The following is a 72,089-nucleotide window of genomic DNA, read 5'->3' on the forward strand; positions in this document are numbered from 1 at the left end:
ATTTCTAAATATATTCATAAATTCAATGCATGTTTATTAAAGAACTATAGTATTGCTTTCAGCAGTGTCATTTTTTAAAGAATAGCAAATCTGTGAAGTAATCATCATTGCTAGAAAAATAGTATTAATAGCTGAAACTTATGTTATGCTTCCTGTTTTTCAGAATTTAATTTCAAAACTGTTTTCCAGGAATTTAATTTTAAAACCATATCCAGTAGTTTCTATTATTAAACCTCTCCTAAAAGAGCTGACTCAATTAATAAGTAAACAGACAACGAGACTATTCCAATATATCTTATTTTAAATACAAAATGCAGTGGAGCACCAGAGCAGTGACATCTACGGTTCTTTGGTATTCAGGGAAGATTTAACATGAAATATATTATTTGAAGTGAAATCTGAAGATGAAAAAGAAGGGAAGGCAGAGCAAAGTGAGGATATATCAATGAATATCAGGGAGCACTCTGAAAAAAACCTGTAGGTACTATATACCCGTGACAAGTTGTGGGAAGTACAAATGGCAGTAGTTCTAGAATATAAACATGAAGGGGTGATGAGGTGAACTGTGCAGGTAGAAGCCAGACTTTAAATGACTTTTATACCCTTTAAGTGATTTAAATTTGTACCATGGAGTTAATAGCCATTTTAAGTAGGGGAGTTATGTTGTTAGGATGGTATTGTCAGGGTTGAGAATATATTGGAGAGAATTAAGCTCACAGGAAATTAACACAGGAGAGAGGCTATGGCAGTGGTTCAAGCAAAATTTAATGCATGACAGAATTAGGAGATGGATTATGAAAATGGAGAAAGAGATACAGATTCAAGAGATGTTAAGAAGACAGACACAAAGGATGATGATAAATTGGTTATGAGTGAAGTGGAAGAATTGGGAAAGAGCATAAAATATGATGAGAAACCAGGACTCTGCATTTTATGACTTAGGAAACTGAAGTGATAAAATTATCATTTTCCACGAATGGATACACAAGACTGGCATCATGTTTAGGGAATGCATGATGACATTAGCTTTGAACATCCTAAATTAGTAATGTCTGTGGGATATGCTAGTGGAAGGATCTAGTAAGTAAATGGATACATGGGTCTGGAACTCAGCAGAATCTTTCCTATAACTTAAAGATAGATTTAATATTTATTACATACTTCTTATGCATGTCATGTGTAGCCCTAGTAACAAAGTCGAAGGCTAAAGAAGAGTAAACATTAGAAGGGAGAGAAATGGAGGTTTGAGGGATTTGGCTTCAAAGTAAATGGGTTTTCAAAATTCAGGCCAGGAATGAAATTTGATAATTCAATAGTTGAGTCACATGAGCTAATAAGAGCTGTAAGTTGAGAACTAAAAAGTCAAACCATGCTAGGTTTAGCAACATGGAAGTCAGGAATGAAATTAAGAACAATTTAGTAATTATTATTTTTTTTTTTTATTGACAAGAAGAAAGTCAACTTCACTGAGTTGAGAATTGATTAAGCATTGAAAAAACTGAAAAGGTGAGTATACTGTTCTTTGTAAATGATTGATTGATTAAAAATATTAAAATAGGGGTAATGCTGGTCAGGCTGACAAGATGGTGAGCAAGCATAGCTTTTTCAATCCCTTCCATAAGACCTATTTCAGGAGAAACAAAAGAAATGAGAGGGAAATACATGAGTTAGGAAAACTGATGTTAAAAACTGTGAAAGTCCTACTGAGATATAAATTTTCAAACTGCTGTGAAGAAGAATTGGCAGCCTGGGATGGAGTCCAAATGCCACGTTAAAAAGATGGGGTGGAGGAGAGCTTTTAGATTTTGCTCATTCTTCTCCCTTGAAAAAGAAGGGAAAAATATTCCATGATCTTCAGAGAAAAAAATTGAAAACTGGAAGAAGAATAAAATCACATTGATTTTGGACTGGTCAATAGTAACATTAGAAACATAAAGAAAATGAAATAATATATTTGAAATGTTAAAAGGAAATTATATCAAAAATAAAATTTAAATGTCATTTAAATGTGAGAGTGCCATACAGATTTTTTCATTCATACCAAACCTCAGAAGGTTCATCATATAAAAATTACGTTTGGAAAGATCCTTGAAGAGTATATCCCCAAAGAGGCAACTTTAATAAGCAAGGCACAATTTTATATAAGGAAGCACTGTAAAGAAGACAATTTACTGTACTCTCTTATTTTCTTCAAAATCAAGATATAAATGATACACTCCTTGATATGATAAAGTACAGAAATAAAATTGAACTAATGAATTTCCAACTTTTCAAAAACGGTAACCATAACTTATGTGTACATACGTATTTTGTATATTTCTCTATATTCAGTGTTTACATGGTGAATATGAGTGTGCATATGTATATATGTATATAAAGGAATAAATTTTCAATGTGTGTGCACATTAAAATTTCTTATTCTGGAATTTTTTTTTAATAGTTGCAACCCACTGAATTGATTTCTCAAACTAAAGTAAACTATGGCGATCAGCTTTGGTGACTGGAAAGCAAAGGAAACTAATTGTATTACATCATGAAGTTACCATATTTGGAGGGAAGATATAGATATCATTCATTATAGAGGCTAAAATGCTTAATAATATGTTTTTGTAAGTTAGAGATTAATACCATAAGAATGCAAATATAAGAGATTGAGAAGAACAGAAGGCATAAAAGGCAGAAAGAGCAATAGGTAGCTTATAAATAATAAACTAAAAATATACATATAAAGTTGAGAATAAAGAATTAAAAAATTAGGATTTCTTCTTTTAATATTGGTAGTCTACATGATTTGAATCAAACCTCCCTCCAAATATATTTTTTAAAGTTAAAGACCCATCTTAGTAGCCTGAAAGATTTAATAAAACAGTGAAGGATTACTCTTTCAATATCAAGGCTAGTATAAGAACTCCAAAACATGAAATTGAGTTGGCTCTGTCCCCAAGATATTTGTCTGCTACAAAGGGCAGCCAGGGCTGAAAGAACTCTATAACCAAGTCTGATGACAGGGATCAGAGCCCTGAGAGCACAAGGGATGAAGGCCTTAAAGAATCACCCTCACCCTCTTTGTGAATTTACCCCATTGCCTTAGGCCTTGGGCCAAAGAGGAGAGCAATCATTTTTCAGTTGATTCTAGCAGCTGGAAGGATGGGGTGGGACTGCAGGGCAAACCAAAAGTGCAAGTCCATTGTGGCACACCTGCTTCAGGCAGAACTCCTGACGGGCTAAACTTGGGAGTGGGGCTAGAGACTCTACTCTGTTAGGTCATTAGGGAGACCAGAAAACCCCAGCGCTTCGGCTCAGGACAGCAAGAGACCTCAGGTACTTGGCAAGAGAAATAAAAACCCTATCTTGAAGAAAAAGCTAGTGTCCTGTGATGCAAGCACTGAGAAATATACATCACCTATGTATATTCTTGCTATTCCACTGCCCGAAAGGACAGCTTGAGTCCAACCATCAGGAAATAATTCAAAAAATAGATATTGCATTTTTCAAAATAACCAGAATTACTTACGATACTAGCATGAGAGACAAAACTATGGAGAACTGTCCTAGATGAGAGAAGCTAGACAGCCATGAAAATTAAATGCAAAAAATGATCTCTGATTGCATCCTGAATTTTTTTTTAAGACTATAATGCAAATTATTAGGACAATTGGTAGATTTGGTTGTGAAGTATATATTAGAAAAGAGTACTATATTAAGGTTACATTTTCTGAGTATGATAGATTGTGTTTGTATCAAAGAATGTGTTTATGTGTTTTTCTTAGGAGATATTTACTAAATGTTTAGGCATGAAATGCCATTGTGTTTATATATATCCCTCAAACGTTTTGGCATAAAAGGTATGTGTGTATGTGTGTGTGATAGTACAGATATGGAAAAATGTTATCAATTAATCAATCTACATGAGTATATGGGGTTCATTGTACATGGCTTGCATCTTTTTAATATATTTGACATTTTCAAAATAAATTATTGGTGAGAAAAATGGGTTAAAATCATCATAAATATTTTTGGTATTTAACATGTATTATTTTATTTAATTCTCATAGCAACTCATTCAATTTGCCCTAGAGATCATACAACCACACTATTATGTTATATTGAATTTTGCCATTTCCAGATTAAGTTTTGAACATTTTATATTTGTGGGACTACTGGATAATCCTGTTGAAGATGTACAGCAAAAACTCTAGGCAATGGAAAGGGTACATGCATCCTTTTTGGATAGCTTGCTGTCTGTAACATTAAGAAGTCATGAGACTTCCCTGGTGGCGCAGTGGTTGAGAATCTGCCCGCTAATGCAGGGGACACGGGTTCGAGCCCTGGTCTGGGAAGATCCCACATGCCGTGGAGCAACTAGGCCCGTGAGCCACAACTACTGAGCCTGCGCGTCTGGAGCCTGTGCTCCGCAACAAGAGAGGCAGCGATAATGAGAGGCCCGCGCACCGCGATGAAGAGTGGCCCCCGCTTGCCGCAATTAGAGAAAGCCCTAGCACAGAAACGAAGACCCAACATAGCAATCAATCAATCAATCAATGAATCTTAAAATGTGTAAATTATAAATTAAAAAAAAAAAAAAGTCATGATACCAAGTTCTAAAAAAATCACAATATATTTCTCATTGGCCTAAAAATTTTAGAGATTCCTTTTGCCATTAAGGATTATCTCCTTGTAAATTAAATCCAAACCTCATTCTTAAATCCCATTAGTTTATATTAAACAAAAATATTTCTCAGATAACGGGAAAAATATGAAGGGAGATAAAACAATACTTTAAATTACATAGAGAAAGAAATTAAAATGAAGTAATCATTCCCGAATTTTTACATATTGACACAGAGACTTAGTGTTTTTTGTTTTTATTATTGACCTTCCCTTTTCAAGTTAAAAGTGAAGTTCCTAATTTCTTGAGGGAATATTTTTACACTTAAGAAGTAATTTAGTGAAGCACTTTGAACTCTTTCTGCATTAACAAATGAAACTGAAAATTAAGACAATACTAAAAATTCATCATGCCCTACTCGTAGGATAAAGGTGGATATATGTCACTAGCTAATGCAAACGCATTAAGCCCTCAGATTGAGCCACAGTAAAATAAACAGGAAATGATGACCTACCAGTGATTAAACAGCAGACGTTAAAGATCTTAAGAAAGATTTTCTCTTCTGTTTTTAGTATTAGCTATAAATTATATTCGGATGTACATAACTAATTAGCCATCAAATACATTAAAGGAAAACTGTTGGTATTTTATATTCATTTTCTCTGATAATTTTCTTTTGAAGGGCAATGTTGAAAAACATTTTTAAATCATAAAGAGGGAAATAAGGTTACTCTTTTAAAATTGAAACTTAAATCAACAAATTAAATCAACAGATGTAAACATATGTAAACATCTAAGAGTCAGGACTATAAAACTTGAGTAAAACTCAGTTGAATATATTGAGGTATCTTAATAAAGAATATATGAACAAAAATTGGAATTGTACAAGTGAAAAAGCATAGAAGAAATAACCACAGAGGCAAACAAATGATGTGAAAACTCTGAGGGTGGGAGGAATCTTAGTCAATGGACTTTGAGTGTTCTAGGTGAAGTCTTCCTTACAGTTTACACACATCAATCAGCCCTCTTCACCCAAGTAACTGACTCTCTTTGTTCTGACACCATGTTCAACAAGATGCTTTTGCAGTCTCAGTAGTTTATGGGGTAGTGTTGCTGATTTTTGTTTCTTTAAATAACAAGATACTAGATCCTAAGAGCCTATTCTGTATGGTATATTGGTTGAGAAAAGGCTATATGCTGCAATGGATAAGATATGGTAAATGGCATAGTGAAAGTTCACTTCTCACCCAGGCAGTGGTCTGATGTGAAATTCAGTGGGCCACACCTATATGGGGATTCATAATCCTGACCTCCCTCCATTTTGTGTCCTGGAGTGGTAGACATTCAGTTAGCCAACTGGAAGAGCTGGTAGAGAAGGCGCACATGATTTATACAAATTCCATTGGCAGGGACTGGTCACCTGCTACATTTATTTGCAAGGGTTACTATAAAATGTGAAATTGGAGTTCAAGAGTATTTCTTGCAAATAAAAATTGTTCTATGCTAATAGAACTCAGAACAATGGTTTCCTGGATGGGATGGGGTGGTGGCAGGTAAGAAGAAAATAAAAATATGTCTGGAAAGGGCCACTTGGTACCAGAAAGTTTTCTAGAAATGCTCTATGACCTAAGGAGTGGTGGTTATACAGGTGTTTATAATTGTCAAAAGTCATCAAACTGTACTCTGAAATATGTGCCTTTTTAAGTATGTAAATTATCCTTCAATAAATTCATATGGACCTTTAAAAGAAAAAGAATATTCCAGGTCAAAATGGTGCATAACAAATTACTCAGGACTTCATTAGTGTGCTTTATTAATCAAAGACTGTCAGGATTAATGGGAAGGGGCATTCCAATTCTTAATGGAAGAAGTGTCAAAGAATTTGGGAACCATGTTTTGAAGTCATTGCATTGAGTCCTCTGACCACAAACTATTTACATTCCTCTCACGTGCAAGATACCTCAATCCCCGTACACACACATACACACTCCCACAGTCTCATCCTTTTATGGCATTAACTCAAAGTCTGGAAATGTCAACATTTCACCTCTGAAACAAAAATTTCTGTAGCAGTTACTATTGCTGGATAACAATTACTCCACGACAGTAATTAAAAGAAACCATGTTATTATTCTTGCAGAATCATTGGGTCAGGATTTCATACAGCGGGGACAGGGGATGGCTATGCTCAGCAGGGGCAGCTGACAGGAGCACCTACATGTCACGTCTCCCTGCAGCTTGGATTCCTCACAACAAAGTGGCTACAGGATAGTCAGATATTCTTTATGGCAACCCAGGGCTCCAAGTGTGAGCGTTTTGGTGGCACCTTACCTTTTAGTACCCACCCTCAGAGGACTCACTGCATTTTCTGATCCAGATGCAAACAATCAGAATAACAGCAATGTCAAAGAATTTGGGAGCCATATAATAAAACAGCCAAAAAAGGGGTTGTGATGTGGATGAGGGATATTTCTTCCGTAAAGGAGTAGACTGAATTGGTAACTCCCAGGGATGCCACCATAGTGTAATGAGGCATTACTTACATGTCTAATGTGTCAAGATTGGCTTTCAGCTTCTTAAACTGGAGATAACTTCATCATTAGAAGCAATTTATCTGGACTATTACAAGTCTTTTATTTTGATGCCTTTCCACTACTCTATTTCAAGGATTTTTGTGTGCACTATGGGCAAGTCTCCAGACTGGAGATAGATGGAAAACTGCGCAGGTCACCAGAAAGCACTAGGCACTTCAGAGGTGGTTACCAAGGAGTATACTGGTTTGTGGAAGAATCTGTCTCTATCCCTTATTTTACTCTCAAAGTAATATTACCAAGGAAATAGGAGAAATATTATTGTTCCCATTTTGCACTGGCTGATGAAGCACTGAGAAGTGAGAAAATGCAGGGAAATGTTCAAGAGAGGGAGCTTTGGTTGTGCTATAAACCTTGGCACCAGACCTTGGGAACATTGATAATTAAAATCTGAAAGTGCCTTATGTACGTGTTTTTTCTTTAATGTGAATTTACTTACTTGTGTTGTTAATAAATATCCTATTTATGGTAATCATGAGTCATTAGTGACTGAGAAAGTCCTTCCTCTCTCCTTGGAATTTCCAGCATTCATGCTTGGTCTCATTCCATGTCACTGTCTGCCATGGAAACATTTGTTTCAACACCAGTATGCCCTGAAATAAAACTAATTCTGAACTATTGTTTCCTAGTTAGATTACTTACTTATCTAACCTGCTCAGTTAGCTACATGCTGCTTCTTGATAAATAGAGCCTCAGACAACCTCGATCTTTTTGGTACTTCTGAGTGAGCGAAGATCTGAATAATGCATATTGAAGAACTTTCAGAGTAGGTAAATAAAAAGACAGCTATTTGTCCAAAGCCCATGAAGGGCAATCTTCTTATGAGATTCATTAGTTTATTTTCAGCATAAAAAATAGTTACCATAGAAACACATTATGACAATATATACTCTCATTTTCTGTGAAAATGTAGATTAGAGTCACCTTGAAAAGTTGAAGCTCAGGCTTTTGTAAGAGCTGTTCACATTTCCCATACTCTGATAAAACATTTAAAATAAATTTCTATATTTCCCTTCTGTTTTTTTTTTATGATTTCTATTAAATAAAATAATAAAACAAAATTAGAAAAAAAAGGATCGATCAGATTATTCAAGGTCAGGGGGATGTTATCAGAGAGGAGCCCATTAAGCCTCAAAGGTGAAAGATTTTACAAATCTCACTTTGGGTACATTAACTCTATAAGGAGGCACAATTTTTTCCCATATTTGATCACTTTGGGCAAATAAATTGAATACATAGTTTAAAAGACTTCAAATATGAAAATACCAGGCTCAAATATTTATAAGGTGGTTGTATGCAACATTTAAACACATGATTTCAATCTTACATAAACCTATTCAGAGAATTAAAAAGGAGAGAATGTAACCAAACATATATTAAGAGTCTTGACACTGGAAGTAAGCTTGATACTGGATTCCAAAGAATTATATTCAATCTGGGTTTATGCCAGGAAAACAAAATGCAATTTTGATTCAAAATTAGAAACTCTCTCAGAAATATTTGCTATATCAACAAATTAAAGGCAGAACATCATATGAAATTTTCCATAAATGAAATGGAAAAACACTTGAGAAAATTCTCAATCCATTGTTGATAAATTATCTTAGAAGCCAAGGAATTGATGGATATTATATTAACTTGACACAGCATAGCTAGAAAAATATCTAGAAATTGTCAGGATGATAGCAGCAAAAGGATAGAAAAGTAGAGCAATACAACATAGTAAGACTCCAGAAACTACACATATATGGAAAGTTGATATATGACAGAACAGTGTAGGTCAGAGGAAAAAAAGGTGCCCTCTTCAATAATTGGTGCTGGAACAATTGGTTATCCAAATGGAAATGAGTGAAATCAGATCCTTACTATATACCAGACATAAAGATCAATTCCAGGTGGTCAGAGGACTTAAATCTGAAAACCAAAACTTAAAAAAAAAAAGAAATTGTTTAAGATATTTTCATACATTCAGAGTGGAGTTGAAAGTTCTAAGCAAGAAACAACCAATGTAAACTGTAAAGGAAAAGACTGATGAATTAAATTACATTAAATTTGATTACTTCAGCTCATGAAAAGAAACTTAAAACAAATTGCAGAATCATACATATAGTATGATATAGCATGATAGAGTTATAACTTGCAAATCTATGCAATATATTACTTAAATATAAAATGTTATGCATAATGTATATATTATATACCCTATATAATAAAGTAAAAACAAGGAAGTAACAACAGATATTTTGGTGGACTATTCACTTTTGGGGAAAAGAGTAGGTGGTACATTCAAGAACACATGCAGAACTTCTGAAATATTATTAATGTTTAACTCATTAAGTTTCATGGTTATTATTCGAGGTATTTTATTTTAATATTATTCTTGATACCATATATATACATATATCTCATGATATTGTTTTACTGAATTATAAAATATATATATAGTGAAATGTATACATCAAAGCTCAGAATCCAGAGAATTTTGAAAATTTCTTATACCTGTATAATATACACTATATCGATATATAAAACATTTTCATCTTTCTGGAAACGTTCATTATTTTTCTTCCCAGTCCATCAGTGACCCCCCAAGCAAATGCTGTTCTGATCTCTTTTCTTATAAATTAGTTATGCCTCTTCCAGAAACTCATATAAATGGAATCATATGTACTCTTTTTAATCCTGGTTTCTTTAACTCAACATAATGTTTTTGAGGTTTATCAATGTTGCATACATCAATAGCTTCTTCCCTTTTATTTCTGGGTAATATTTAATTGCATGAATATCCAAACTTTGTTTATCTAGTCTCTTGTTACTGGATATTTGGGTTGTTTCCAGTGTGGGGCTAATATGAAAACAGCTTCTATGAACATGCTTAACTTTATAAGAAATTGCCAGACCAACTTCCAAAGTAGTTACAGACATACACATATATACTACAAATATCAGGTGTGAGAGAAAGAGAGAAATCAGAGACAATTTCAAGGTTTTAGGTATGGCCAAGTGGAAAGATGGATTTGCTATTTGCTCATTTGTAGAAGATTTTGGCAGGAAAGATATGTATTTAGTTTTCAAAAGGTTAATTTGAAATCCTTAAAAGACATTTGAGTAGATATGTCAGTGGGAGATACATGTCTAGAGTTCAAAGGAGAGGTTAAGTCAGGAGTTCCTGAGTCGTCATCATACTGATTTACAGATTCATTCATTCAAAAATAGATTTTATTGGGTGAGCACATATATGTGCGAAGCTCTTGTATATACACATGAACCTTATCCATTAATTTTAAAAAAATCTCTGCTTTTATAGAAAGTGTATTATCTGTGGCCTAGGAAACTAGATGAGAAAACTTAAAAAGAGAGTATGTAGAAAAGAAAAGGGGTTCAAGCACTGAGCCTAAATGCAGTCCATTGATTAGAGATTTAGGAGATGAGAAAGAATAGCTAGGCGCCTCGGGAAAAAATGTTCTGAAATGCAAAAGAAAATATGGGAATATGGTGTACCCTGTGCAGTCAATTGTATTACTGGACTCCTTTAACAAATCTTGCATTCATGTCCTGTTCCGTGGAACTTCAAAATTCCTCCCATTAAAAAGTGTCGAATATATTTGTCCATATCTTCAATTTATTTTGCCCGGTGGAATAACACAGAAAAGTCAGTGAGCCAGTTCCATTCCTAGACCTTGAGAGGATTTTCATGTTTCTATTTGCACTCTTGTACATCTGCCTTTCTCAAGAGAATATGTTTGCTTGTCTCAGGATGAAAAAGATGTGAAGTAGAGCTCTCTAGCCTCCCTTATTTCATGGTTGTTTTCTCTGTGTGTTGGTGCGTCCTCTCCTCCTCTTATGAGAACACCAGTCATTGGATTCCCGGCTCACTCTAAATCCAGTGAGATATCATCTTGAGATCATTAAATTAATTACATCTGCAAAGACTCAGTTTCCATATAAGGTCACTTTCACAGAAACCAAGAGTTAGGAGTTGGATGTATGTTTTTAGGGGACAAAATTCAATCTACTACAATATATTAATGGCTTCCTTTTTTTTCAAGGAAAGGAGCCATGTTTATTCATGTTTCAGTAGCAAGTGTCCAGCAAAATGCCTGGAAATCAATAAATACTTGCTGAAACAAATGCTCCAAGGTATTTTATTCAAGGATAGAGCAACTATTTCTATCATAAGTAATAGCTTATATTGTAATAATCTGGAACTTTTTTATTGCCATAGATTTACTACTTAAATCTACTGTCATAAAATTACTTGGATGGTGTCTTCTGCCATCATGCTCTGAGGGTTTCTTTTTTTCTCTCTTATCCTCAGTCTTTTGAAGCACACATTAGAAAATCTCATCGAAGTCAGATATGGTCTTCAATATGAAAGGAAATAATATATCAAAATAATTATCTAAAATGTCTAATAATGATTTGCCCTTTTATCCTAACAGTAATCAACAGTCCCCGTAACAAAGAACCAGCCATCATGGTGTCTCTTTCATTAAATTTCCTTTATCCCAAAACATATTGCTTTGTGTGCTCTGTTGATTTACTTCCTCTCTCTCCGGAAACGTTCTGTTTCTTTTCAGAAAAGATAATAATGAGTTTTCTGTAACACAGTGTTCTTGTGTTAGGTAATTATTCTGTCTGGAAAAAAATATATTATAATAGATTTTTTCACAAAAGAGCCATTCAACACAATGCATTTTACTATGAAAATCAACAGTCTCAGGAAAATGGGAGAACTTAAGGCAGAAATGAGCACTTCTCTATCTACCTAGTTCTCTGCTACATTTCAGAAATATGGCCCATGAAACCGTTTAAGGAAAAGTGGAACAAAGGCATATAAAGGAAATTTTTCAGTCTACCACAAGTGAAACAAAATGAGTAGTGGTCAAACTAGTAAACAGCATCCTTTATTAGAATGCATTGTTATCTTCTCTAAGACGAGTCTATTTATGCGACAAACGTTAGCTAGAAATATGCTTCATCAGCATAAAATAAGACAATTGTAAAATAATCCAGAAACAATTGTTTTTCCATTACACACATAATTTTCTTTCAATTCGGTTAAAATACCTACTAAATTCCAAATCTAAAAGTTCTTCCTAAAATGATGGCACATATATATCTTCTAACTCATACACCCATTTATTATAAAGATTGCAGACTGCTTAGGAAGTTATTTGAATATGTTTTTCACAGAGAAAATAATTAAACACTAGAAACACACCTTGGCCAGGTCCTACCTGTTTTAAGACCTATTATGTAGGTGATAGGTTGTTATTTGTAATTTGAAATGCATAATGTATGGGTTAACAGTACATAAATATTCTGAATGTATTTATTTTTAAAATATTTGTTTAAAAATAATTGTGGGCCTAAAGAAGTTGCATCAATACCACAGCAAGTTTCTGTATACTCTTCATCCAGGTTCTCTCAGTGAAAATATCTTACATAACCATTGTACATTCCCCAGAGCAGGAAACTGACATTAGTACAGTACTATTGACTATACTACGTACCTTATTTTGATTTTATCAGCTTTGAAATAAAAACTCTTTTTTATGGTGTATAAATATGTGACATGTTATCATATGTGTAGATTTGTATAACTACCACTCAATCAAGATATGGACTTGTTCCATCACAACAAAGAAAACCATTTATGCCATCTGTGCCTGAGAATGACCTCCCCTCCTCTAACCCCTGTTAACCACTGATCGATTCTCCATTGCTAACATTTTATTTCAAGACTGTTATATAAACGGAATCATATAGTATATAACCTTTTGAGCCTGGCCTGTTTTCCCCGGTGAAACATTCTTGAAATCCAACCAAATTGTTGTCTATATCAATAGTTTATTCCTTTTATTGCTGAGTTCTATTCCACTATGTGGATATACTACAATTTATTTCATCGTTCACCCATTAAAAGACATTTGTTTGGTTTGTTTCCAGTTTGGGGCTATTACAGCTAAAACTGCAAAGCATATTAATATCCAGGGTTTTTTGGACATAAATTTTTACTTCTCTAGAGTAAATACCCTAAAGTGTTATTGCTAGGTTATATGTTAGCTTTAGAAGAAAAGGTCTAGCATTTTTCTTATTAAATTGTACATTTAGCTCTTTAAGAAACTGCCAAATAATTGTTCCATTTTACATTCCCATCAGCAATGCATGAGAGTCACACATCCTTATCATCAGTTGATATTGTCTGTATTTTTTTATTTCAGCCATCTTATGTGAATGTAGTGGTATCTCATTGTGTCTATAATTTGTATTTCTAGAATGGTGGATGATGAGTGTATTTCATGTGCTTATTTGTCATCATGTATCCTCTATGGTAAAGTGTCTTCTCGATTTTTTGACCATTTCTTACTGTTGAATGTGGTGAGTTCTTTGTATACTCTGGATTGAAGTACTTTGTCAGTTTGTGTTTGCAAATGTTCCCTCTCAGTTCGTAGCTTTTATTTTATTCCCCTTAAGACAGTTGTTTGCAGGGAGAAATGTTATTTCTCAGTTTACCTCTACAAATACATGGAAGTCTAAAGCAGATACTTGACTCAGAAAATATGTATTTTAATTATTGAATCTGTGTGTGTGTGTTTTTACATGTGTGTGTATAATTTTGAGAAACAGTAAGGGAACATAGATAACTTGAAGAGAATAAAGGACATTCTTATGATGTTTAACATGTTTTACAACTTTATCGATTTTGTAATGCAGCATGTTTTTCAAGGAACTTAAGCATACTGGCTAATACTTCATAGCGGCATCTTTGGCATAAGCATGTGACATTTTGTCCTTTAACTACAGACTTTTTCAGCCAAATAGTTTTAATTATTTAAAATATTTAAACCAATTTTTCTCTTACAAAAGGGCAATCTTCCTTTGAGAAATTATTTTAAGATACTGCAGCATGTAACTAATTATAACATAAGTCAGCACTGTTTCATTTGTGCAGTGTCTCCCAACAGAAATGTTTTGGAGGGATGAATAAGCAATATAAAAAGCTACCCTTAAAGGGAACATTATCAAACACATTTTACCTTGAATCAGTCGTCTTTAACAAGAACACCCAAATAAACTATGTCTACCTGAAAACCTCAAATTGTGTTTGGCACTATTATATTCAAAGCAGGGCAATGGAAAAATAAAGCCAAGAAAGGTTATTGAAGGAAAGATTTAGAATGTGGTTGATTACAGCATGTCTTAATTACAGAAGCAGTACATTGCAAGAGCAGCCAATAGATTCGGAATAATGAAATCATTGTACCTATACTCACAGTAAGGATTAAATGAGGACAGAATTTCATTGTGTATGCAACCATTTAATTTCTTAAAGTAAAAAACCTGTAAGGGCAACATAAAAATAACATAATTAAATTGTTGATAGTTAATGGGAATTATTTGAATGTCATTTACAACTGATGTTTTCTTCTCCAACATGATATAAGTTTAGACATAGAAGGGACCCCAGAGATCTTCTAAATCAAACCAAGAGCAGAAACAGTACATTTATATCAGGATTGAAGACTTAGGTCATAATCGAATGATTAATGAATCCACAATAAGGAAGTGGCACAACATTGAGGTTGTGAGCACATCACCTGGGCATATTAATTAATTGTCCTGAGCCTCAGTTTATGCATCTGTGAAAAGGGGAGAATTGCATATCTATTCTCTTAGGTTTGTTGTAAGAATTATGTGTGTTAGCATGTGTAAAACATTTAGAAAAGTGCCTGGCATGCAGAAGAGCTATTTAAGAATTAATGGCTATAATTATTTCAAATCATCATATTAATGCAGCAGATTTATTCACCAGAACACTTCATGGACCTGGCCTGTCTTCCGTGTCATTTCTATCAAGAGGATCATAGCATTGTTGCAATAGACTGCATTAAAGTGCTTTCACAGAAAAAGGGTTTGAGGATAGAAAAAGGATTTTACTAGAGTTGCAGAAAAAGAAAGAATTTTAGGAGCAGCCCTTTACGTATAATTCTACATCTAAATCTTAGTCCAGAATTTGTGCACTACAGTAATAGGAGTTAAAATAGACAGGCAAGGTTGGGGAAGGAGGACCACAGCAAAGGTGGTCAGAGACTGAGGACTCATAGGTGGCCCTTGCATAAAGGGACTGTGTGATTTTGCTAAGGGACTCACCCTTCTTGTGCCTCAGTGTCCATGTCTGTACGCTTGAAGCAATAACAGAGTAAGGCAGCAAAGTATATTGGAGAAAAAATTGAGATCCAGCTCTACCACTGGGAGGATTTAGGTTTCTCTGAAATGAGCAGTTTCTAAATCTCTGTAATAACTAATAGTGATAAGCGGATTCAAGTTTGTGGAGCAATAAATTTATATAACTTGGGACTCTCTTTACAGAAATGCAACAGGAAGACCAATAAATGTACGGAGTCACTGATTACAAAAGGAAAGGTTGACCTCCAGGACACACAAGGAAAGGAGGGGGAAAAGGCAAAGTAAAAATGGAGCAGGACTAGGTATCCCAACGGAGAGCCTCCCGAAAACATTATTGACAATTCCTAATACAGGAAGGAAGTTTACTGTATGCAGAATTGTTTGTTTAAAGTAGTTTGAGTCACAGATTGCTCATAAATTTTAACATGGAAAGATTTGGTAAAGCATAGCAAGCTCAGGGCATTAAGACAAGGCTGCTTAGTGTCCAGAGCAGGAATACGCTCCCTTGTAGGCTGCCTGCCCTGTCTCAGTGGTCCTGTTCACACTCACAGGCATCACCGGGGCTGCCTACCTAGCAGGTTGGCCTCATGGGCATATGAGACACGGGGAACCCCCTGCTTGGAAAGCTTCCACACCTGGTTTAATGATCTGCTGTCCCTGTCTTAAAATTCTTAATAATTTTCAAAAAGGGACCCTACATTTTCATTTTTCACTGGGCCTTACAAATTATGTAGCTCATTCTGTCTCTAGCAGTCTGAATGCTAGATGGGGTTAACATTTTTCAGTTATTCTGATGGAGATCCACTGCACAAATCGATGCAAATATAGCAATGAAAAATCATCTTATATTTTGAGGTGGCCTATGTTTTTTAATTTTTATTGGTGTGTAGTTGCTTTACAATATTGTGTTAGTTTCTGCTGTACAACAATGTGAATCTGTTATACACATACATATATCCCCTCTTTTTTAGATTTCCTTCCCATTTAGGTCACCACAGAGTACTGAGTAGAGTTCCCTGTACTATATAGTAGGTTCTCATTAGCTATCTATTGTATACATAGTAGTGTATATATGTCAATCCCAATCTCCCAGTTCATCCCACCCTCCCGTTACCCCCTTGGGATCCATGTGTTTGTTCTCTACACCTGTGTCTCTATTTCTGCTTTGCAAATAAGTTCTTTGTACCATTTCTCTAGATTCTACATATAAGTGATGTTACACAATATTTGTTTTTCTCCTTCTGACTTACTTCATTCTGTACGACAGTCTCTAGGTCTACCCATGTCTCTGCAAATGACACTATTTCACCTATGGTTTTTAATTTGGATACTCTCTGAGTAGATTTCTTGAATATACTCCAATCAGCACAGTAGCCTTGTTTTAATATTTTAGACAACGCTGAAATGCAAAATAAAGTATGACAATAAATTAGCATTTGTTGGCATCTAATCCATGCAAGTTCTCTATCGGCAGCCTGAATTGAAATCTCTCAAGATGTCACATCTATTAGTAACTTATTGCAACACATGCAGAGTGGGCCTGGATGGCACCCCCCATTTATTCTTCCAATGAATGTGGGACTGCTGGCATTTCTCTTCCAGGTCTCTCATATGATCCGAAGAAAACACATGTTGCCATCTGTGTGCCCTTTAGTTTAATTCAGCCCAGATTTAAAAAAAAAAAAAAAAATGTTTCCACAATGAGACTGAGTTTTTCCCAAATAAATCCTTCAAATTTCAAATCCCAGTTAGGAACCTGAAAGTGAAAACCAGCATCATAGGGCAGTGAGGGAAAATAAGGCATGGGAGATAGAGCCTATAGCCTTGTGAAACCACCGAGAGTCCCTGAATCTTGGTTTTGTCATCTGTAAATGGCAAATGACTCAAACCTTTGACAGGATTGTCATAAAAATTAAGGAAAACATCAATAAAATGATCAGTCCTTGGTGGTAGCTCAATCAAACATTTCTTCTTTTTTTTATTTTGTTTTACTTTTGACTCTCATGTGGAAATCAGCTGAATAATGTGTTTACTTATCCCTGCAATGTATTGAGTGACCCCCAAATCATTCTATGCCCCCAAATACCTAGTAGAAGGAACAGAAAAGTGTGTTGAGAAAATAGTTGACACAAATAGATGTAGAAAGTTTCACACGAATGACACTTTTTTAAGTACAGAAAGGAAAACACACACACATTAGAAGACTGTGACTTAAAACAGATACACTTTTGAAAGATATTTTTCAAAGTTGTGACATAAAGGACAAAGATACTTTTCAAGTAACTTTTTTTGGTCTATCCCTACCTAAAATCTTTATTTTATCTTCAAAATAGATTATTTCCCTTGGTTCAAAATTATTTTGTTTCAGAATAATTTCCTCTTTTTCCAGTGTTCTCTAGAATCTGCTTTAAAGACACAAAAATCCGATTTTATTACCATTTTATTTCCTTTATAGGTAAATGGTCTTAATATGTTTTTCAAGATTTCACTTTATATGGCCTCAGTTTATAGAACTCTATGTGTAGGTCTGTCTGCTTTTGTTCTGTTTGCTGTTCAATGGGTCTTTTGAGTCTGAAGATGTTTGCCTCACTTCAGGTCTGTAACACTTTCTTTTATTATTGCTTTGATTATTTTCTTTCCTTTGCTGTCATCTTCCTCTTTCCTTTGAAACTCCTATGACTAGGATTGTAGCTACACTATTGTTTCTTTTAACTCTCCAGAGAGTTCCTCAATTGTATTTTCAGCACATCTGTTTTTTTTCCTGTAACTTTACCAGTCAGAATACTTTTTAATAGCTAATTGCTTCTCTTTATTATTTGTTGACTCTTGTTCTATTGATTTAATGTATTCCTCTGAAGATACTGATCAGAACATATTTAAACGTTTTATTTTACTTTTTGCCCTGTTTTCCTCTGTGTTCTTTTGTCCAGTTTGCTAGTCTTGGTCTTTTTCTTTTGTGCTCTGGCTTTTCTTTAAATGGGTGTTGCTCCTTGGATGTGCTTTTGTATTTACCTATGGCAGCCCTGGCTGATTAGACTAGTGTTGGGTATCCTCTGCTGCTACATAGTCAAGACTGTTTCCGCAGTTGACCTCGCTTTCTAATGGGAGAGCTGGCTGCAAGCAAAACTGTTTCTGGACAGAAGGTGGTGGCTGTTAAGTATCACTTTGGACTGTGTGGGCTGGAAACAGTGAGGGCCTGTTCCAAATGCTAGAATGAGGCATAATAACTGGAGAAGCCCCAGCTATTGCTAGAGAGAGAAAAGATTTTGTTATTTTTATTGTCGTTTTTTCCCTATCCCAAGCCCTGTGGGTTAAATGGCAGGTGATCGGGGCTCTCAGGGGTGTAGTAAAGGGGTACTCAGTATGGAGAACTGTCCCCAGAACTGAGCCATTGTCAACTCCTCAAGGAACGTTGCTGCTTTGTGTTCAAACATCTACTCTCATTCTGCACAGCAGCCAGTTCTGACTGCTGCTGACTTTGTAAATCAGCTAAGAAAACACTCCCAACTCCGCCACAGGGATCTTCCCCATGCTACAGGGCTTCCACATCTCCCTTTTATCTTGAATATTCTCCCTCACATGTCCTGTTTTCCAGAAACCCAGCAAATGCCTCTGACTTACAATGAGTCCATAATTCCCATACCTGCTCAAAGCAATCAAGTTTTCCTCACTGTTGTAAGTGGGCACATAGTTGGGCATTTTATTGCAAACTCGTGGTTGAGGCCTGACAATCATGGGCTCATTTTTCCTGTTTAACCAGAAACCTGCAAAAAAACAGTTGTCTGAAGTTCTTTATACTCAAACCCTATAAAGAGATACCATTTCAATATTATTCAACAAGTATTTACTGACCTACCATAGGACACACAACACACACACATACATCCAAATAATTAAATTAAGTGTGATACATAAGATTATAGAGTTTGAGAGGTTGAGAAAATAATGTTCAAGATGGATTTCTTGAAAAGAGGAACTGCTCCACCTGGGTCGGGAAAGATGAGTTTATCAGACAGATGAGGTAATGATGGGGTAAATGGAGGGAGAGGGAGCAACGTGTGCAAAAGTAGTGAGGTATAAACACGTAAAATATTGTGGAAGTAGCAAAAATCTACTAACATGTTAAGTTTCATCTTTAGTATATGGCAAAATTCTGATGCTCAGTGTTGGCTTCAGGTTTTGGACCAAGAAACTGTCAGATACCCACATCAATGTCATTTCTGTCATACCTGATCTCGTACACGATCAACTGCTGTGATTGCATTCTTCAGCTCATAATTATCAGCTCCCCAAACATTGAATACAATCAGAGCAACACATTTGGGTTTAGAGTTAATATTTGAAGAGTCACACTCAAGTATATATTAGCATTCTGGATATAGCTAGCGTAAAATCTCTTTTGGAATATCTTTGCCAAAATGATACCATTAGAAATATAAATATGTGTTCTTAATTGAAAAAAATTAAATGCTCCAGAAATTGAAAGTTGTTGATGAACTATGAAAGTAGTTAAATAGATAAATAACTTGGTAAATACTACAAATGCCAAGAAGTTACCCCTAGCAAAATAATCTTGGTAAGAAAAATATATCGTTTTGGAGTTAACTATATTTAAGTAAGTTTAAATTATAGCAAAGATTGACATAACAAAATTCTAGACTCCATACAAGTATTTATTGTTTTAGCGTTTGTAAGATTATACATAACCTTTAAATATTTAATCACTTAATCATTGATCCCGAGAATTTTCAAGGAAAAATATCTATTTGAAAATTGAGAGTTCTTTCCACCTTAAGAGGATGAATCAATGTTATATCAACATTGTCACCTAAAATTTTCACAAGAAGAACTCCAATATCATATATTATATCCATGAGAAATATTTTATCCAGTCTTAAAGCACAAAAATATGAAATAGTGTTAGAAAATGGAAAGAGAAAGAGAAAGAAGTGGTTAGCATAAGACTGTGTTACAGAATAATCCAACATCAGTGGTAACAGTCCAATTGCAATTAAAGCTTATTTCTTGCTTATATACTGATTCACAGAGGATGTTTTAGCAGATGGCTCATCTCCATATGTGGTTCAGCTGCCCAGTCTTTCCAGATTTTGGCTTCCCTTTTCCTCTAGAGACATGTCATTATCTGCCTCCAGCCAGGGAAAGGAGATAGTGAGCATGGTTGAGGGTGAAGAGATACACTTATTTCTTAAATTCTTGCCCTGAAAATGATATACATCACTCCTGCTATATTTTTCTGTTGTGCATAAAATAGTGATATTTTAAAATACACCACCTCTTTATAACATACATCAAATATCTGTACATGTATAGAAAGAATAATTTTTTTTTTTTAAAGTTTGACAGTTTTATGGTCTAATGATGTTATGGGCTACATGCTTGTGTCCCCCCGCCCCCCAAATCTATACGTTAAAACCCTAACACCAAAGGGGATGGTATTAGGAGCTGGGGCCTTTGGATGTAATTAGGTTTAGGTGAAGTCATGAGGATGGAGCCCCCATGATGCAAATAGTATCCTTATAAGAAGAGAGAGAGGGCTCACAGTCTCTGCCATGTGAGGATAAAATGAGACAACGGCTGTCTGCAAACCAGGAAGAGGGTTCTCATCAAGAACTGAATCAGCAGGCACCTTGATTTTGGACTTCTCAGTCTCCAGAACTGTGAGAAATACATTTCTGTGGTTTAAGCCACCAAATCTATGGTATTTATTATAGTAGCCCAAGAGGACTAAAACAAATGATGAATCCACCTTTCCTCTTGCTTTACTTAATTTCTGAGATAGTTGCCTATTGGATTTCCCAGAGGTAATAGGAGACTGAATTGGGGGGAAGGAGTATCTATATACTAGAAAATAAATATTAAAAGTGTCATGTAATTATTATTGATTATGAATGATTTAGTGATCACTACCATACAAAGTTTTATCCCTATCTTTCAGTTGACTTTTCAGAAAATAATTGTAAGACAGCTTCTATGTAACAAAATTAATCACCATGAGTAGAAAGATGGGTGACTACTTACAACGTATTTTTGTCTATAGTCAAAGAAGAACTACATGATATACAGGACAGATTAGATGATGCTTGTTCTATTCTAATAAAAGCTTGTCGCACCATTCTTCCGGTGGTAAGGAACATCAGGTTTCAACTGTGTTGCTTACAATTCGAGTACTTTTGCAAAGACCTCTCAGATTCTAGGGTTTTGGTCAAAATGCTATGATAGAATGCAATAAATCAAAACATTTTATGTTAGGGATCCAAAACATTTTGTGCTTTTGATTCTAGATTTATGATTTTATTCTAGATCCTTCCGTATTTTTCCAATCAATGCCATTAAACGTCTACGTTGAACTGGATACTAGAAGGCAGAAATCGATTCAGGAAAGCATCTCCCTTACAAGATTTCCATTTTAAGATACGCTTTGTAGAAACACGTAAGATGGGTTTTAGCTGAATGATAAATAAATCACATCTAGTGGTTTGTTCAAATGCTTATCATAGACACCATTTATTATTTTATAAAAAGAGAACATCAGTTTTGAGGAGTTTGGAATCATAGAGTTGAGGAGATAACCTTACTACTCTGAATTCAAGAATTTCTGTGATGAAAATGGACATGGCATTAGAAGTAGAAAAAGGAGTCGGAAAAAAAGGGTAGAAAGGTAGAAGAAAACAGTACTCTGCAGAAAAGGTGAAATGAAAGCAGTTTAATGATTAATCATTTTCTCAAGAACTTATTTGAACTCCTTAAAACTTTGTCCAACATGTCTCCAAGTCTCCCTACTGCCTCACAAAACTTCCTGACCTTACTCTTTTCTCATGGAATTGTGCCCATGGGTCTGCCCCTCATTCTTATCATTTGCCAAGCCGTTCAGTAGTCACACCTTTGTCTATTTCCTGGTTGTAGACTATCTCAATGACTGATGGACACTACTGCTGCCTCTCACTGGGTGGATTTGCCACCTCTAATGTCAATAGTAAGAAATTTAATTGTGTTTTGTCAGGATTTTATGCATCCTTAGAATGATTACTCTACTTGTCTGCTCTTTTGTTGTATAGAATATTTACACGATAAAATATTTATTTTGATATATTTATGTGTATATATATATATAGAGAGAGGCAAAACTGGGAATATTTTCCCAAATTCTGGTGTTTCCTCAGTGCAATCATGAAGCATTGGTTTGACAGCATTTTGCTTAAACAGTTATATTCATTTAGTCATGACTACCATTTAATCATGAATACAATTGTTTAAGAAAAATGAAGTGACTAGTCAAACCACATTATGCTTTTTAATTAGCCTACATTGGCCCCAGTTGAAATTTAAAGGTATGGCTTCAGCTATGATTTGAAAACACTAATAATAGTATCCCAAAATTTAACATACTTTACCATCCAAAAACATATGATATCTACATGAAACATAAAATAGCTCTCATAATATTAAATAAAGCTTAATATGATCTAATACATGCTATTTGCCAATCTGATAAGAGCTAAAAATAGAATAATAGAATTGGTAGTTATCCATGTTAGACCCCAAATATAACTTTAGATATTCTTTGTAATTTTGAGATTTAAATAAAATATTTATAATATATCCCTGCTGAAAATAGTCTATGTCTCTGAATCGAGATATCAGAGCAGACATATGGTCCCACTTGCCAAAAATTGACAGAGAGTTTCGGACATGCCACATGTCTGAATGATGGCTTCATCCAGCTTCACAACATCTGCTTTTGGTAAAGGTCTTGTAATCTTGCAGCACATTGCAGACATTTCAGAGACAAGAGAGAATTCTGGTTAAAACAGAATTATCTGTCATTTTGTTGTAAATTATGTATAGGAGCCCAAGCTTTTTGCATATATAATCGCTAAGAGATTAATTATTTACTCAAAAATAATATTCCTCTATGTGCTAGGCTCCAAAGTTCTTGGTCTCAGTGAACTTAGAGGTTAGTAGTGTCATTTCACAAGTAGACAGATAATTACAATACTGTATGGCAATAGATACAATACAGCTATATACAAGGTACCATTGGGAGCAGAGAGAAAGAGTTCCCAGTCTGGATTTTGAGGCTCAATAAATAGTATCTAGAAAAGATAATCTAAAGCCAGTAAACACAACCAAAAATAAACTCATAGAAACTCAAGCAAGGAACTCTTGGTAGCATCTAGTTCGACCTCATTTTTTATATAATCACATTGGTGTGTAGAAAAATAACACACTACGTAACTAAATGTAGAGATTGATGATGGAATGTAGAACTTTATTATCAATTTAGTTCTCCTTGACCCTCTGTGTACGTAGTGGTCAGTTACCTGAAGTTGCTCTGCCCATACCTAATTTCTGAACAGATAACACCGTATTGTGTTGATGACTGGTCCAACCACCAGTGGTTTGGTAAGTGTGGAATCATTTCATACAAAAATGGCTGAGGCATGCTCTGTAGTTGTTAGGTGGTGTTTGGAAAGAGGATTTGATGAGCATATCGTACTGCCTCTGCTACAGAAAAGGATTTTACTACCATCCTTGACTTGAGAACTTTTAATTACCAGAAATTTCTCTGCTACACACCAAGAGGACAAAAGTCAGGAGGACTTTCAGACAGAATAGTAGGACTTCACAATAGTGGGATAGAAACCCTTAATGGAAGACTTTGCCAATTTGCAGAGAATGGTATCCAAGGCAGTAAATCACTCCATAGATACCAGAGAAGAAAACTTTTGTAAAAGCACTCGGTGATGTCTCAGAGGAAAATTCTAGTTTTGCTTTATGAAATTTGCCTCATGTTGCTTGGCAGAGGGGACTATGAACAGGGAAAAAGAAGAAGAGAGAGATTGAGAGAAAGACCAGAATAGCAGCACTGTAAATGTCTTCTGGAGTACTAGTAATGGTTAAAGCAAGTAAAATCTGCTTTCAACTTATTAGAAAAAAATGGTGGCGAGTAGCATCAGCAATTAACCTCCATGGCTAGGGATTCCAGTATTTCTACAGGTCTCAGAGAAAGCACCAGACATAACGTACTACCCAGCCTTCTGAGGTTATTATGTATTATACTGAGGGCATAGTCTGGATGAATAAAGGTTAAATAAGAATTAATGAAGTGTCTTCCTCTGTAAATGAAATGCTGATGAGTATATATGCTATAACAAAAAAGTAGGTGCCATTTATTGTAACAATTATTGGGAAAAACGAACAACTTGAACACATTTATATATGTTGCTATTTTTTACACGAGAAGATAACGATATAGGCTCATTGTAAGATTCATGTTTGGTGCTGTTTTTCTAAAAGGAAGGACAAAAATGAAGGTATTGGGTGGGCCAAAAAGTGCCTTCGGTTTTTAAAGTAAAAATAAAAGACACAATTTTTCATTTTCACCAAGAATTTTATTGAACAATGTATTCACCCTTTTGTTCCACTCCCTTCTGCCATTTTTCAGGCAACTTCATCATTCCATCATCCCAAAACTTTTTATCTTTTTGAGCAAAGAACTGTTCCAGGTGCCTTTTACAGTTTTCCAGGGAATTGAAATTTTGTCCATTAAGAGAATTTTGTAAAGACTGAAATAAATGAAAATCCAAAGGTGCAATGTCTGGTGAATATGGTGGATGAATCAGAACTTCCCAGTCAAGCTGTAACAGTTTTTGCCTGGTCATCAAAGAAACATGCGCTCTTGTGTTATCCTGATAGAAGATTATGCGCTTTCTGTTGACTAATTCTGAAGGTTTTTCGTTGAGTGCCACTTTCAGTTGGTCTAATTGGGAGCAGTACTTGTTGGAATTAATCGTTTGGTTTTCCGGGAGGAGCTCATAATAAAGGACTCCCTTCCAATCCCACCATATACACAACATCACCTTCTTTGGATGAAGACCAACCTTTGGTGTGGCTGGTAGTGGTTCATTTCACTTGCCCCACGATCTCTTCTGTTCCACATTATTGTACAGTATCCACTTTTCATCGTCCGTCACAATTTGTTTTAAAAACGGAACGTTTTCCTCACGTTTCAGTAGAGAATCACATGTGGAAATATGGTCAAGAAGGTTTTTTTCACTTAACTTACATGGAACCCAAACATCAAAGCAATTAACATAACCAAGCTGGTGCAAATGATTTTCAACGCTTGATTTGGATATTTTGAGTATGTCGGCCATCTCCCATGTGGTATAACGTTGATTGTTCTCAATTATTGTTTCAGTTTGATCGTTATCAACTTCAACTGGTCTATCTGAACATAGAGCATCGTCCAGCAAGAAATCTCCAGCACAAAACTTGGCAAACCACTTTTGACACATTCAGTCAGTCACAGCACCTTCTCCCTATACTGCACAAATCATTTTTTTTGCATTTCAGTTGCGTTTTTACCTTTCTTGAAATAATAAACCATAATAGGCCGAAAATGTTGCCTTTTTTCTTCCATCTTCAATATTAAAGTCGCTACACAAAAATTCACCAATTTTGATAAGTCTTATTTTAAATGCACACTGATATGAGAGTTGTCACGTACAATCTAACGAAATTGTTTTGAATGAAGTTAAAGACAACTAAGTGCTACTAGAGCCACCTTACAGAAAAAACTGAACGAAGAGTTTAGCCCACCCAATAGGTTGAAGTTAAACGCTTCTGGAGTCAAACAAAATTAGAAAGTAATTCCCAGAACTCATTTTCTCTTGGCTTTATTAGCATATCATTGTTTCCGCTAATGAGCAGCATATCTAAAGAATATGTGGGTCAGGTTGTAAATTTCACTGTATATTCTGGGTAATATTATATAAATCTAATAATGATTCAGGACTGATTATGGGACCCCATTTGCAAACTTGAATGCCTAGCTGTAAATCATTTTATTAAGAGCTCTATCACTATTCCTTCACATGATAATATATATAATGTCAGTGTTACAAATGAAAATGGACAATTATACAGGAAGTTAAAGAAAAAAATAAACTTCAGAGAAATGACCATGTTTCTGAGGTGTCATGAACATGAAAAACACTCAGAGTGTTAAAGGATCCATAATTGATCATTATGGTTTAGGGGCTTTGAACTCTGAACTCAGACTCCCATGGTGCAAATCCTGTGCCATCTCTTCATAGCTCTGAAGACTTAGGCAGAGTATTTTTTTCCCCTAAATTCTTCAATTTTTCTGCCATATAAGGAAGAGAACACAATGACCTACCTTATAGATTTGTGTGCTGATTAAATGAGATATTTCTCATAAAGCATCTAGCAAAGTACCTGCCTCATAGAAGAGACCCAAGAAATCTTGGCTATCAATATTATAAGATTGAATGTTAGGAGACAGGAGTTGCTAAGTCCTGGCTTAATATTTAGTAACCAGTAAACTTCACACACAGCAGAAGTGGTTGGAGTTTCAAATGTAATCTGTAAATTGTTAGATGAATTGCAATTACTTTAAAATAATTTCTTCTGAGTTCTCAGATTGGAAGAAATGAACTTTTAAATAATGTCATCTGAGTTCTGAAATTAAAGAAATAAACTACCATAAAAGTATCATGTTTTCCTGACATATTGAGGTTGGTGAAAATATGGTTAATTGAGTATATGGATAATTCAAATTTATCATGAACATATTTTATTTTTCTTCCATTCATATTGTGGAGGAAAATTGTAGTCTTTGTGGTTATTTCAATAAATACAGCCAAGTAAGCACTACTAAAATTTTCTTCAGTGATTCGTAATCTTACAAGGCACCTATAGGTTTACCCCAAGAACTTGCACCAAAGAAATACAGCATTACTAACAGGAAGCTCGGATATTAAGTCAATACACAATTTAGATGTATGCAAATGCACTTAAAGTAAAGGAATTGTTGAGAATACTGAGGAAATCTCACTGAGTACATTAACACATACAGAGAAAGAATGTGTCAATAAGAAAAAAGGGATTGGTCAGGAAAAGGAGCCTTAAAGCATGATTTGCACAGATAAATATCAGTAACACCCATTCAAGTATAATTCAAAGGTTGTCCAAGAAAGAAAACCTTCACCAAAGTATTTATGGTGCTATTGGTAAACCATTCCTGGAGAGAGGAAGACTACCTTAGGTTAATTCTATTACCATAAACAACACATTCCTTTCACTGTAGGAAATTCTAATTATAGTGAGATTGGCATGAGAACACAGGCATTAAAGGATTAGCATAAGAAGGGTCCTGAGCAAAATTTGATCTCATCTGTAGAAATTCCTATAATGAAAATAGCAGGTTACTTTTGCTATAAAAGTGCCTGTTCCATATGGCCACAAATATGAGTTAATAAATTATGATTTTGGCTTCATATTTTAGTCTACGTGCACTTATTGGTGTGTATTTCCCTGAGAAAGGAATCAGTTACCAAAGCGTAGATATATCAAGTTTCTGATCATGAATATCTGAGCACCAGGTCTTGCCTGAGGTACATCCCTCAAGGTGGTTATGCTAGCCTCTTCTGAAAACATACAAACCTAAGTTCTCATTAAACCATTCACATTACCCTAGTCTTTGTGGAAAATCTATTGCCAGTGATTAATTATTATTCAGTCTCGTGGTTTTTAGGGTCCTCAGTAAGCTATTATTCTCAAACCTCTATCGTCAGCTCAAAACTCCTTAGCTACTGACTTACCCATCTGCACCTGGATGTCTGAAAGCATCTCCATTAATCAGTTTAAAAGAGAACTCTTGATACACCCTCCAAATGCCCTGTCTCTCTTTTACTCTTCCCCGGTAAAGCAAATAACACCATCTCATTTAATTGTTCAAGCCTAAAACCTGGAAATCTATCCTTGATTTCTCCCTCACCCCTAAACCCAACAATCACAGCAATTCCTGCCAACTCCTCATTCCAAACATTTCTCAAGTCAAATCCATTCATTCCATTAACACTCCAATCAGCTCTTGCTTTTATCCTAAGAGTTACTAACTGGCCTAAAAGTCTCCCACCCTCCCTCTCTGTATAGACTGAACATTTTTGTGCCTCCCTCTCCCCCTGCCTTCCACTCCAACCAAATTCATATGTCAAAATTCTAACTTCCAATGTGATGTTAAGAGGTGAAACCTTTGGGAGATAATTAGGTCATGAGGATGGAGCTCTCATGAATGGGATTAGTGTCCTTTTATAAGGGCACTAGAGGGTTTACTTCCCCTCTCCCTGCTCCTCACCATGTTAGGAAGCAGCAAAAAATGACCATCTACAAACCAGGAAGAGAGTCCTTACCATAACCTGGTCAAGCTGGTGGCATCCTGATCTCAGACTTCACAGTTTCCAGAACTATGAAAAATGAATTGCTGTTGTTTAAGTCACTCAGTTTATGGTATTCTTTTTTAGGAATTCAAACTAAGAAATTCTCTTAATGATTTCCATCCCCCCCACCCCCCCCCCCCCCCCCCCCGCCACAGCCAGCAGTCAGGGTGATCTTTGAGAAATGTCAATCAGCTCATGCCATTATCAGGCATCTAAGATGAAAATACACACACTGAATGCTGATTTGTGGGGCAGTCCAAGATTTGCCCTCTGTTGGCCACTCCAATCCCCGCTTGTCCACTGGTTCCAGGGCCACTAAGGTGTTTTCTCATTTTTCTTTTAAATTCTCAGTTCTTGCACTTGTATAGTCTCTGCTTATTTTCCCCCAGATCTTCGTTCTTGTCCTTCAGCTCTGACTCTAAGTATCACCCTTTAAATGGTCTTCCTTGATTACTTCATCTAGAGTAACACCCAGACATTGTTTTGCATAGCACCACACTTCGTGTTCTTCATAACACACACCATTACTTCATAGATTCTCATTGGTTTATTATCTATGAAACCAGGGATGCTGTTGGATGAAGTTATGATTATTTTCCCTACACCTAGAAGGAAAAGTGGACAAAATGTAGCAGGTACTCGTAAGGGTTTGTAGAAAAAATGGATTGCACCAGAAATGTATTGATAGATCAGAGGATCCAGGGAGAAAAGGTATTTTTGAGATTATATGGCGTAGTATTTTTTTATTTTCAAAGTCTGGAACCACGTCAGTGATTAAATTTGCCTACGGGCTCATTACTGGTTAATGATACAATCAGAACTCAAGCAAACGCTTTCTGACTTCTAGTTCCCAGCACATTTAATATAGCACACTGCCTGTCCTATGGCACTACCATTTAGAGATACACGTAGAATACATAAAGCTTTCGATAATTTTACTTTGCATTTATATCCCATCTATTCCTGTATACAATAAGTTTTTGAGATTGTTGACAAAAACTAAACATAAATAAAATCGCACTTGGGTTTAGACATATACACAATTTTCCATGTAATTAAGAGGTTATATTATCTTGTGTCATTTTCAAAAGAAAATGGAGTGGTAATTTCTCTAAACCTGCTTTTACAATAGACTAATATTGTTTAAATGAGCATTTCATACACATACATACACACTCACACAGTCACACATAAATTTTACCCCGTTTTTAATGTGGTATTTTTATTTTGTCCTCAATGGGCTAAATATATTTTTGAGAGAAAATAACCCTGCATTTAATTTAGTTTCTCACAAATGATTTGGCATTATAAGTAATCAAATGTTCAACATATGGTGTTACCTGCCATATTCCAGAGTTCATTTTTACAATTTAACTTCTGACAAGAGAAATAGTTTCTCAAGGGACCTAGGAAGGACCTATAAAAGGATGTCACTTCTGCCTACATTTCATTGGTACTTTTCACTTTAATAGTCAAACATGAGAATGGGATTTGGCCAGGAGAAGACAAAACATAGCAAAAAATAGAATAATTGTTCTTCTGTGTCTGTGTTCTAAATTAAGAGGAACCCTAAAGCCAAAATCCACATTAGGCATTCTCAGTTCTAATTTTGCTGTTCTTCTCTTTGATGATTCAAACTACAGTTCATAGTTAAATGATTTTTTTTTTTTTTTTTTTTTCTTTGCAGCTGACTTTTCTTTTTCTAAGGACTTACTTGCCAGATCCTGGATTAATTAAGCTATGGAACCCATTTTCAAAGTCTGGTTGCAAAAAAGACTGAGAAGAATTGTCTCCAGTAAAATGATCTGTCAGTCATCTCCTAGCCTCAGTGGCAGATTGCATGGTTCTTCACACTGTGAATATTCTATATGGTTTTATTTTGATCCTTACAGTTTGACCATAGTCCACATTTCTACTGTTTTGTGATTAATCAGGTGCCTTCAATTTGAGTTCCTGAGACTGTAGTTGGTTCAGCTTTTGAAGAATCTTTGCCCACTGAATTGAATTCAATTCAACAGAGCTGGTCGGGAAGAGTATACAAAAAAAAATAAGGAAAAAGGTTAAATACATCTGCCTATATTAGGTGTAGATATTCTGTCCGCTTAATGCCAAAACAACTGGTAAAAAGGAGAAGCATTATTTGGTTCTCTCTCTTGTGCTACATAAAGTTTTATCTTCTGGCTCCCTCTCCAAACACATCCCTAATCAGTTGGGACCTCATAAATTGTAAATAGCAATTCATTGCAGCAGAATTAAGAGGCATTTCTGTAAATGATGTCTTTTAACCTCCTCAGGTTGTTTCTGAAGGAAATAGCGGGGAAATTATTTGTAACCTCAAAAAATGTCCAGATAATAAATATTTCTGTTGATATGGGTATGTGGTATTTCTTGTAAAAAAAAAAAAAAATAGCACCATATATTTGCAGATCATCTACTAAGTGTGCTTAAATTATATTTTACTGTTTACTAATAAATAGTTCACAGTGGTAAGGATATAAAAGCACAACTAACAACTGGAAGAAAGGCTTCTGCAGTCACTCTACATATGTTACCTCTAACTGTCACAACACACTTTATTTAAATACTTTAAAAACTGAGAAAAAAGTGTTGAATTGAAAGCAAAAAAAAAAAAAAACCAGTGTTTTTGTTCCATGTTTATGTAAGCGTATTTGGAAACGCTGGATGACATCTTATGGTGTCCATCAATGTTCCCATTTCTCATTTATCATTGCTAAGGGGAATAAACAATTTGTCTTGATAATTCGTAACTTTCAACTGTCCCTGCTTTCTGAAATCCTCAGCACCTTGAACCACACATGTGACACTTACCTTATTTTGTGCTGTCAATTTTGGGGACAGTTCGAGTCACACATATTAGAGTGTTGGGTCATAAAGGATGCTTAATACCTGTTTAATTCATCTTTGTGCCAAATCCCAACCAGATTTCCCTGCTTAATAAATATTTTAACACATAAACATATGAAATCAATTCACATAGAAGAGTCACATAGCTTAAAAGGGTAGGTGAATGAGCTCCACATATGGATTCATTCTGTCTGCATCTTTTTGTTCACTCCATTGTTATACAGCATTCCGGCTTCAGAACATATTTTGAGATTTCCTGTGTTCAAAGCCATCAGCAATTTTCCAAATGATATTTTTAGCTTTCTTAGGGACAGACAATGAAACCAAAAAATGAGTTACATGGGGAAGATAATGTTGGGTAGTTATTCAGAGCCATCTCTGCACAGTTCCATTTTTTGTGGGGGAATGAATTTCAATGATTCATTTCTTCTGAGCCATGTTTATGCAAGTGTATTTCCTGGGATGGATTAAATTGACCGAAAACTAATGTAAGCAGAGTGAAGCATTAACAAGGTTTTAAAATCATTTTATTTATTGGTGGTGGATAGTAAATTCAGAAGTCAATTTTCCCTCCATAAATCAGGACAGAGGTTTATTTTTTCCTAAGTCTTATGAGTGTATAGTGTGAGAGGCAGGCATTAATATATTCAGTAAAGATGTAGTTACATTAAGTAACTGTCAGATTATTTCTGATGATAATTTATATCTTTGACATCTACTAATGGTCATCACAAAGTATGGAATACCATGAAAGCTTTTATTGAATAACTTTAATTGATAACAGTAAATGCAAAGAACATAGTTTAAATGTATACACATATATACATAAAAACACAAATACACACACATATGTATCTTTTGTAACATGTAGGAGACAAGGTATGAGATATAAAATTGTATGCGCTTCCTGACCATAAATAGGGAACAACTGTTGTATTCTCTTAGAGCAGGGAAATATCCTTCCTTTGTCAATGATAACAGGTGGTGAGAAGGAAGAAGAAATCCTACAGTATAAGAGACTGCTTTTTGGCTAACGTGATCTTTGCAGAGAAGTGTGTAGTGGGTGTACTGTGTATCTTACAATTTCAATCAGAAAGAATGGTGTTTGGTTTAATGACAATCAGGGTATATGAAATACATTCCCCAAATTAATATAAAAGTGTAACTTTATCACACAGTCTGCCATTGGGCTATCTTATAATACACGATGCTAATAGAAGGTACTGCTGGTGGCTGTGCTGGGTGTTAGGCTCTGCTGAAAACCTATTGAAAATGTGTGTAGACAGGACCATAGGAAACACTGGGTCCTGTTTTGAAAGTCTTATTGATACTATAGGAGGTTCTAGATTGTCAGGATATCACCGTGCCTGGCATAGCAACATTTTTTGATAGGCTGCAAAAAGTAAAATGTGGACTGAAAAATATAATCTCCTTCAGTGTTGTCTGACGCAATGAGATGTAAAATAAAAGACAGAAAAAGTCAAGGCACTCCATAATCAACAGAAGGCAAAGTAGAGCAAATCTTTACCTGAACTGCCCAACAGAAAATTAATATGAGCTAAAATGTGATTGCATATATAATTTAAAATTTTCTAGTAACCATTAAAAAAGTAAGAAAAATGAGTGAATTTTAATAATATATTCTATTTAACCACATATATCTAACATATCATTTTGAAATGTAATCTACATAAAATTATTAATGAAATATTTACATTATGGTTTTCATACCAAGCCTTGCATATCTAGTGTGTATTTTACACTTTGACTCCATCTCAATTTACACTAGACAATTTCAAGTGCTCAGAGACAGATGTGGCTAATAGCTTCCCAGATGCGACATCTTGGTTTAGACAGACCTTCCTGTAATCAGCAAGAAATCAGAGGGAGGAAGCCTGATGCCATTCATTCTCTGAAATATATCATCATGTTTGAGGATACATATCTAAAAAGAGAATTCAGGGAACAGACTCGTGCTGATGCCAGCTTCTTCTCATTTGGGGAAGAAGACTTCAAAATGAACAAGGGGAGGTGGAAACAGGAGTAAGTATATAACCCTGAGAATGCAAGATTAGTTGAGGTTAGGGATATGTAAGGAACCTGAAAACAAGGAGATAGTTAAAGAATCTGTGTGCTCTACTGAGCTACCTTTGGTTCCGGTGTCTCCGGTAAATTCTACACTAGATGAGCATCTAACAGACTTCCTGGGATCCAGATGACTTTAGAGTAAAGAACCATGTCCACACTCATCCTCTGGCACTGGAGATCCAACCACTGTGCTGTATGAGACATTGATCGTCTATGATTCAGAACAGAGGGGTCATGCAGAGGGTAAGTAGATGTTCCAGTCTGCCCAGGGTTGTTCACATTTATGCTTATTGTAGCAGTGCAATTGTTTAAAGTTCACTTTTGCCCTCTTAAACCCTGTTTTGCTTTGGAAGAGAAAGTATATGTTCATTACAGGAGACGAGCGCAGAAGTAAAGGCTCAGTGACACTCAAGGAGCCCAATGCTTAGTTATAGATGATAGATACATTCCCGTAGTCAGCACAAATGGGAAAACTTGTATTTAAAATTTTAATCCATTAAGAACAATTTGTAAGAAGAAACTAAGCTGACTTCTTTGTACCTAAGTTGATTTCTTTCAAATAAGAATATATTTTCTCTCTCCATGGCTTTCCTTTTCTATGTAATTTTGTGTTCATTCGAATCCCCAAATTGCTGTCACCATTAATAAAACTGAGTAATTGAAGGCCACATATTAAGCACCCTAGCTGTTTCTTGCTCTATCTAGAGATTTTAAAAAATTATCAGACTTATTTATTCTGAACTTACAGTTTTAAAATATATCTGTAATGAAACAGCTCTAGATAAAGTGGTTTACTAATATCCTCACTTTATATCTTATTTTTTTTTCAATAATTATTGTTACCTCTTTACTGACCTTTATATGGTATGAGCTTTAGGGGAGATATCAAGTTTCCAATTAATTTTGAATGTGACTAGAGCTTTATAAATGAGGAATGATTTAGGTGCAAATTTATAGCGTGCAAATTTATAGCATGTAAAAGATTATAGTTAACTATGTGATAAAGTAAAAAACCTAGCTATCTGGGATTGACATATATACACTAATATACATAAAATAGATAACTAATAAGAACCTGCTGTATAAAAAATAAAATTAAATTAAATTAAAAAGAAAACTTAGCTATCTGGAAAGTATTTGTTTATAGAGGAACATAAACAACTTGCATTAGGGAAATTTGCAAGAATGTGGGGAATGATCAGAATGTATCTAATGCATTTATATGTGGATATAAAATATGTAATTTATTATACTGATTTTCTGCTATCAAAGATGAAGCAATCACAGTAACTTTACCTTCTTTTTCAAGAAATCTTAGCAAAATGTCTTTATTTTACAGTGTATCTGTAATGACTGCATGAGTCAGGATGCCTTGAATTTTATGATATTTTCTTTCTAACTTTTCTGGGAAAGCCATCAATCGACAATGAAAAAATTCTCATTGTCTGTATTAAGAATAAGCAATAATTGAATGAAAAGAGGTACCTATTATTCAATGATAATATGTAGATATCAATACACAGTTTTGTTTTTTTCTTTAAAAGTGATTTCTAAATCCTGGATATCTTTAAAAGTCAATCCATAATGGTTGAGGATTGTTAGGAAGTTGACTGAATTAAATTAGATGACATTCTAAGAATCATACCTTTTTACAACTTTCAAGAATGCATACCCACTCATAAATCTGAGTAGTTAGCAAAATATTTCTTAGTAAATATATACTGCCAAATCAGTTTAAATGGATAGATAGTAACTTTTAATGAACATTAATGATCTGGATGCTACTCATGGTAGATAAGATGCTAAGGCATTTTATTAATATTATTAATTTATAGCGAAGCTTTTTATTATGAAAAAGTTTTTGAAACGTCCATAAATGTAGATAGGATGGCATAATAAACCCCAACCTGAGGTTAAAGAATTACCATTTTGTCATATTCGCTTATTTTATTTTATCTTTGCTGAAATGTTATTTTACAATTATTCCTAGAAAACTCATTCCCAAATACTTCAGAATACGATTCTGAAAAATAACATTTTCTTAATTGACCTCAATATTGTGATCACACCCAATAAATATTACATGTTAGAAAATTACATGTAGAATGTATTCGTACATGATCAGTATACCATTATGATATCTAACACGATTAATGCAACATTTTAAATATCATCATTATACATGCCATCCATGCTCAGTTGCTCCTACCCCACATCTTTTTCACCATTTTATTATTCTAGTCAGGATCTAAATGATATACACAAATTTTATTTGGATGCTGTGTCTTTAGCTTCTTTTACTTTAGAACAGATCCCCTGCCCTTTTTCATCATCCTGACTTACTTTTAGTTTTCCAGAATAATTTCACATTCTGGATTTGTCTGATTGCACTCTCATATTACTGCTCAATTTGTTCCTCTAGACTTGGCATTTGGTTTAAACTGGAAACCGTAGCCAAAGGTTTGATTAAAATTAGATTCAGCAAGTTTGACACAAATAGTTCATAGTTCATTCCATGGTGCCATGGAGTTCATATTTAATCATGTTAGAAAGAATGCATTATCTAGTTATTCCATCCACTTTCTTATCATTTTTAAGTAATTATGGAAATTTGCAAATATATTAAAAAGTAGAAATAAACAACATACTTGTGTATTATTTTTGCATGCATCTATATATGTGTATGTATGTATTGTTTATGTAATTGTAATTTGGGTCATAAAATAGGGTTATGTATTTCAATGAATGATATATCTCTTGAGCCTCTCTAAATATAAATGTCACACTTTAACATTTTTTGTTTTTTTCTTTTTGGTTGATGAAACCAGATTGTTATTCCTATATAACTGCCCAGCGTGGATACTGCTGAGTGCTTATCTTTAATATCTTTTAACATTCTCTGTTCCATGTATTTTCTATAAATTGGGAGTGCCATTAGAGTCTTGGTCAAATTGAGGTTCGAATTTATTTTGGTAAAACTACTTCACAAGTAGTCACCATAAGATACATAAATTTGATGTTATGTATTTTGTGTGACTTACTGAGTGTGTATGTGTGTGTATGATAGCTTCTTTATGAGATGTTAGCAGCCACTGGTGAACTTCGGATAGACACACAAATCCATTAGGGGGTTTGAAAATGTTATGCTAATCCTCTCATGTCTTTTGCTTATTAGCTAGAATACTTCTTTTAAGATAAATCTCCTCTCTTTAATTATATGCTCACATGAGGTACAGTTCATATAGAAAAGACAGTTTAAGGTTTTATTTCTGTTTCTTTTTTTAAAAAAATCACATTTCCTATCTCCAAAGTTTATCGATGATTTTTGAACTCACATATAATGTGTTTTAATCCCTTATAATCCTTTGCTTTTGGATGATCAAATTGTCCCATCTTTGCCAGGTGAGAGCTTTTTATGGGGCAAGAATCAACTTCATATCAATATCTGACAAGGAAATTATGAGAAAATAAAATAAAAATTTGCTATCTATCTCTTGTATACATAAATGCAAAATCCTTAACAAAATATGAACAAATCAAATCCCTCAATATATAAGTAGCTAATACATCCTGAACAAGAAGAGTTTATCCCAGGAAGGAAAAGATGGTTTAACATAAAAAAATCAGGAGAAATTACATGATCACCCAAAGAGATGCATAAAAATCATCAGAGAAAATTCAACACACTCATGAAGAATACTTTCAGCAATCTAGGAATAGAAAGTCATTTTTGCCTATCTATTGAAATGTATCCGCAAAGAGCCAAGAGCTAACAATATGCATAATGGTGAAACACTGAACCCATCTCCCCTAAGTTTTGGAACAAGGTATGAATCTCTTCCTTTACTATTTCTATTCAGTATTGTACAGGAGAACATATCTAATGTAAAAAGCAAGAAAAATAAAAGTATAAACATTGGAAAGGAAAAGTCAGACTCTTCATGCACAGAATTTTACAGTAAAATTCAGTGGTATACACAAAAATCTACTGTAACATATAAATGACTTTTAACAAGTTCACAGATATAAAGTCAACATACAATAATTATCTTCCTAGGAACTAGTAATGAGCAGTTGGAAAAAAAATTGAAAGTACCATTTACTATAGCATCAAAAAGTGTAAAATACTTAAGGGTTATTTTATTAAAAGAATGAAGACTACTATAGTTAAAATTTTACAAAAACAGTGTAGAGAAAAATCAAATAAGACAATGCAAATTGAAAGACATATTGTTAAGATAATAATTTTCCCAAATTTGATCTGTAGATTCAACAAAACTTCATCTAAAATAAAAGGAAGATTTTTTTTGTGGAAATTGACAAATTGATTCTTAATTTATTGGAAATATAAGGAACATAGAATAGCAAAATGACAATCACTGAAAAGAGTACCAAAACCAAAATAGGATTTATTTTAAACCATAGTACATAAAACACTATAGCATTGGCATTTTATTAAAGAAACAAAATAGAGATTCCAAGTTACCATACTTACCTGGTAAATTGATCTTTAGGAGGTATCAAAAAATGAAATGGAATAAAAATGAAATGGAAATTATTTTCAATAAATAATGCTGTAACAACTGAATAATGCTTTGAAGATAAAAAAGAATCTCATACTTTATCTTACACCATATATAAAAGTCAAGTTAAGATTGCACATAAACTTAACTGTAAAACCTAAACTATAAATTTCTAGAAGAAATTATAGGATAAATATATTGACAGTCTTGCATTAATGAAAAATTTTCTTGACTCGAAGAATGAAAACCATACAAATTGATAAACTGGACTTCATTAAACTGAGAATTTTCTGTTCATTAAAAGACATCTTTAAGAGGTAAAAGAGATGAGCCATATAGTAGAAGAAGATATTTTCAATACACCGTCTGATACTGAATTTATATTTAACTTATATAAAGAACACCCAAAACTCAGTAAAAAGACAAACAGCCCAATAAAAATAAATTAGCAATAATTTGAAGAGACACTTCACAAATAAGATCACCATTACAGAAAAAATAACACTTAAGCACTTTAAAAGGTGTTCAGCATCATCAATCATGAGGAAAATGCAATTAAAACAATAATGGGATACCATTTTCTACCTATGAGAATGGATAAATTAAAAAGACTAATGCTAAGTTTTGGTGAGGAAATGGAAACTGCATATATCACTGGGGAAAGCTGAATATTATACAATAAATTTGAAATAAATGTTTGGCAATTTTTTGCCTAAAAATGTCACATGCATATTTTCCCTCCTACCCAGAAATTCTACTTCTAGGTATTTACCGAGGAGAAATGAAAACAGGTATTCACAAAGAGACCTGTACAAGAATGCTCATAGCAGCTTTGTTTATAATGGTCCCAAACAAAAGGTTCATTTTCATAAACACAAAAGTGAAGAGGCAAATTGTGATATACTTATTAGATAGAATATAACTTAATAAAAAAGAATGTACTGCTTCTACACCAACAACATTGATGAATCTAACAGAATATTTATGAAAGAAGCCACACCAAAAGAATAGGTGCTATATATCTCCATTTCTATGAATTTCTAAAATATGGGTAACTAATCTATGGATACATTAGTTGGAATAGTGGTTGCCTCTAAGGAGGACAGGTGGCTGACTAGAAAAGTTTATTAGAAAACTCAGATGGAAATTTCTCAAACACATTTGGATGTGTATTTTAACATATATAAATTATTCTCACTAAAGATAAAATAAAAACTCATGTAATAGAAACTAGAAATACATGGTGGCTCAAACATGATAGATCATTTCCCATGAAGGTAACTTTTATTTATATCCTGTATAGAGTCCATGAGTGCCCATGCATATGTGTCTATGGATGGAGGGAAACTTTCCTTCCAGAAGGGATTCAGTGATTTTTGAGCCTCTCCCACATTGTTTTCCAGGTCCCTTCCATCTATACTTCAGTTATCTTCAGCTTATTGCTTTACATTTTCCTAATCTCAACTACATCAAATTAGCAGAAGAAATAGGAGAAGGAGAATTATGTATGGATGTTTCTTACAAATAAAGTTTGGGAAGTAGTGTCTATCAGTTCCACTTATATTCCATTGCCCAAAACTTAAGCACATGGCCAAAGAAAGAGCAAGTGCCAATGGGGAATGTGGTCTATCTGTGGTCCGAGAAGAAGAATAAATAAGTTTGGTATGTTAGCCACCTCTGTTATATACAAAGTGTTCCTCAAGGAAATCCCCATTATTTTTTTTGTCCCTGTTGACACAAGGGTAATATTAAACTCAAGGTTCACTTTACAACTGGTCTGAAGTCTTAACAAGTTTCAGATCTTTTAACTTATGACACAAAAGTCTAAATGGTAGCACTACCTCATAGTTTAAATGATTTTATGTTTTTACACAGAAATCATGCTATTGAAATTTTTCCCAATTATTTTTCTATTTAAAAAAAAATAACATTCTACAGATCTTCTATCCATATAGACCTTAAAGGAGATCTAAATTGATTGAAGGTATTAATAAACATGTTTCCTTAAATAATCTATTTTAGGTATGCCATCAGGAGATATGTCTCAGCTACATCTTCTAGACCCCCTTCAAGGGTCTGGCAGCTTCTCTGATTGGAGGTCCATGTAGTCCATTTACTTCCATCCATTTACATATGTAGCCATTCATTTACCTAGTACCTCTCCAGCTGCCTTCATCTAGGTATACGTGTGATTTTTATTCTAATTAACCTTCATTTTCCTTATCTTATGAATATGACTTCCAGAGTGATACAGCATCATGCTTCCCATTCTTAAAAATGACCTGAACTTTAAACGTTATTTTTTTTCTCTTATGCCATCTGTCAGGATGCAGCCACCTTGATATTTGCATAGAGTACTTTTGCCTTGCCCCTGAAGAACTCGTTGCATCTTAAAAATGTGTGTAGAGCTACCCACATGAGTTACATTAATGTCTCTGAGTCAGGACTTGGGTGACAATTCTATGCATGGGATTTTGCTGTGAATTGCTTATCTATGTGGTATATAAATTCAAAGCCTGATTGCTAATTTATTACTTTATGAAAGATACAGCAACTTTAAACATATTTTCAAAATATTTCCAATCTTCCCTGTGAATCTCATTTCTAATGTGAAAGGCATTTTATCTTCTAAAAAGCTATGAATTAAGTTTGGGATGGAAATATGGGATATTCTCAATGAAGATGGACCACTTCCATCAACCTAATAAGTTAGGTATGATAACTGACATATATATATATTTTATGGATAAGTAAACTGAGTAAACATAGATTAAGGAATTTGCTCACAGTAAGCGTAAAAATGTTGAGGACAAGATTTGAACCAAATGCTTCGAGACCAAAGCTCTTGATCTTAATATTACACTAATATATTTCCCACACCAAGTGGTGCATTTTAATTCTCACAAGTAAGGTAATAGAATGATACTTCACATGAAACATCGAGACGTTCTTATTTCAATTTTTTTGCATTTAATTTGTCCTTTACTTTTTTAATTTGAAAAGACTTAAACAATTAAAATGGCACCCCAAGAGCTCATCATCTTCGAAATTCTAACTGAACAAATAGTACCCTCGATTTGACACTTCAATTGCCTGCAAAGTATTTATAAACCTGAACACTCTTAAAATTTTGTACTGAGCATTTGAAAACAGCTCTGATTGCTAATAACTCTACTCAATATATACCAGACAAGGGGGAGTTTCAACTCTTAAGCTTCAGCTATTTTTGAATTGCCTTTGTGCCAGATAACTCCACCTTAAATTGCTTTTAAAGCAGAAAATATACACTGTCTCCCCTCACATAATTCAAAAGTAGTTTAAAGTTATATTTCTCAAAAAGAGAAAAATGATGAGGGAGCTGTGATCAGGTCTTTGTAGTCTGTCCAAGGAAATATGGTTTGAAAAAAATTTTTTTTTTTTTTCTGTGAGTGGAAGGATCCATGGTACAAGTGCTTGGAGAAAGTTAGCTGCAGTCGCCGCTGTCATAAATATGTTTGTGTGGTATTTGGAGATCTTGCAAAGGGCAAGACTAAATTATAGCGTGATGTGAAATTTAATAGTTGGACCAGTGTTCCATCTTCAATGGCTGGGAGCCAATATTCCGAGGTTACTCTTACCCCCAAAATGTTATCCATTCAAGCTATTCTCCTTGAGTTCAGGAGGTAAATTAGATCATCATTTCATAAATTTCATGCATTCACACCTTACACATGGAAATATTTTCACTGTGGTGGTTTAGAACACTGTCCAAATGAGGTGCTTGTTATTAGTTCAATTTCAGGAGAGACCACTTAGGTTAACTGTGTCCTCTGGTCAAAGACAGCCCATAATTCAGAGACCCAAACAACAGGCAATAATTTGGGGGGCAGATTCAAATACTTCAATTCTTTTTTTTGGCAGGGGGTAGCTCAAAGTTGTATTTCCATCAGGTAGAACACAAACTAGCACATCATACATTTTCCCTAAATATGTGTTTAATTAACATAAAACACATATTAAACAGTAGATTTCATCTATAAGTTGAGCACATATCTATTGAACACCTCTAATCTGCAGAGATAAATTAGATATAATCTCAGTTTCTTAATGTTTTAAAATTATGGTTTGTTAAATAAGTTGTCTTAGGAACTCAGAATCTTAGGGTTAAAAAAGACATGTGTCACATGTTACTATATATATATATGAATGACAGATGACAGAGATTAATTTTACTTTCAGAGAGCTACCAGGAAGCCCTCATAGAAAAGGCAATGTCAGAGCTACTCTTACAGACATTACATTACGTGATGAGAAGGAAGTTGCTGGGCAGAGAGAAGAGTGCATTCCAGATAGGAGGAAGAATACATCCAAAGACCTGGAAGTTGTGAAAAAGCATGTCTCACACAGGGCCTTATGAATAATTCAAAGTTCAAAGCTTTGAGCGGAGTTTAGAGTAAAGAGAAGAGGGTGGAAAAAGTAAAGGAACAGAGATTAATTTTCTCTTGTAGGTTAGAAACACATTGGTGCATTGGAGAACTATCAACAGTTTTTAAGCTAGGGCTTGGCATGATCATTTTTCTGTTTTGAAGATAATCCTGGCAGCAAGTGAGAGATGGAATAGAAGAAACTGGGGTCAGGGGGTCAGATAGGTGGTATCATCTACTGTTAAATGGATTCCATGTGTTGGGTTCCATACGGTGTCCCTCCAAATGGGAGTCCTGATTTTCATACAGCATACTGACTCTGTGGATCATACTGAAGCTCTTGAAGTGCTTTTAGTTTTGTATGATTGATTTATTTTAAATGATCTACTGCCTCTTCTCACCCAACATGAATTAATGAAATATTTTGAGTGTTTTATTTCTTAATCTGAGCAGAAAATTGAGTGCATGCTTTCAGTCTGGTAAAACCAAGATTTACAAATCCTACCATCAAAAAATTGTAATTCCAAGTAAATACTTAAGAAACATTGTTCACCTTTAATAGCATGTTTGCGTCATCAGTGAACAATTGGTAATTACGTAAATATGCTTCATTTGGAGAACATGTAAGTTATGACATAGTCATATAATGAAATTCTAAAATGAATTAACTAGATCTATATATACCAAATGTGTGTAAATCTCAAAAACTGTACTTTTAGTGAAAAAAGCAAGGAACAAAATGATATATGCATTATTAATTCAATTGTAAGTAATTTAAAGCACAAAAACATTTGTCTTTGGAGCTGGGTACCTATAAAGACACGAATTGTGAGGACTTTCACCAATTTTAGGGTTACGCTTACCTCTTGAGAGGAAGAGACAAGATTGGGGTATTAAATACTGTTTACTTGTTGAAACAAAAATGATCTCAAACAAATGTTACAATATGATGAACTGTGTTAAATATCTGTTGTAGGTATATGCAGATATAGGACTCTCCTATATTTTATTCTATATTTTAGGTATTGTAATAGTGTGGGTGAATCCACACTAATGAATCACTAAGAGCATTTCAACGGATAAACCGCAAATTCTACTTATTAATTTTTAATGTATTCAAAATGGCAAATTGGATGCTCTGTTATAGAAACCACCAAAGTAATCCATATTTTAGTATAGTTGGCCCAATACTTACATGGTAATTGCCTCAGTGTTTACTGATTCTACCCCTACAGTTTCCAGAAGCCCAGTGGGAATTTCAAGAGTCCAGTTAAATTCAACGGGTAAATAAATTAAAAGGAAAATGACAGACGTTGGCTCTATTGTTACTAATTTTAACATGCTAACTTGGTACCTTACAAATTTTGAGGAAAAAAAAGACAGTTAAAAAAGCTGACAAACAACTTTAAACAACTAATATTCAAAAATACAAAAATACACAGACAGTTCCATCAACTGTACATTGCCCTGTTTTTTTGTTTTTGTTTTTATTTCGCTACAAGAAGCAAAATCTAATCTGCACCAAATTCGTCAACTTCTTATTCCCGACAAAGAACAACGGCAGCAAAAAATGCTGATACATGCTATTGAAATAATTCCTTTACTTTTCTTTTTTTTTTCTTTTTTTTTTTTTTACTTTTCTAACTATACAGTTAATCTAGTTTCTGATGGAAATTAAGTGATGTTTAAATAGATAGACACAAGAATATAGCACTGGCTCACCATGCTAAAAAATAAGTTCACCAATAGAGCTGTTGACCCATGTGGGAGAGACCCACAGATCTAAATAATTGCTTTGTGTAGCAGTCAATAAGAATGAAAACATCTATTGATTTAATGATAATTAGATATTAGTAACTATTCTACATACGGGGAAGCATTAACCAACAAGTCCAAATCACTTACAAAGTCCATGATCTATATTTTATCAGAATAATATTAGATGAAATGTTTTAAATTATATTATGTTCTGTAATATAATATGTTGTGACAGAAACAGCAGGTTTACTTAGTGCCTTCCTTTTTATTATCAATGTAAAAATCTTGTTTTATCTTAAAATAAAATGTGTAAATTAATAAATCTCCTATGAGCTATGGGAGAAATTAGTAAATAAGTACAAGTGTAAGAAAAAAGAATGGAGCTAAGATCACAATCTAGAAAAAGAAACATATTAAATTTAAAAACATAAAAATATAGCCAGAAATTGAAGTTGTTGAAATTAGCCAAATATGTTAGTTCTATCAAGCAGGGTAGCATGGAAAATAGCATTAGTTTATACCCATGCACCTGTATATCAACAGCAACAACTTGTGTGCATTTAAAAACAATATAAATATATATATATACACACACACAGGCATATGTAAGTATGCAGACAAAAATCAGCAAATATTGTGATTTTCCATTTTGAAAAAAATCAATTCATTTATAAGATTAAATTTTAAGACCTAAAACCAATAAATTCAAAAACATTTACAAAAAGGGCTTTAACTGGACATAAATTAAAAATATTAACACATTTAAATTAAACATATATTATTCTATTGTATTTAAATGAGTATGCTTGGGAAGGTGAAAAATGTCACTTTATAATAACTAAATGATTTTCTTCCACTTGAACTAGTCTTACGGATATTCTGTAGAAAAACTTCTTTTACTGTGGTTAATCAGGAAGGGAGAATCAGGGTGTGGCTTCTCCTGTACCAATTTTCACATGGAAAAATGAACCAATACACTTTGGAAAATAGGGGAGAAGAAACTGAAGTTTTTGGCTGCACTTAGATTAACAAATGCATACTCAACCGCACAAATGTTTTCATTTTACATCGATTAATTTTGTAGCCCTAAAAACATGTCATATCATTTTATAGATTATGCAGTTGCTAGTATTGGATTAATAATGTTCACCTATAAATATCAGAGTAACTAAACTGAGTAGAGGAGTGAGTATAAACATATACATATATATATTTATAAATGTGGAGTAATAAAATATGTACTGAAAATACAGCATTGATTTACAAGTAGAATTTTGATAAAGCACCATAAAATATAGTTTTACTTTGCAATCAAGAACACTTTTCACTCTTACACTTTTCTCTTCACAGTAACTTGACTCTGAGACTTAAATATTTCTTTATACATTTCTTATTTATGCACTAAAATCAAATTCACAGCTCGTGGACGTATTTCATTTTAAGTGAAAATTTTTATATATATTGAAAAGGTATAAAGTTTATTAAATAAGCATCGTGGTGGATGATTGAGCCTGAAGTGATTCACGTAAGATTCATGGAAAAAAATAAATAAATTTTGTCCCCAAATTATTACAACAAACGTTATTTCTAGGATAAGGTGCCTTTGGTCTTAGCTTGTACCTGAAAGGGCAAAAGAATGTTACTGTTGCAAGGCTGCTGTCCAGAGAAAAGAGCAAAACTTTTCCAAAATGTGACTAAACTTTTTTGTAATAATCTTGGGAAAATGTCAACACAAATATAGTCTGTAATATTTTCTGACTAAGAGACATCTCATTCTATGTATCTAGGATATTTTTCTTTTTTTCTGTTTGTTTGTTTTCAGCTGAAGAATTTAATGCATAGTATCCTGAAAAGATAGCTGGCTTTAGTTACTGAACTAATTCCACTACCAGCTCTGAGCTTGCCACGTAGCTTCAAATAGATTACAAAGCTTATCTGAGCTTGTCTCTATTTCTCAAGAAGTGACTAGTAGACTTCCTACTACTCAAAAATTCCTTTATTCTTAGTCTATAGAAATGTTGCTATCTAGTTGTGCTATGGGTCACTCCTAGCATATTAAAAGCAGTTTGGAGTCAGTTGTGCATTTAATGTCTTGAACACTTTAAATTACTTCTCTTCCCATGTTGTTTTGGTAGAATTGTTTCCTACAGCAAACCACTCACTCCTTGGTCTTGGCACTCCTGGTCAGAATTTTGTGCACTTTGTAACATCTTTGCTCGTGGTAGCCCAGTTTTCCTAGTAACTTTGTTAATGTGCTATGAACGATTGACAATTTGAGTATGTAGTGTATATGATATTAAATTGTGAATTAGGGGGACTTATGATGTAACAGCATATCAATATTTGAAGATATTGGTACTTGATATCCTGTTAAGGACAATTTGCCTCCAAATTTTAAGCTGAAAAGTTACTGAAATAACTGTTCAGAAAAGAATCACAACTACATGATCTTTTAGGTTTTTGGTATGTATGTTAAGAATAGTGTACAAATTGAAATGTCTGTGTACTGATCCTAAAAACAACCAATAAAATCTCAATTATGAAAAAAAAACCCAAAAAACCTCCAGAGGACTGTCTGTTAATACATGAGAGGTGAGAACACATCAAGATATGTTACTGGGTTTTCCATTTCAATAGATCTATGCATTTCACAACAGTCATACATTGTGCTCAATTCCACAGTATTAGAGTTGTGGAAAAGAGAAGTGAATAAATTTTAATTAAAATGGATTCTCAAAAAAATGGATTCTCCTCTGTGTGTAACCAGCTATGACACTGGTGGAGCTGCTAAACCACATTTCATCCATCTCTTTTCAAAACAAACAAATAAACAAGCTCTGCTTAATTGAAAATGGTTTCACACAGGGCAAATAAAACAGTGCATGTGAAAATATTCTGAAAAAGTATAAAGCACAATAAAAATTCAAGAAATTGTTATGAAATTGTAACATTACATTTTCTTGGTCAATGTTCCCAAGGAATAATGATTAGGATTAATCTGTCAGTGTCACCAATTGTATACGATGCCAACATATGAGGTTGTTCCTATACCTATTTACAAATATCCAGATGTTTGGAGTTACTCAGGCACATTATTGATTTTTTAACAAAATAATCTGGGTATGTTGGCAATATTGGCAATCTTAGTCAACACCGAGCCTGTAATTTATCCCTTAATGCAGTTCGATGTTTCCAAGTGTCAACACATTCACTGAATTACACACACATATTTAATGAAAATATTATGATCCCATAAATATCACAAGTCAGACTAGCACCTTCTTCTCTTAGCCTCTTTTTTTCAAATCAAGGATGGTGGAGCACACCAGTTGATCTAACATATATACCGAGTGTGGTATGGTAGAGTCTGGGGTGAGCCAATTCATGGCATAGCATGCGGCTCTTGGTTTAATGGCCTCCAGCCTGAATAGATTTCTTGATCTGGATCACTACAGATAGCATGAAAAGTCCCTTTGTTGAGTTTTAGTTTTTCTTGGCTTTCAGTAGCACATGAGAGGGATAAAATTTGGCACTCTGTATCTTAGCTGTCATTTGGAAGTTTCAGATTTGGATTCTCTTCCCAGCATTTAGATTTCTTAATTCAAACCATACTATATTCCCTGCGCATTGATGCCGTATCCTCCTGCAGAGAAGGAAAAAGTGACTCCAAAAAGTTACCTGGCTCTCCATGTCACCCCAATACATTGATGCTATTAATGGGCTTTTCGATGACAGCATTATGGAGTGTTTCAAAGTGCCAATGAATCCTATTAACATTCTATGACCAAAAATTGTACTGGTCTATTTTATTTTAATCAAAATTAGTTATTAAAATATTTCAGACATAACCTCTCTCTGGCCACTAAATTTCCACCATATGTAGGACTGTTTACCAGAAAATCATTAAAGTTATAAAGAACATGGCTCTCTGTTCCCTGACCTGCAAAGTATATATTCTTGACACTTTTGCTAGTGATTAATATTGAGAAAGTACTATGTTATAATAACAATAACACAACAAATTTTTTTTAAAACTCTCATAATTTTAGTGAAGAAAATGTCTATACCACTAAATTCTTCTTTTGCAAAGAACATCTTCTAGTATCACAAAATCACAATGGTGTACAAGTATGTGCCCTCCACATTTTATTTCAATTAATGTATAATACACCTACAGAAAAATGTACAGATCATAAATATACAGCCAAAAGAACGTTCTTAATGTGAACATCTCCATAAAGCCCAGCAGTACAGTAAGATATATATATATATCTTTCTTTATCCATTCATCCATCAATGAACTCTTAAGTAGTTTCCATATCCTGGCTATGGTAAGCAATGCTGCAATAAACATTGGGGTGCATATATCTTTTTAAGTTAGTGTTTTTATTTTCTTTGGATAAATACCCAGAGGTGGAATTTCTGGATCATATGGTAGTTCTACTTTTACTTTTGGAGGCATCTCTATACTATTTTTTATAGTGACTGCATCAATTTACATAGCCACCAACAGTGCACAAGTGTGGAGACATCTTTGCCAACACTTGTTATTTCTAGTCTTTTTTGATAACAACCATTCTAACAAGTGTGAGATCCATTATTTCTATTAAAATATCAGCTCTCATCACTTTTGCTTCCATGAAGATAGAGAAAACATATCTTCCCATTCTCCTCACGATAAAAACTAAAACCCATGGGCATTAAATGTAACACAGACATAAGCTTCTGAAGTGTAGAGAGAAGAAATCAAAATGACTACAAACCTCAGTAGCCAAGGAATGTCATGGTGGTGAGTTCTTTGGGATTGCTTTATGTCTTATAGATCTTAGTCTTAGAGCAGATGAAGGTGGCAAGCTGGAAATGCCAACAGGTACAGGTAACATATATCCCTCAAAAATCCTTTTCTCTCTAAATGAATGACAGGAAAGAAGCAACCTAGCAAAACATAAAACTTTCATATAGTAGCCACTCTACAAGTAAAACACCATGGAAAAAAAGTGTGGCTCCCACCTCCACCCATGTCAGCCAAAGCTATGTAGGGGGTCTGGACTTCTACCCTTCCTGGCTGTAACAAAATCCCCCAACACCACCATTGAGGGTGGTGTCAGACAGGTAAAGTCAGGAGCCAGGATTTTCACCATTGCCTAGTGGTAACAAGGCCAAACACCTCATCTCACCATGCTATCAAGTCAACCACAAGGGGAGCATTGGCAAGGCACTCCTACCCATCCCAGCAGGAACAATCAGTGAAGGTACAGTGGAAAGCCATAACCTCTACTCTGAACCAGCAATATCAAGCAGCCATTCCCCTTAGGTGTCAATGGAGGCCAAGGGGGAGACTGGACTTCTCTTTACACCTGGCAGTAACATGGTAGTGACCCTCTTTTGCCCCACCACAGTAATATCAGAAAGTCCAGCTAAAATGGAGAGCATAATAAGATCCAGAGTCTCATAATATTCAAAATGTCCAGATTTAAATAAAAATATTTCTCACTATACTAAGAAACAGGAAGATCTCAAACTGAAGAAAGAAGATCTCAAACTGAAAGAAAAATGATAGTTAATATATGCCAATATTTAAAAGACAAAGATATCTGAACTATCTGACAAATATTTTAAAGTAGCCAAACAAAAATGTGTTAATGCACAAGTACAAACACACTTGAAACAAATGAAGCAATAGAAAGTCTCAGCAAACAATTAGAAAGTCTCAGCAAACAAAGAGAAAGTCTCAGCAAATATCGATAAAATAGAAGATATAAAAATAGAAGTGTTAGAATGAAAAAAATCCAAGCAAAATAATTTTTTTTTTAAAAAGTCAACAAACGGCTCTACAGCAGCATCAAGGCTACAGAGGAAATGCAATGAACTTGAGTATGAAACAATAGAAATTACTCAATCTGAACAACAGAGATAAAATAGCCTGAAAAAAGTTAACAGTAGCTCAGATACCAATAGGACTAGAACAAAAGATCCAACATTTTTGTCATCAGAGAGCCAGAAGAAGAGAAGTGATAATTGAAAAGAAAACTTCCCAAATTTGGCAAAAGACATAAGCCTACAGGTTCAAGAAGCTAAGCAAACCACAGACAGCATATATCACCAAAAATTCACATGAAGACACATTATTGTCAAACTTGGAAAACTAAAAAAGTAAAAAATTACAAACAAAGGCAATGTGAGAGACAAAGACATTTTATCTATAGAGGAAAAATCAATTTAAAATTACAGTGGATTTCTCATCAGAAACCCTGTAGGCCAGAGAAAAATGGCACTTTTTTCAAGTACTGAAAGAAAAACCTGTCAACCCATAATCCTATATCCCATGAGAATATCCTTCAGGAATGATGGAGGAAATCATGATATTCTTAGAAGAAGGAAAAATAATAGATTTGTCACAAACAGATGCACTCATAAAAAATGGCTAAAGAAAGATTTTTAAACAGAAGGAATTTATGAAAGAAAGAATCTTGGAATACCTGGAAGGAAGGAAGAACATATAAGCAAAAATATGGGTAAATGCAATAGACTTTCTTCTCTTCTCAGTTTTTCTAAATTATACGTAAGGGTTGAAGCAAAAGTAATAAAACTGATAAGGTTCTAAATGTATGTAGAGGAAATAGTTAAGACAATTATATTATTAACAGGTGAGGGTATAGGGATACAAAGTGCAGTAAGGTGTCAACACTTTACTTGATCTGCTAAAATAATGAAACCCATAGAACTCTCCTGCACTGTTGGTGGGAATGTAAATTGGTACAGCCACTATGGAGAACAGTATGGAGGTTCCTTAAGAAACTAAAAATAGAGCTACCATATGATCCAGCAATCCCACTTCTGGGCATATATCTGGAGATAAATATGGTTCGAAAGGATACATGCACCCTAATGTTCACTGCCATGCTGTTTACAATAGCCAAGACATGGAAGCAGCCTAAATGTCCATCAACAGATGAATGGATAAAGAAGATGTGGTACATATATACAATGGAATATTACTCAGCCATTAAAAAGAATGAAATAATGTCATTTGCAGCAATGGATGGACCTGGAGATGAGATTATCATACTAAGTGAAGTAAGTCAGATAGAGAAAGACAAATATCATGTGATATTATTGCTTATATGCAGAATCTAAAAAAAAAAAAATGATACAAATGAACTTATTTACAAAACAGAAACAGACTCACAGACTTAGAGAATGAACTTATGGTTACCAGGGGGAAGGGTGGGGGAGTGGAACATATTGGGAGTTTGGGATTGACATGTACACACTGCTATATTTAAAATAGATAACCAACAAGGACCTACTGTATAGCACAGGGAATGCTGCTCAATATTCTGTAATAACCTAAATAGGAAAATAATTTGAAAAAGAATAGATACATGTATATGTATAACAGAATCACTTTGCTGCACACTTGAAACTAACACAACATTGTTAATCAACTATGCTTCAATATAAAATAAAAATTAAAAGAAAAAAAAATAATGACACCCATAGACTATATGTATATAATACCTAGAACAATCACTAAGTGAAATTTATATAAAGTGCAATTGTGTTCCCCTCAAAACGATATGTTGGCATTCTAATTCCGAGTACCTCAAAATGTGACCTAATAAGGTGAAAGGGTCTCTATAGAAGCAATAAAATTAAAACATGGTTTTTTACTTTGAGCCCTAATTGAATATGACTGGTATCCTTATAAAAGGGAGAAATTTGGTCACAGACACACTTAAAGGGGAGATAATGTGAAAAAACACAGGTTAAAGATGACCATCTACAAGCCAAAAAGAGAGGCCTGAAACAGATTTTTCCCTCACAGCCCTCCAAAGGAACCAATTCTGCCTACACCTTGATTTTGGCCTTCTACCCTTCAGAACAGTGACACAATAAATTTCTATTTTTATTAAGTTTCCCAGTTTATGGTCCTTTGTTATGGCAACCCTAGCAAGTATACTAAAAAACACTGACAAAATTAAAAGGGAATTCTAAAAAGATATTAAATTAATATAATCCATTATGTTAACAAGTTAAAAAAGAAAAAAATTCACATAATCCTATAATTTTTGGAAGAGAATTTGACAAAATTTATCATTCATGATAAAAACTCTGTATTGTTTCTTCTATTCAACATAGTACTGGAAATCCCAGCCAGAACAATTAGACAAGACAAAGAAATAAAAAGGCATCCAAATCAAAAAAGATGTGAAATTCTATTTATGTTTGCTGATGATATGACCTTGTGAGTAGAAAACCCTAAAGACTCAAAAAAAAAAAAAAAAAAATCCTGTTAGGATTCAGTAAAGTTGCAAGACACAAAATCAACATACAAAAATCAATCTTGTTTATATACATAACAATGAACTACCCAAAAAGGAAATTAAGAAAACAATCTCATTTATAATAATATCAAAAAGAGTAAAGTACTTAGGAATAAATTTAAGGAAAAAGGTAAAAGACTTGTGCACTGAAAACTATATAACATTGATCAAAAAAAGTAAAGGAGACACAAATAAAGAAAAAGACATCCTGTGTTTACGAACTGGAAAAATTAGTATTATCAAAATGTCCATACTACCCAAGGCAATCTACAGATTTATCGTGATTTCTGTCAAAATCCCACTGGCAATTTTAAATAGAAGTAGAAAAAATACTATCCTAAAATGCATATGGTACCACTAAAGACTCCAAACAGCCAAAACAATCTTGAGAAAGAACAAAGCTGGAGTCATCACACTTCTTGCTTTCAAAATACATTACAAATTATTGTGTTTAAAAAAGTATGGTACTGACATAAAGACACACATAGAGCAATGGAAAAGAATAGAAAGCCCAGAAATAAACTTATGCATATACGTTTACATGATCTTCAACAAGGATGTCAAGAACACATAATGGGGGAAAGACTGGTCTCTTCAACAAGTAGTGTTGAGAAAACTGGATATCCCCGTGTAAAAGAATAAAATTGGATTCTTAGTTTATGCCATACACAAAAATCAATGCAAAATGGATTAAAAATTTAAACGTAAGACCTGACTCTATAGAGCTCCTAGAGGAAACCATAGGGTAAAAGTTTTGTGACATTGGTCTAGGCAATGATTTTTATTGGATATGACACCAGAAGCACAATCAACAAAAGCAAAACAAGACGCATGGAACTACATAAAAATAAGAAGCTTCTGTACAGCAAAGGAAGCAATCAACAGAGAAAAAGCAGACTTTTTTTTTTTCTAATCAGATTATTATTTTCTTTCATTCTTAATGTTAGGAATATATGTTTCTTTAGTTTCTTTATAGAATATATTTATACAATTAATGCCATTTACCTCAGTGCTCACATTATTTTTTAAAAATACTTATTCACTTTTTCTTCACGTAAGAAGGGAATCCTCAGGGGTTACAGAGTAACATATCCATGTGTCTTAATTTGGGATCCCCATAAGCAGAGCTTGAGGCTGGGATTCCTGTGTATATGATTTATTCAGGGGGAGTCCTTAAGCGCAACTCTTATAGGAGAAAAAGAAGCTGGAGAGGAAGGGAAAATAATTTACACATGAATGTAGTGTTAGTTGAAATTGGCTTTGTGCCTGATTGTCCAGGGAGTTTTGAAGCATAAAACCTAAGGCAGAGTTTGTCCTGTTTTGAGGCAGAGGGAGAGGTTTTATGTTCCCCATGAGGTAAAGTAAATAGCCCACAAGAAATTCTTTGGAGAAAGTTGCAGATGTCAATCAATGAGCCATTAGCCAAAACACCTATGGTTGCTAGGGCATGGGAACCACATCTAACCAATAAAAGTAATCCCAGAGAGTTTGAGGAGACACCAACAATGTCTGCCAAAACAAAACAATATGACATGTATGAGCTTGTCATGTGTCGACATAATCCCTGCATATCCAAGCTAAATCTAAGGGGCAAGAAAACTATTTTTGTTAGATAATTTGCATATGAGACCTCAATTCAGGTTATTATAAAGATTGTAAAACTGTCATAATTTCTGGTGTCATTTCACTTTTTTTAAAAAAAATCATTATTTACAAAAGCAGGTGGGAAATAAATAGGTAGTAACCCACCATTCTGAAGAATTATACACCCAGATAAAACTTACGCTTCTAGACCTTCAATACATAAAACCTCAGGAAGCTCCACAAAAATTGTTCTACCCATTAGTTTTTCTCCACTAATGTGAGAGTATGCATTCCTCCCAAACAACTCTGTCAGATAATGAGGGACGAAATGGTAGAGGCTTCTTGTATTATTGTGAAACCACAAAGACTTGTTCCCAATACAAGGCTTTTTCATGGGAAGATTCTCCTCAGGACTTCCCTAAGGAAAATCATGGAGTCTAAAAACAGAACATAGCCCTAGAATTGCAAACTCTCTCCCAAGGCAAAACTACCTCAAAAGACATTCCAAATGGATGGCCATTTAATTTCTGCTTAAATATGTACAAGTATAGAAATTATCTACCTTAAAAGGCAATGGCTTACAGAAAGTTGTAATTGTTACAAACAGCTGCCTTTGGTATGGCCCTTTGAATCCCTTTCAAATGTTATTTCATTGCTAAATGTTATTTCATTTCAGTTTCCTGAGGGTGGCAGGCTCCTTTCCCAACTCAAGGACTGTACCCATGACATCCGTTCCAGTTGTCTGGGTACCTGGCACCACCCCTACGTCAAAACCTCCCCAGATCTACGCTCAATTGCATTCTCCAGACTTTTCAGAATGTCTTAGTCTCCTCTCATTCCTAGCACCATGTAATATTCCTTTATAGCTTTTGTTACTGTTATCATTCTACATTGAGTTAAACTGCTGTTTGACTAATTTCTATCTCTCTCACTAAACAGTAAGTGCCATGAAAGCAAAACATTTAGACCTTTCTGGTCATTGACGCAAATAACTGAACCAGTGCTTTGAATCCCGAAACAGAGAAGGTACTACATAAGCATTTCTTGAATATGTGAAGGAGAGAGAGACAGACAGACAGAGAAAGAGAGACTGAATAAATTAAGACTCATACACTATTTGACTTGCCCCAAAGTTGAGAAACTGGGAACAAATCCAAGTTTTTCTGACTCCATATTCATCAAACTTTGATGATCCTTTTTTCATGGTAAACTGAAAGATGCCTCACTTCATTTCTTTCCTCCAGAGCAACAAAAATCAAGATAACTGTATAACATTTTCTTTTTCTAAGAATAAGTACTCCTATTCCCCTCAACTATTTCTGATGAAGTCCTAAAACCTCGTTTAAATGAACATTTACCTCGTTCATTTATTTATGTTTTGTTCTTTTTTATTTTTTAAGTGATTTAAACTCCAAATATAATTAAATCAGTGACAATAACATTTTAAAGGTGTTTATATGTATTCTTTCTCTTCTTGTTTTCCCCTTTTGCTTTTCATTCAAGCAGGGGGCAGGTTTTTATGCCTTCTTTCCCCAGGGAATGTTTGTAACAACACGGAAAGTAGAAGTTGTCCACAGACAATTCCCTTCACAGCATCTAATTTTCCCCAGACCTCAAGGCATTGAGGAGATTATGCTGAATGTCCTGTAAAGAGCTAAAAAGAAGTTTGAAGAGGACGGAAGGAAGAAGTTTCCTAATCAAGAAACATCTGTGTTACTCTGTCTCACCCTCTCCCTGCCTTTTCGCTAGAAGTAAAATCAAGAGTGATGCATTTACTTGGTTTCAGGCTTGTCAATGTTTCCTAGGCTCCACGTGAGGCACAGAAGCTGGAAAACTAGCAGACCTGAGGGACCACTCACTGGGACATTAAGATCTCTGTGGTAATTGAGGCAGAAAGATGACTAAGGGCTGAAGTGAACTCCTAGGTACCTCCTCACTATGTCAGGACATTGAAGATTCGCACTACCCCAAGAACTTCAGGAAACATAAATTTACCTTTCATGTCTCCAATGCAGGTTGGAAGCTCAGAGTCAAAAAATTAAGCTAATTTAAGACCAGGAAGTAATGTGCAATACCCTGCATGCCTGGGCTCATTGACTGGCACTCATGATTTCAGTGTAGCTTATTCCCCAACAGAAGGGACCTGTTGACCTGAGGACTAAACTGACTCTTGTTTTTCACAAAGGTTAAATTTACTTCTTCTGTGGATGCTTTCAGATGAGTAGAAATATGACAGAGGCATCAAGAACCACGGGATAGGTAAGCTAGACTCTGCTAGTTGGGTCCAAAGAAGCCAGTGGTGACACATACGTGCTTGTAATTAGACTTCAACATTGACCACCCATGTAGATGCCAGTTAAAGTTCATTTTTCCTTGAATAATCATATTTTATTCTTTCTGAAAACTAGGAAATGTAACAGTATTTGGTGTATTCTTGATCAGATATTACTATTGTCATCATTTATATGTAATATTTACAGAACATTTAATCTACGTTTTGGCATTAGAACTCAGAAAAAAGCTGTCTTTGTTAACATTAATAAAAAGGAAAGCCTAGCCTATACAAAACAATAATATCTTTAGAATATCTGTAACAATACCTAAAGTCCCAGGAATTCACATATTTTTATTGCTGCTGGCCACAAATATAACCTTTCTTTTTCTTCTAGATGGTGGAAAAAAAGTTCCATTAATTCACTTTCTATTAACTTTTCTGTATTTGTTGGCTTTCAGGAAAGCTGTCAGTCCTTTGTGATAGCTGGAGCTGACAAGCATATCTGTTTACTTTTCAACTCTAACATGCACAAAGAAGATTTGAGAATTCGGATACGTTTTTTCTCTGACCTCAAGCAGGCTGTTCATTGCAGAAAACACTACTTGTCATTCCTAAAAAAATAACAAAGGCAAACAAACAAAAAAACACACATACAAAAACAATATGAATAAACAAACCAAAATTCTGGAAAAGCCGAACAAAGTTAGATTACTGAAGCAATCCATGGCTCTTTGGATATTTCTCAACCAAAGACTGTTTTCTCTGTCTTCAATGGATTTCTATTCAAATAATTGGCACTATCTTGCAAAAAACCATTACACATGCAGACACCTAAAATGTGGAAGGGACATGTGGCCTCACATACATGTAGTCATACCATCAGTATTTAAGGGTTGGTCCTGGGGATACAACAGTGAATAAATTAGAAAAAAACTTGTTTCCCCTATAGAACTCAGATTCCAGTGGTTGGGGTGGGAGCAGATGAGACATAAGACACATTATTAAAATATATAGTATTTTCCCCAAGTACATTGGGGAGAAAGTAGAACAAGAAAGGGAGTAGAGAGAGGGAGGTAAGGATTGTTCTGTCATTGTAAGTGTGGAAGTCACAGATGGCTTCACTGAGAAGAGGGTGTTTGAGTAAAGGTCCCAAGAAGGTTAGGAAATAAACCATTCAGACACCATGGCGAGCGGTGCTCCAGGGCAGAAGGAACTGCAAGTGAAATGTCCTTGAGATAGAAATATTCAGACGTAGTAGCAGGAAAGGAACAAAGTCTGTGTGGCAAGGGGAGAGTGAATGAACAATGTAGTCATAGAAGAAGAGTAAGTCAAAGACATAGTGGCTGAGGATGGGGCAATCATGTGGGGACCCACGGTCCATTTCACTGCTGGCTTTTACCCTAAGCGAGATAGACAGCTACTGGAAATCTTTGATTGGAAGTCACATGATCCGATTTAGTTTGTAAAAGCATTACTCTGGCTATTGTGTTATGGAAAGACTATAGGAGGTTAAAGGTGGAGCATAGGTAGAACTTCAAGTCAAGGGGAGATAGAAGGCATTTACAACAATACAGGGAATGCGAATTGGTTGATTACAGTGCAGTGATTATAAAGGAAGTAATGAGAAGTGCTGGTCAGAATCTAGATGTATTCTGAAGGAAGGGTCAAGAGTTTTGCTGGTGGACCAGATGGAGAATGAGAAAGGAACTGATGAATTGAAGCATTCATCCAAAAGCACTAGAAGTATGGGGTTACCATGATTGTGTTTCAGGGGATTGATACAGGCTAGAAACAAAAAGTTTGGAGTTGTCAGTGATAGAAGGTATTTAAAATCATGAGAAAGGATGAAATAATCGAGTGTTATAAACTGAATTGTGTTCTCCTAAAATTTATATGTTAAAGCCCTAATCCCAGTACTTCAAAGTGTACTTTGACTGTATTTAGAGAAAGGACCTTTACACAGGTGATTAACTTAAAATGAGGACTTTAGGGTAAGCTTTAATCCAATCTGATTGGTGTCCTTATAAGAAAAGACTAGGAGACACAGAGAGACACCAAAGATGTGCATACGCAGAGGGATAACCATGCCAAGAAGCAGCAAGATTGTGGCTATCTGTAAGCCAAGGAAATGCCTCAGAGGAAACCAATTCTAACTGGCACCTTGAACTTGTACTCTTAGCCTTCAGAACTGTGAGGAAATATATTTTTGTTGTTTAAGCCACCCAGTCTGTGGTATTTTATGATGGCAGTAAGTGATGGCAGAGAAGAAAAAGGCAAGAAGAAAAATGAAAGAATGATCCTTTCCAATTAGGTTACAGTTTAAGACATATTAGCAGTAAAATCTTCATTTACTTTATTTAGTAACATTTACTAAACTCCACTAAGTGGCAGGCATTGTGAAAACACTGACGTAAAATAAGTTATGCTCTTTTTCTCAAAGCATTTTCAGTCTAGTTTAGAACAGAAACTAGAAATGATGATGATTATTATGATGATGATAAGGATGATGATGACGATGATGTCCTTAGAAAGCTGCATGAGGTTTGCTTACCAGTTGGAAAAAATGTATTAACACTATTTTTTAAACTTATTGTGGTATGCTCGTTATTAAAAGGTATTCCAGAAATATAAATATCATAGTAAGTGACAATAATGATAACAACAGTAATAATAATAATGGTTATAACAATAACCTTTATTTGTTTGAAAGAGAGCAACAACACTGGTGAGGTCATGTGGAAAAATAGTGAGTTTGGATATGTTGAATCTGAAGTATTTGTGGGGCATTCTTGAAGGAAGAAGGCAAAGCGATGATTGGATAAAAAAGGCAAAATTCAAGGTGATCATCAGGCCTCAATCTATACATAAGCTCTCCCAAGGAGCATATTTAGAATGAAACAATAATGGATGAAACCATTGGAAAAGACCTACAATTAGGAATTTTCATAAAGAAGACCAGAAAGAAATAGAAAAGTAGGAAGAAAGTAAAGGAAGTTTACTGATGGCCAAGTAATTAAAAAAAAAAAAAAAAAAAAAAAAAGCATTAGATAACCAGCTCATGCTTCCAGTAAGATAAGGGCTAAAATTTATCAATTGAATTTGGCAATAAGGACACTAGTAACAATATCTGCCAAAACAATTTCAACAGAGTAGAGGCAGAAGCTATAATGCAATCAGCTGAAGAGGAAATGAGAAGCAAAGACTCATAGAGTGATAGCAAAGACTTAACTTTCTAAAAGCCCACCTGATCAGGGAAGGCGCATGATACAGCAGTAGCATAGTGAAGGGAGGCATTTGTTGTGACTGTTTTTTGTTTTGTTTTAAGTTTGAGAATATATATAAAGTGAAGGAAAGGAGCCATTAGCAAACCTTAAAACAGAGAACACAGAAGAGTAACAAGATAAGGATGGGTGACTACTGCAGAAAATGGAACAACAAGCAGTAATACATCACAACCTCTGAGACTGGAGGAGAGGAAGGAAGAATGCATTTAGAAAACTTCAAACTTGAGAGTGGTCAGAAATGAAAGGAATTCATACTTTAGATGGCCTTAAATTGATCTAAGTTGTTTGAAGATATTTTCTGAGAATATGGCAGATAGAAACTGGGTAGGGAATAGAGAAGACTAATAATTTTTTAGCTTGGAAATAAAAAAAGGAGTATCCCATGTCCAAGGGAAAAATGTTATGAATGGTGCTGAGGCAATTACAGAGATTAGAGAACACAAATTTGTATTTTTTTTTTTTTTTTCACCAGGAACTCATATACCTAGAAAAGGTGAGATGTAGAAATAAAAGATGGAGAAAGAGAGGACAGTGTTCGGATGAGATCCTTGAGCACCCGCATTGAGCCATGTTCAAACTCAGTTGAGCACCTAGATCCTGTCATTCAAAATTAATAAATTTCTGTACTATGTAATCTAAGATCAATCAATTAATCTTTACTTGAATAATTTTAATTGGGTTTCTGTTCTTCCAACTAAAAAAAGTCACTCCTTGTTCTTTAGGCTGACTAGGAAAAATGTTAGACAGGAAAAGGATGATAGATTAGAAGAAAAAGGGATCAAAGTGTGGAGAATGTCTACGAAAGCTCAGATCAGGTGAGTTGAAGACAAGGGTGTGATAGTGCTGGAAAGACAAGACACAATGGGTAAATACGTAGTGTTGATTTCTTATGTGAAGCATTTCTAAGAAATAATGCCTAGTTTTGGAGTGGAATACTGGCATGGAGAAGTTCAAGGAATTGTAAGGCTAGAGTGTTGAATGGATTATTCTCATGTAGAATGGGCTTCCCCGGAAAATGACCAGTTACGAGCTCTCAGATATGAGTTTAAATTTTTGTCTCTTATTCTAGCTATGTTACTTAAGTTATCTGAGACTTAGTTTCCTCATACATAAAATGAAGATAAATATGATACCCACTTCATAGTTCTATGGGAATACACTGAATAAATCTAAAACACAGAATATCATGGTAATGTTTAGTTTATCATTAAATATTTAAAATATTGGCTTAGAGAAGACAGAGTCAGGTAACTATATGTTTAATGGATATGAAATAATCTATTAAAATATGCCTTTAGAATTTAGTAATAATACTGACAGTAATATCAAAATAACTTAAAAAAACAAAATGTTTTCTGTATTTAGAGAGTAGGTGTTTAGTGGTCCCATTCAAAATGGTAGAGTGCATCCATTCATTTATTAATTTATTAAAAAATGCTTAGAGTCTACAAAGTGCCAAGCATTATTCTGGAGTGCCTTAGACAGGTCTGTACAAGAGTTAAACTAAATAGAGAGGTTGGAGAGCATAAGAAAAACAGAGAGATGAAGACATAGCTTTGGAGAAAACTGACATTTCAGACTTCAAAAATGATTAAGCTCTTTCCATTTTGGCAAAGAGGTCTTTGCTAGTAAAGCAAAATATATTCATTTAGCACACATATTTGGAAGATTATAGCTGCAAAGAACACGAAGCACATGAAATATGGAAATGAATGGTGTAAAGTAGGACAGCAGGAAGTCCATGCATCTTTGTGTGGTTTAGGGTCTAAAGTCCTGAGCGCTACCTTTACCCCTTTACCATAGCTTGCTAGTTCATGTTCTTCAGCAGAGGACCTTTGATATGTATGAAGATATAGTACTTGGTCCTTACAGTAGGCTCCTTCTCCAAGAGAGGAAGACATGACTCTTCAAAGAACTTGGCTATAGAATATATAGTTAACAAATTAATAGTTCAAAAATGCAAAGTGGTGTTTGTTACTTGCCTACAAATCTTCATGTAATTAATTCTTCTAGTATATTGTTTAGAAATAAACAATCACAGAAAATTATTGGGTCAAATTCTTTGTGAATGTGTTTCTTCTATCTTCTTTTTCTCTTGTTTGTCATTTTGCTGCTGAATGTTATGCAACTTAGGGTGGGAAATTGAAGACTTTTTTTCAAAAAGTAAGGTACTTTTTGTTTTTATTTGTAACTGTGGAGCTTTGTTTTGTTATAATCATTTCATGACCTGCCCTTGCTTTTCTTTAAGTGTTGACATATAGAAAATTATTGTGAGATCCCAAAAAAACTTGTAGAATTTGACATACATATATGTCAAATACATATAGATAGATAGTTATTTTAAAACTAACCTAAAATGCTTGGTAAAGAACAAAACAACTAATACACTTAGTTGTTCGATAGTAAAATAACATTCTGTAAGAGCATTGTTTCTAGAGAAGCACTGACAAATTGTCACACCTTATATCTGTGGCTCTCACTGTATAATCCTTGAATTAACTAGTCTTTTCTCCCATGTATATGAAGATGAGTTCAAAATTCTTCACTCTATAATCCTTTTAATAAACTGAAGGCTCATAATTATAATGATATGCTGGACATTTCTACCTGATTACCATATGGGTCATTCCATCAAAAACTGTAAAATCAAAAGATAAATAAAGTAGTCATTTCCAAACTAAAATCTGCCCCTCCTCTCCTGATTCCACTTCCCATATTACTCACACTAGAAACATGAATGAATGATAGGCAGCTTGATTTCTCCTTTCCTTTACCCTTCCCCATGAAATCACTCACTAAATTAGAATATTACCTCCTTCACATTTTTCAAATTGATTCTTTCTTCTCTAAACACTGATCTAGGTGAAGTCATAATCATCTGTCTTCTAGTGACCTCCAACAACCACCTGAGTTTCCATGCCTTGAGGTTCTCTAACCTACAATTTATTCACCTCACTGTCACTAAAGTTATTTTGTGAAAACATAGGTTTTAAGGCAGGTTCTTGCTAAAAAAACCTAGGTGATGCCCAGATGCCACAGAACTAACCAGATTTGTTTTATCATTTGCATTAATCCATTTTTGTTTCTGTAGATGGTCCTGGAGACGAGTTTAAAAGGATGGAAGGGCAGGAGTAGGAGGTTAGCTGTGAAAATATAAAAATATACACCTAAGTAAGGCCTTATAGTACCAGGGGCATTGTAAAGGTTTTTTTGTCACCTCAAAACAGTCACAATACGAGTAGAAAAAATAAGATGATGAGAGAGTAAGAGAATGGCATGTGTACAGGAAATTATTTAATAAAGTATTGACAAGCCAAAAAGGGTGATTAAGAGAGAAAAAAGGTGATCCAAATGCCAGCTCCCATCATTAAGACTGAGAGCAAGACAGCAAATTGAAAGCCCCCAGAGAGAGCTGAGCCATTGGCTAGAGAGAACACATCTAATTACTCTAAGAACATGAGTCATCAGAAGACCAAGCCAAGGAAACGCCAGATGTTGACAGAAAAATCAAGCAAGAGAATGGCAGGCTAGTGAGGATTCAGGGCACAGATATTTTTAACTGTTATAGGTATCTCTTTCATTATCTTTATTCCAAGTTGATAATACCAAAGATATTGAGGTTGTGTTGATATAAATATTAATTACCACACATCTGCATCCAAAGAAAGAGAAAATGCAAGATTCGCAGAAAGTTAGATGTCATAGTGATAGGGGCAATAAATTTACAATGATGGTGACTAAAGCAGATTTCAAATAAACATATATTAATCGTCTATCAGCAAATGTAGTCGGTAACGCTGGCAATCAGAATGAAACAAAATAGAGAGCCCCAAAACCCACCAATGCATATATGGTCAACTGATCTTTGAGGAGGTGCTAAGAGCACGCAATAGGGAAAGGACAGTCTCTTCAACAAATGGTTTTGGGAAAACTGTATAGGCACATACAAAAAGTAAAATTGGACCCCTACCTTACCTGTACACAAAACTCAACTCAAAATGTTTTAAAGGCTTGACTGTAAGATTTGAAACTGTAAAACCCCTAGAAGAAAGCACAAGAAAATTCTCATTTCTTGACATCGGTCTTGGCGATGATCTCTCAGATATAACACAAAAAGCACAGGCAACAGAAGTAAAAATAAACAAATGGGATTACATCAAATTAAACAGTTTCTGCATAGCAAGGAAACAATCAACAGAGTAAAAAGGAAACCTACAGAATGGGAGAAAATATTTATTTCCAAACAACATACTGGATAAGGGGTTAATTTCCAAAGTACATCAGGACACCTCAGTTGCAAAATGGCATATTTAAAGTATTGAAAAGATACTTGATAAAGCAAATAAAGAGATTAAAAATGAGACAATAATTGGAAGAATGGCTGACTTTTCATCTACAATAATAGATATAGTAAGAAAATATAATCATATGACTCTAGAATTTAGTACTCAGCTAGAATATTATTCTAGAATGGAAGTAAAATTAAAACAATTTCCATATATATAAAAACTGAATTTATTACTTAAAATTTGTTGAAAGAATTTCACAAAATCATATGGGAATTCAACCAAGGAGTTTGCGTTGGATGCAAATTTCTAGATAACAGTAGATTAGACAATTCAGAAAAATATTACTGTTGATGAAATTTTTTAAAATGGACACACATATATAGAAAATACCAGGCTGAATGTGTCAGAGATATAATAAGCCAACTAAGATTTACAGGGACATTTTTTAAAGAATTATCTAAGCCCAAATTCTTGCAAAGAATGAAAAAGAGAGGGATGTCTCCTCAAATTTCTGTGAGGTTAACATTATTTTGACATCAATATTTCACAAGCACAATATGAAAATCCTAAAATGCTAAGTAATAGTAAACAACTCAGTAATGGTAACAAAACACTGGAAGATTAAAAAATCATTGCTGTCAATGGAGAAACGCATTCACAAAATTCAAGAGCCATTTATACTGGTTTAGATTGTAATACAAGGAAACATTTTAACCTGATGAAGATAAGATTGTTTTGATAGATATATCAAAACAACATCAAAACAATATGGCAAGCATTATACTATTGGTAAAATATTTAAAGTATTTATATTAAAGTGAGAAGAAATCCAATTTCCCCTACATGAACATTATACTTAAAGTTCTAGTCAGTGAAGTAAGAAAAAGGGGGAAAAAGTTATCAATATTAGGATTGAACAGGAAAGAAACAGTTTTGCTAGTATTAGTAGAAGACAAGATTATTAACATTGAACATCCGTGAGCGTCTACAGAAAAATATGACTAATAATATACCTCAGTAAGGTTGTTGGTAACAAAATCAATATATAAAAACAAATTGAGTTAAAACAAACTGGGACAAAGTGAGAGAGTGGCATAGGCATATATACACTACCGAGTGTAAAATAGATAGCTAGTGGGAAGCAGCCGCATAGCACAGGGAGATCAGCTCGGTGCTTTGTGACCACCTAGAGGGGTGGGATAGGGAGGGTGGGCGGGAGACGCAAGAGGGAGGGGATATGGGGATATATGTATATGTATAGCTGATTCACTTTGTTATAAAGCAGAAACTAACACACCATTGTAAAGCAATTATACTCCAATAAAGATGTTAAAAAAAAAAAAAAGAAAACATGATTTAGAGTAGGCTCTTTTCACAAAGAGAAAACATCTGTAAATTAACTAGTAATAAATCTAACAGAAGAACTGCAAGTCCTTTCTGAAAAAAATGAAAATTTTATATAAGGTAATCAATGAAACTCATTGTGTTTATAGATGAAAATTATCAACGTTTATAAATATAACACTTTTATCTGAATCACCATATAAATTTAATGTGATATTCCAATTAATATTCCAACAGGGACTTGCTATGGTACTTGAGTTGATTCTAAAATCCAAGTAGAAAAATAAAGGGCTAAGATTACTAAAGACCATTTAAGAAATAACAATGTGACACAATCTACCAGATTTTAAAGTTTATCATGATGTATGATGCTTAAAGCAGTATGGCATTAGTTCAGGATAGACAGCAAAACAGAATAAAGAATCCAGAAATACAATCAAGCATATATCAGGTAGTAGTATATGAGCAGGTGCTAATACACTAATACCTGTATGTACACAAAGAGCTAAGGAAAGGATGGATGAATCCATAAGTGATGTATGGGGAGTGATGTCTTCACTGAATAAGAAAGTATACCCCTTTAACAATAATAATTTGGCAGCCATCCACAGACAAAAGTACCTTTATAGGAGTTTTGGGATCCAGATAGGAGGTTTGTAATCCAGGTAGGATTCAGTTACAGCTCTGTTTGATTTGGGTCCTGTCACCAGAACCACACATGAAAGAACTTGGGAGGAGTCACACTCACCCATGCCTTGGGTAATAGTCACATGGACCTATTTCCATGCTGTGGACCCTGAAGTGGCCTGCGACCCAGCTCCTGTCCCTTTTAGCCATGGTCCAGGAGACCCTGAAGGTAAGCTCACCAAAACTGATCCAACTGTATATTCGGAAATGGTCCTGTAACTGAGCTTCAGCCTCTCTCAACCATAGTCCATAAGCAGTCCTGCCGGCACAGGGTCTGGGCAAGAGACAATCTGATCTGCATCCCTGAAGATGCTGAAGGACTCCCATACTTGGCACCATCCTCCTCTAGCCATAGTAAGAAAGTAACCTTGTTTGCCCAGGGACTTGGTGGGAGACATGTCCTCCCTGTCTCCAGAACCAGGGATGCAGACCACAGTTGGACTGTGGACCCTGAATCACTGCTAGGACTCAGTTTCAGCACTTCTGTGGCACGACCCAGGAACAGTCTTTCCCACCCAGGAACCCATCCAATGACCCAGCAGGGGGCCTCCCAAGGACCTGGTGGAAGCCATACCTGTCCGTGCACCTGATAACAAGTTCACTGTATGAGGACCCAACTATGGACCCTGAAGGAGACCCTTGTCTCAGCATCATCCTATTGAAAAAGCCCTAGAGGCAGTCCCCTTTATCCAGAGACCAGACAGAATCCACACCTTCCTGAGCCCTTGTCAATATTACTGTAATAAAGCTGGGGGAAAAATAAGTGACATATGGGAAATTGTTTACCATAGGGTAAAATGTCAATTTTTACTCATATGATAAAGTAAATATCAAAGTAAAGATATAAATGTGAAAAATAAAATTTTGAATTTTCAGAAGATAACATAGAATATTTTTATGTCCTTAAACTAGAGGGATTTTAGAATATTTTTATGTCCTTAAAGTAGAAGGATTTCAAAATTAAAACACATGAAGTACGAATCATGCAAGAAAGAACTGCTATATTGAACCACATTAAAATTGCAGAGTTCTTTATGACAAAAGTCAGTGTACTCAACATTAGAAAACAAGACACAGACTTGGAAAAGATATTGGAAATGTTTAAGAGTGAAATAATTGCTATAAAAAACAAATAAGGCATCTCTACACATAAAGAAAAAGATTTAAATTAATAAAATCATGTAAAGGCATGAACTGCTAAGACTTGGAATTGAAAAGCCTGCAGGCTTTTCACTATACAAAGATATGCTCAATTTTCTAATATCAGGTAAATTCAAGTTAATACAACCCTGTACTAAATAAACTGGTAGAAAAAACAAATATTCTAGAAATACCAATATATTGGTACAATATATACTAGAGATCAATGTTTAATATTTAGCAATGTTGAAAGAGATCATAGCACACTAATTCCCAAGGGAAAAGTTAGGGATGGGAAGTGAATTTCTCCATTTGTTTAATTTGAGTAGCAGGTACATAGGTTTTCTCTGTGCTTAAAGATTTTTATAATGATACTTTTAAAAAAGCTAACTTTTAAAGCTCATGAACCACCAAGTTGAGGAAATACAGTAATCTCTTGACTGAATAAAGGTGTAACACCAGAGGGAGGGTATATCTCAGGTCTCCTGACTGAAGAGCTCATCCACACGAGGAACCTTATCTTTTGATTTTTAATTCTTCTTTGGAGAAGCATCAAAATGCTCTTGGAAATGACTCAAAATGACTCCAGGCTTATTAACTACTCTTTAAAGTGTTAGAAAAAGGTATATAATTAACATGTGCCAAAATAACCATTTATTATTTGATGTTTGTTCAAATTGTTTTACCATCTGTCCGCCTGTCTATTATTTATACCCTTATTAACAGTATCATCTCATGGTATGAAAATATCTCTATTTTTGAGATAAACATAGTATAATAGGGATGATATCTTTGTATTTTCAAAATAAACTGATATTAAAAATAGGTCTCTGACAGCCCAAATTCTTTGTCAGCCTTACAACTTCCAATTTATCACAGTGAGTTTACGAGGAAAAATACTGGTGCAAGATTTCTTACTACCATGAAATGTTTGGAAATATTGTCCCTATAATAGGTATAGTAACTTACATTCCTCTTTACTTCTTAGCCTAAATATAGCTATTAAGTTGACTAGTGATGGTACACTGAGTTTATCAGGACAATCTTGGTTTATTTCTATTGGTCTGGGATACCATTCAGTTTAGCATTTGTTCTGGAGTTTTGTTATTTTTTATATAAAACATTATTATTACATTATTTCATTTTTCTTACTATCACACTACAATAAATACAGATGGCTTTGGTAGCACTCCCAGATTTTTCACAGTCTCCATTAATAGTTTATGAGAATCAGATGCACTGAATTGAGTTCTCACTTTAACAGGTGTTTAAAGCTGAAAGATGATTAGTGATCATCCATCTCTCTCTTCTCTGCTCTTTCCCCACACAAAATACTAAAACTCATTTTTGAAGGATAGGATGTATAACATTTGAATAAAAGAATTAGTACTCTCAGAAATCAGCAGCTATGGAGAGTTAACCCATCTGGTCCCTTAGGTCTGGAATATACACAAGTTTGGTCACCATTGGATGCATCAGTGGTAAATACGGACAATTATAAGCTTAGTTTCTCTGACACACGTGTGGAAATACAGTCTTAGCTGTTCAGCTGTAGGATATAGAGGGTTGTCTGAATACAACTGCATCAGTGGTTTTTTTGTTTGTTTTTTGGTTTGTTTGTTTTCTTTTTTTTTTTTTGTCATTTCCAACAGGACATCAATCTACAGTAATTTATTTCATTGTGTGGTACCTATTTTATTTCTAAAGAACTTCTTTTGATTGCAATGAGTTGAAGAAAACAAAAATGAGCATTTGAGAAAAAATCTGGCATTGAATTTCTGTTTCTCTAGAAAGCTGATGATGAATGTGTATTTTGTGTAAATGTCAGTCAACCTTTCCCTTAATCCATGAACAGTGTGGTGATATGCATTATCACTTGAAATCTAGAATATTCACATTTTCATCTTCTTTACAAATTAGTAGCTGTTTCTTGGACCCAGTCTCCAAGGCCACCCCAGTGATCTCTCCCTCCTGATTCTCACTCACATACAGTCCTTTTCATACACCGGTTGGTCAGTGTGACAAATGGCAGAAGTGATGGCATGTCACTTTCAACATTAGGTTAGAAAAGATGTGATTTGCATCTTGGGTACTTACTCACTTTCTTTCTCTCTCTCTCTCTCTTCTTGCTGTTGGGGAAAACAGCTGTTATGACAAGGCCCACATGGAGAGAGACTGAAGCCTCTGGCCAACAGCCAGACCAGGAACTGTGGTCTGCCAGTTACCATGGAAGTGAGCTTGGTAGCAAATTCTCCAGCCATGAATGTGTTGAAATAGTTGCAGCCTCTGCCAACAGCTTGATTACAACCTCTGAGAGACCCTGAGCCAGAATCACCACCCAGTTAATCCGTGCTTGGATTTCTGACCCTCAGAAATGAGTTGTTTTAACTTAAATTTTGAGAAAATTTGTCACACAGCACTAGATAACTAATACATTGTTTAAAGGAGACTATGACAAACACAATTATTTTATGTGTATAATTACAAAAAATACATTTACATACCATCCTATGAAGCTTAACATTTCATTTAGATCAACAGACTGTTCTTCTACCTCTGTTATTTTCCACTTCAAGTTCTCCTGTGACTGCACAAGAAAATAAAGCAATACAGTATTTGTGAATGTGTTAGATCATTAGTGGAAGAACTTTGCAAACAGTTAAATATACCATTTTTATGTAACTATGTGAGATGAGTTAAATAGAAAGTTGGTTACATTTAATAATGGTTAAGTTTTTGAATTCTATTAATGTAATGGAATTAATTTTTTTGAAATGCACTTTGTTAAAACATCTAACATTATTGTGAATGCTGTTGCAATTTGGTTAAAAAGTTCAAAAGATGATAAAATTATTTGGTTTAGAAGTGACAATATGCATATTTAATTCAGTTTAAAGTTCTAGAAAATGAGAAAACTATTTTTGGAGCAGAAATGTATTTAAGAATTGGATTTCATTCAGACATAATATAATTATGTTCAGAGAAGTTGTGATATTCTAGTAATTAAAACTGTAGCTTTCCATACTTAAAAAATACTTTACATATACAAATTTAGAATAATAACTACAAAATTTTTGTGATGAAGCTGATAAAAATGCCAAAAACTATTTCAGACCATACATACATGTTTTCTAATTCTTTTGACTGTCTTTATAATGAAATTGAGAAGGCCTTTGATATTGCCGTAGGTATAGTTGGCAAAGATTTCAAAAGAATAATAAACAGAGATAACTCATTTCACAAGTTTTGTCTTATAAAAATAATTGTTGAATTAATAACTTCTCAATGGAGGCAAGAAAGTAACCTCTCGAACTGAAATATCTTTTAATTTAAATCAATGGAGAATATTCTCCACCTAGCAAAATTTTCTCTTAGCTTAGTAGGTATCTTAGCACCTATAGAGTGAATAGTTTCTGAATTAAAAATATTATGGTCCACAGAAAAGAATCAATTGGAAATGTATGTATTTATATGAGTTTATGTATCTATGTATATTTTGTACATAAAGTGCAATTTTGAAAAAAAATTCCAGGAAATTTTATAAAAACGTTAAAATAATAAAATAATATTGAAATGCATAAATTAGAAAATTATCATTGAGATGTTTTGTAATGGCTAAGAAACTAAGGTAGAGCTAAGACAACATTTAAAGTATAGAAATAAGAACTGAGGAATGGTTTGCCTATCTTTAAAAGTTGAGAAAATCAATATAAAGAATGTAAATATATAATAAAATATTAATATAATAAATAAAATTCTTATAATTAATCCTATAATATATAAATATATAAAATATATATTATATAGAAATATACATATAAAAAGTTTCTTGTTTTTCTTCAAAATACATACATATCTATTATTCTTGGAATTTTTTTTTCTCAAATTAAAATTTTATTAGGATGATTTTATAGATCTACCAATATATTAAAACAAATTTTTGGTCAATAGATGTTAAAAAATTATTCGATTGTAAATAATTTTAGTGCTCCCTTTTATTTCAAAACTACCTTGGTTTATAGGAAAAAAAATAAATGATCACTCTAGTTATCTCAGGCTTATTTTACAGGTGGTGATATAGGGCAGTTCTGTTGACCAAAGATAAACACCTTCACATTGAATGATAAGAGTCGAATAGTTAGAAGTAAATGGCATCAAAATAAGAGTGTATACACTCTTATTTCAAAACAATGTCTATTTTCATAAAGTGTGATTTAAAATCTTATAGCAGAAAATATTTTGTAGTGATTTAAAATTATTTATATAAATAGAGAAACTAGTCAAAACCTGGGTTGAAGTCACCTTAGGTATAAATGCTGCCAATATAATCCGGTGAGATATAGCTTTGTTTCTTCTCCCATTGCATGGATAGAGGTAAATATTCATCTTAGATTTCACTCACTCTTTACAGGAAGTGTTTTGACTTCTCAAAGTGATTCACATCCAAGTACAAATACAGACCCTTTCGGGAAATGTTGTGGATTTGTAAAAGCAAAGTGACTTAAGCAATCAATAGGAAGTCTAAAATCCTAAAACAATTCAGAAGAAAAGTGAGTAAAAGTGGAGGAAAAGATAAGGAGACTTAGAAATCTAGAATTTGACTTTTTTTTTTTTCCTTCTAGGGAGTTTTTATCCTGAGAGTAAAGCATAGATGTTTACATAATATTTTAAAATATGAATCTTTCCATAGTTGGTGAGTTTCCTGCTAATCCAAAAAAACTGACAAACCCTGCAGGCGATTTATAATGGGTCTAGAAGGAAAGGTTTATTTTTATTTATTAGTTATTGACATTTCTTTCTCAACCAATGAGAGGCAGTATAATCATTATCTAGGATTATCCCATGTTTGGTAAGAGAAGAACTA

The sequence above is a fragment of the Eschrichtius robustus genome, chromosome 1 (assembly GCF_028021215.1).
Source record: "Eschrichtius robustus isolate mEscRob2 chromosome 1, mEscRob2.pri, whole genome shotgun sequence".
Classification (NCBI taxonomy): Eukaryota; Metazoa; Chordata; class Mammalia; order Artiodactyla; family Eschrichtiidae; genus Eschrichtius; species Eschrichtius robustus.